The sequence below is a fragment of the Lotus japonicus genome, chromosome 3 (assembly GCF_012489685.1).
Source record: "Lotus japonicus ecotype B-129 chromosome 3, LjGifu_v1.2".
Taxonomy (NCBI): Eukaryota; Viridiplantae; Streptophyta; class Magnoliopsida; order Fabales; family Fabaceae; genus Lotus; species Lotus japonicus.
Window position 1 is genome coordinate 13850074 of NC_080043.1, and position 69351 is coordinate 13919424.

A 69351-nucleotide genomic window follows, 5' to 3' on the forward strand; every position below is an offset into this window, starting at 1 on the left:
TTTAATCTATAACATTTTGATATAATTTAATTAATGAATCCTTAGAACATTTAATACATATAATTTTGTTGATATGCTTAATTTCTGATTAATTTTTCATTGACCAATAATGAATATTTTATTTTAGGAAAAAATTAAGCATTAATAAATCAAAATATTTCAGCATCATTTGTGCATTCCTCCTCGAAAACAAGGCAAGGACTTTCATTTTCCTCCATTTCCTATTCATCTTATACTTCTTCCTCCTTTCTTTGGAATTTCTTATGAAAAAAACTCATCCTGTTTTTTTCTCCGTTTGTCTACTCCATGGTAAGTATTTTCAACTTTCTTCCATATTTTTCATACTCCTCTCTTTCCTCTCTTTCATTTTTCTGTTTCTCAATTCTTTATTCAATTTCCTGCTAAGGAACTTTCACCTTCAATTTTTCTTTCATTTGAAACAACTATAGAGAAAAATAATTTATCAATCATGTGCAAGGTAATGCTTTAATTATATCTTAATGCAAAAATTATTAATTTTGCTATACATGTGCATTGGTTAGAGAATTCATTTGCTCTATTGAGACATTTCTCACATTATTTCTTTAATCTATAACATTATCTTTCACCCATTCTTTGTGGCATTGTGTTTATCTTATTTTGATTTATTGTTTTTAGAGCTTTATTTCCATTTTTTATTTTATAATTATCCCCCACCACTATATGATCGCAAATTCGCAATATTATAAGTTTATTATTGATTACATTATCCTCTTATTCACTGCTTTTTATTTGTTGTGTAAAATGATTTATTTCATGTTTCGTGATAGAGGTGATCGCGATTTGGTTTTAAAGGAAAAATTCATCCGATCCGATTGTTTCGGTTTTATAATTTAATCACCCAATCTTTTTTTTTTCAAATCCGATCCAATTTTTATCAGTTTGGATTGGATTGGATTTCAGTTTTTGAAAGAAACTAAAAATCTTGAAATACATAACGAAATAGAAAATAAAATCATAAAACAAGAAGCATTGTAAAAGTTACAGAGACAAGATATCATGCTTAACACTAACATCAATACTGTAAGAAATGAATTATGTATGCACCGATATGTTTCACTTTCGCTGAATGAAAAGAAGACATATGTCTCCTAACTTGAAAAGTGTTAAACACATTACTGTAAAGGTTTGGGTATACATGAAATAAAATATTATAAACATGGTTAAATGGATAATTATGTATGTCAAAATTTAAATAAATAAATAAATACTTTCGGTTTGATTTGGATCGGTTCGATTTAGAACATGGGAACTGAAAACCAATCCGATCCATTAGCAAAATATTGGTTTTTGCGGTTTTCGATTTTTTCAGTTTTTGTTTTTTTGGATCGATTTGAGCGATTTTAATTGGTTTGGTTCAGTTATGAACACCCCTATTTCATGATCCTATTATTTACTTATTCATCCATTTTTCATTCACCATTACATATTGTTTCACCCCTTTTTTAAATCATGAAGGGGAAAGACAAAAATCCTTCAATTTATCTGCTTGGATTGATAAAATGAATTTTTCCTCCATCGTCCCTGGTAGGCGATGGTTACCAAATGTATGATCGAAGAGCCAAAGACAAAAAAAGGGAACGAGTTCAAACTTAAAAGTAATAGTCACATGAAAGTTTATTCAAAAATAAGAGAAGCCTTTGGATCTAAATAATTTTCGTAAATTATCTTTTATTTTGGTTTATTTAATCTGGCAATTTTCTCCTATGATTTGATTTGAGTTTTATTAGAAGTGTGGTTTCATTTTTTTGTTACATGTTTTTTTTTTTTGTCCTTTGGCCACCAGTCACCACGGAGGAAAATGTGACTAATCTGGCTAGGGATACGGTAGTGATGTCCCTGACCACAAATGTATTATATTTTACCTTAGAAGGGATCGAACCCGAACCAGAAGCCTAGGCGAAATCCCTTAAGGAAATGCACATTCACCAAACATTTTGAATCAAAATATATATATTATAATTAGTGTTATTGCTATGAGTTTAATTTTTATGCACCTTACACCGTCAACCAATCAGATTTTAAGGATGTGAGAAAATCTCTCTTTTTATTTAATTTCATTAATTGACGTGGCACATTCTTGAAATCTGATTGGTTGACCAAAAAAACTTGACACCGTCGGTGCATCATCCTTTTTCTCTATTGCTATTATAAATAGAAACATTGATATGAAAAATAATCGATCAAATATTAATAGTTAAACATGTATTAAAAAATTAATATACTGATTTAATGCATATATAAAAATTTGAGTGAATTTAAGTGTTATAATTTAAAATATTTAATTTTTTTCATATTTAAATAAGTAAAAATTTATAAGTAAAAAGTTGTGGTAGATTAATACACAATTATAACTATTAAGAACATATAGTTGAAACAATTGTTAAAATATATTTATTAAAAAGATACAAAACATAATATTACATGAAATTTAAATTGTAAATAACAAAAGTCACCCGTGCAGGGCACGGGCAATTCCGCTAGTTATTGTATTGAGACTCGAGTTTGGATCACCTCCAACATCCACATAACCAATCATGTCGATTTTGGATATCTTGGACAAAAACAAACTCATAAATCATTGTGCTCTTAAGATAATGAAAGACTTGTGTAATTTCATTTCAATGTCTTCGTGTAGGAAAAGAACTATATTTTTCTAATTAATTAAGGAAGAATGATATATCAGATTCATATGACTAGTAAGATACATTAATACTAGTCACACTCACTTTCTAACACTAAGATATCATACTTCATGACCAAGTATTTCTTCATCCTCTTCTTGAGGTCTAAAATGATTTTTATGTACATCTAATGACCGTACAACCAATGGAGTACACAATGGATGTGAGCTGTCTGTGTGGAATCTTTTCATCACCTTTGCTACATAAGTATCTTGGCACATGAATATTTCATCATTTAGATACTCAATTTGTAACCCTAGACAAAATTTTGTCATTCCTAAGTCTTTAATCTCAAATTCTTTTTTAGACAATCTATGACTTGTGGGGGCTCTTCTAGAGTCCTAAATGTTTCACACCTTCGTCCACTATAGTCATGGCTGTCGACGACGACCCCCACTTCACTAGATCCAGATCTCTTCCCCTCCGCCACCCTGTCCTTCTCTGCAACTACTCCAGGTCCCTTTGCGTCTCCGCTGGCACCAGCTTGTCTTCCTCCTCCTCGTCATTATAGGGATGGTAGAGGTGAAGGAGATGGTGGGCTAAGAATATATTCACTAGTCGAAGAGCTTTTACGACGGGAGGGAGTTTCAGTTGCAGAAGAGCACAAACCCATATCTACCCAAACAGCAAGAAGCCCAAATCTACAACGAACACGAACCCAGATCTCACGGCGCGACGATGGTGGAGAAGAGATGCGAATGGAGGATAACTAGAGATCAAGAGGCGGAAACCCTAAATTAAGTTGAAGGAGGTTGTACAATGAGGTAAGCCAAAATGCTTGAGTCCCACATCGAACACCATGAGCTTATTATCAACCTTATTGTCCTCAACCAGCTTCTCCACATCCTCCATGCCATTAAGTTACACCACCACAAAGTGGCAGTCGTGGTTGTGCAAAACATCGTCGATGAGTATGTTGGGGCCGACCGCAGACTCTTTGTGGATCTTCTACCTGCTCTTGTAGAATATGAAGATATTGAGCATGGCCGGTTCTGGTCCTGTAACGGCTGGCGGTGGGGCTGCGACAATTGTTGGTGGAAGGAGACGTAGTCAATTCACATTTTTACCCTTTTGTTGTTCATTTAAAAAATATTCTAAGAATCTTAAATCTAATTGTACCTAATCAATTCAATGGTGTAATCGATGGGAAAAAAAATCTCCAAGTTAGTGGGCACCAAAATAAAACTTGTTTAACAAAAAATATAATTAACTTTCTTTTTTTATTTAGATATAATAGAAAGACATTTCTCTCTCTATATAGAGGTATCACGTTGTTTGTGTTGGCCACTCTCTGCATATTCCCTCTGTTACGTAGTACTGAAAAACCTCACTCACTCCCTCAACAATGGTGGGTCAATGCATTTTGGGTCTGTCCTCGTCGGAGGAGGGAGGAGGCAGCGTCGAGAGCCGCCGCTACTTCCAGTGTCGGAAGACGGTACTGGAGATGCTCCGAGACAGAGGCTACGACGTTCCACTCACAGACCTCAACCTCTCGCTTTCTGAGTTCCGCTCCCGCTTCGGCCAACAACCCAACCCTCAAACCCTCGGTGTCTGCGTTTCTCATCGCTCTCGTCCCTCCAACAAGGTACATTTCTGATTTCACTCCCACCAAATGACACCAATGCTTGGAATTTGAATCGTTGTTCTTCACCTCGTTGTTGTCTTGGCTTAGGATTGCGGTTTCATGCTACCGCGATTGATTGTCGTTGCTGGTTTCGAGTACTTCTCGACTTTAGGGTTCAAACAGTCACTTTTAACCTCGAGTTAGGTGAACCTTTAAAGGAATCATTTTTATGTTTGACAAGTGTACCAATAATAGAAATATTAATAAATAATTTCATGGGTCATATGGGTTATTATTTTATATTTCAATGGATGATTCATACAGTGAAATTACCCATTATCATATATGCTGTTTGTAGTATTTTAAAGAATTAGCAGTCTATTATTGCATTTTAAGGTTTGAAATTGCAATCATGATATTAGATATTGTGGATAAAAATGGGGATTGGAAATGAAGTTGGGGTGAGTTGAAAAATCTTGGTGTTGTGTATCCAGAGAAATCTTTGACAACATGCATAATATGGATGGTTTCTCTCCTTTTTGCTGCAAAAGTTGTTCTCTGTTTTGGGTAATAATCATTGAAAAATGAGACATAGCTGCTAGAATTTTTTTGGCAAAATGATTTGACATGTGTTGACCATTGAATTAGAGCATAGTATAATGTAGTGAAATTTTGTGAAAATTCTAGCAGTACAGCATTACTCATAATCAATAAAAAGACAGAAGATTGTTATGGGAGAATGAATTAGCTTTGGACTGTTATTTTAATTTTTTTTGCTACTTATATCTCGTGCATACACAAATTTGTTCATTTCTTTTTCATCAGTCTCATTTGGGTAGGTAATTATGCTGATTTTTTATGAGATAAAGGAAAGTTTTATCATTCAAGATTTGTTGCATCATTTATTCTTCTGCAGAATGATTTACCATTTTTGCATAGATTTCATTCTTTGTTGCATAACTGCATAGAATGAGGGAAGTTTTTATGTTCACTTTGTTATTGTTGTGCAGGTGCAAGTTGTGTTTGCAGGAACTGATCAAATTAAGAAAGGAACTATCAGTGGCATATGTGACCAGATTGTGGATAGAGAAAGATTGACCAGGCTGATACTTATTGTGCAAAGTAAAATGACTTCATTTGCACTGAAAGTTTTGGAACAAAAGCCATACAAAGTTGAGATTATAAAAGTAAGTTATCCCTGCTCTTCCATGACTGCTTAGCTTCTGATCTTTTTCTTTTTTATAAATATTTTGACGCCGAAAAGAACAATGCTATTTTGCATTTGAGTTTTGATCTTGTGCATAATATGTTCACGAACTTAGAACATATGTACGACCCCTAAAGGGAGGGGGATTTTCAAATGACTTGAGCTTTTGCTTTGCCCATGTATGAGGACCATAACTTCACTATTTTTGCACACTATATCAATAAGATGATTTTAAAAATTTCTTCTATAGTGTGTCTAATTCTGGCATTGAAAGCTTGGGGTGTTCCTGTGGACACTTCCCTTCCATCCTCTGCAACCGCAAGTTCACGCCTGGGGCCTATTCAAGAATATCTTGTATGGTTGACTGGTTGGAGGTTTTTCCAAGTGCTTACATGGTAAATTAGGAAGCTTCATCATGTTTGATGCAAGAAAATGTCTCAAATTGCTTTTTGTATGAATAAAATGATGAAGGGGTCTTAAATAAGTTTAACATACTCCAAAGTAAGTCCTATTTATGTTTGCATCATTTTCATGTGTTGATCATGCGGTAATCTGAGGGTTGAAAGAGAAAGAATCAGAATGAGATTCCATACAGTTTTCTAAAGACAATCTCAGCTACCCAAATTGTTTCATTTTATATCTGAATTAATTTTAATTACCAAAATTGTAGTGGTACAAATGCAAACTGCATAGTGTGAAGTTAGTATGTGTACTGTAGAGGACTCAAACTCAAAAGAATCATTTCTATGGCTTTCTGCTTTAAATTTGTGACTAAACTTGCTAACTTCCCTATGGAGCTTCATCTATGACCACTTGGTATGATGTCAAGATTCACAATTCCAGATATTATGATGAAAGATATAAATTGTACAGAAAGCTGCTGAGCTGGTTCATTTCTAAATTAGAAACTATTCTTTAGATTCTTGACGTGTGACAAGTCACATATTGCAGGTTTTGATTTTGAATCTGGGATTTACATATTGAAATTTGAAAATAACCAATTGATGTTACTTCAGAGTTCAGGCCACTTTTCATTTTTTGCCTTTATATGGAAGGTGGTTTAAAGTCCATAACACCATATTAATTTGCTTCCACAGTTGAGTGACTTGCTGGTCAATATAACAAACCATGTGCTGCAGCCTAAATATGAGATACTGTCTGCTAATGAGAAGCAAAAACTGCTCATGAAGTATAAGTTGGAAGATAAACAGGTAAAATCTGTAAAGATTATAAATATTTTCATGAAAATTAGTTATGCTGCAATTACTACTGTTGTATTGATTGTGCCATTAATTAATTAGATATTTCTGTATTTCAGCTCCCTTACATGCTAAGAACTGATGCCATAGCTCGTTACTATGGGCTGGAAAAAGGACAAGTCATCAAGATCACTCACAGTGCTGACATGGTTAATTCTCTTGTAACTTATCGCTGTGTCCTGTGATACTTATATCACCTTATCCTGCTATGCATGAAAACAGTGACAAATGGATATATTTGTTTTGGTACCTAACATGCTCAAATTGAGCACAAAAGTTGACTTGTGTTTAGCAAATTATATTGCGTATGAGTTGTGTTTTCTGTAAATGTTGAAACGTCAACCAGGTCTTCTTTTGTTTGTTTACTTTAGTAAATGTGGGGTTATAAGTGGTGTTCTTGTTTAACAACAGTAATGATACTTGCAAACCGTGCACATATCCAAGAGACACTATTTTTCTCCCGATTTCTTTTATTATATATCACATTCATTACTTTTTTTTTCTCTTCCTTTCTCACACTGGGTATATCACATTGATACCGCACTATGCATATACTATGTAATGTATACAAATCATTTGTTTGTTTCATACATATCTTTTCAAGTTATTGAAATTCTTTTTTGCTACATCGGAAAATTAAGTTATTGAAATTCTAACTATTGATTTTTAATAACAGTTATAATCATACATAAACAAAATTTAATTTAAGTTACAAAGTTAAATTCTACGGGTGCGATCACAGTGATAAAAAGTCGTTTTCTAAATCCTTAGATTGAGAGTTCAATATCTAGGAGCCGCATTCTTAAAAAGATCTTTGACCTTCAACACACACAGGTCGGAATTGCGAGAGCAATTTAACGTATTAAAAAAAATTCTACATTTTCTAAAGTACACTATTATTCTATATGTAATTATGTATAAATAAATATTAAGATTTTTTTTATACATCGTAAAAACAAATTGCATCCTCCAAGGATTGATCGATGGACCTTCACCTCCCAAACTCATATGTCCCCAACTCTTACCACGTGAGCTATCTTTCAGGGATATAAGATTTATTAATTATTAGTGAATGTTAAATAAGTGGTTATTTTATATAGACATCAATAAAATGAGTTTATATGAATAATTATGAAAAATTAGACAATACAAATTTTTTAACTTTATTCAATTTTGTTTTAAATGAATATTAATTTATTTCTATAAATTAATTAGAAAGCATAAAAAATTGTTTTAAGGGTGTATTTGAAGAAAAACATTATTTCCTAGAAAAGTTGTATATGAACTAAATGTAGGAAAACTGAAAAGTGATTTCTCAAAAAATGTTAAATGACATTTTCAACTTACAAAATACGTTTTATATATTTTCAGGAATCATATTAAATTTAAAAACTATAATTTTCAAAATTCAAAAAGAATCTGCATACCAAACGTCTCCTATATCAGAATTTTTTAATTATTGAAGATTGTAGACAAATATGATGGCTTATTATATCCCTGTTTGACACAATTTTAGGCTGAAACCAAAAACATACTTACGTAGAAATCCAAAATCACAATTTTTGCCTTATTCTGAAATTCATAGTGGCACACAAAAGATTGATCAATGGTAAGGGGCAAGTATGGCAAGTCGTACTCGTACATATACTCGTACGTATAGAAATACGACACCAACTTCAAAGCCTGATCTTGTCTGAGTGGCTTTGGTACACAAGTTTGGTGCAGTTATAATTAAAATATAAACAACTTAGCACTCACAACCTTATGTATTATTAGGTACTAAGATACATATACGGGCAAGTTTTAAGGAAGCTCTTTACTGATGACATGCGTGAATTAAACTGGTGCTCATGATTCTACTGTGATACTCGCGCTTGTTTATGATCCGGACGACTGACAATAAAAATAAAACATTTGCATTACTAAATTGAATAATTGAACGATGAAAAGAGTAGTAATAAGCATGGAAGTAGTAAGGTATGAATTACCCTCTGTACAACCTCTTTCTTCATTGAGAGGCTTCCAGCTCCTGTGCATTAGATGCATTCACTGAAGTGTCTCTGCAGGGACTGTTGTTGGTTTCATCCATAGGCTGAGCCTCAAATGATGGCCATGAATTCTTTAACCCAAGGTGGGGAAATTGTCGATTACTTTTCATGTCCTCCTCTGGTAAGCATGTCTCGGGGAAGTTCACCAGGTTAGCTGCTTTGCTTTCACACTGCACCTTAGTAGAACTAGGTGACTCCAGTTTGTCAGAATAATTTCCGGTGAAATCTATAGGCCTATGAAAAAGCAAGTGAGCCACCGTTCGATCAATGGGATTCGTCTCTGTTTCGACATCAGGCTTCCTGGCATGTCTGTGATAACAACATGGTTCACACAGTACAAAATAGTTAGCATCTTAATAGGGCAATCAATATGTTGGATATTTCATTCTTTTGTTAAGACAAACTTGCTTATAGTTTTAGTGTAGAAAGTACTGTCATTTCTAATTTGATAACTAACTAGGAACAACATTCCTACTTTAGCCATTGACTAGGTGCTCATTTGAATAAAAAAGGGATGAGTTCAGCGGTTCCCGCGGTGGCCGTTGAGCCCCACCGCACCCTAGGTCGACGTTTTAAGGTAGAACGGTGGCTTCGTCGGGCAGAACGGTGGATTGGTCCTTCTTCCCCCTCCAAAGGATGCGCTCCTGGGTCTCCACCCTCGACAAATCATTGCACAGCTTCTGGACCAGGGTGATCCCCTTCATTTCTCCCTTAAGAGCGGTGGGTTTCCTCCTTTTTCCCCTTTTGAAGGTCGCTCACCTAAATTTCCTCCACCGATGGACCAATCTGCAGCTGTGGGAAGAGAACGACGATCTCTGTTCCGTTCTTCTCTCGCTTCTCTGTCACGGCCTCCGATTGTCTCCGTGATGCCGCTGCTGATTCTCACTCCGCGGCCACTGTTGTCTCTCTGCGATGCTTCAGTTGCGGATCTCTCCATCTCAGCTTTCTGGGAGAGGTAGCTTGATCCTTGGATCTCTCTTGATCGCTTGATCTTCAGAGGTCTCTGTTCTGATGTCTGATTCTTCTCCTCGCCATCTTCTGCATTCCTCGTCCGAGATTCTGTGTTGTTCCTCCTCTTCTCTGCGTTCCTCCTGCAAGTCCTGATTTAGTACCTCAAGCATTATTTTCATGGGTTTAACTCGGGCTCCCTCTCGTCTCATCTTGGTTATCACAGCACCTAGATCGGTGCTCTGATACCAATTTGATAGGAACTGGATATATTGAATGTAGAAAAGTACAAGGTCGCTGAGTAATTGGAGACTCAGCCACTCTCCCTAGCTACCAATCCCCGAATGATCCAAAGGATATCGATACTCACCCTAAACTCTCTATTTATAGGAAACCCAGCCGCTAATTAACTAACTCTCGCTAACTGAGTGTGCCTAACAATTTCATGGATCAATCCACCTTGAGTTTGAAGAGGGAGCATTAGACTGTGTTAGTACTAGTGCTCGTCTGAATTGTAAAGTTACTGCCACTTGTTAATGGCAGTGTCAGTTAAGTTTGATATTCACTTGAAACTTTAGAGTTTGTAATGAGTCTGATGTTCAATTAGTGAAAATAATTAGGTTCCAGAAGAGGCTTTCAGCCTTTTCTCTCTTCTTTTCTCCTTCCCTTTCTCACATCTATTAGTTAATCTAGATTTTCTAATATCCAATCCTCCTCTTCTATACATATGCAAAGGGGTAAAGAGAGAAGTCAATGGAGAACTTTCAAAGTTACTCTCAACGGGAGAATCCAGGCTACTCAGAACCCAGCTTGACTGCACCAAACTGAAACGCGAGTTTTTTTAATGATCTTCTTTTCTCTTTTTTCTTCCTCTTGTGCTATTGTAAGTGGGGCATTCTGACCTACCGACCCCTGTCCTTCCCCTTAGTTTCTAAACTAGCAGTATAGGTTATGGTAATAAATACTAATTGTAAAACATTTAATTACTCGAATGTATCAACACACTCGACTCGAATCGAAGAGAACTTTCTTAATTTAAAAAGTTTGGAGAGCACTTTTAGACTGCGTTGGTGAATGGAAGCCCCTCTATCAAGCAAGAAAGAAGCGGCTTGATAAGAACCTTGGGAGAACCACACCACAAAAGCTAGCTGTTGTAGTTGGAGAGCCCAAGGCCTTATAAACCCCACATTAGAATCCCATACTTCCAATGTGGGACTCAAGTCCCATACCTTGCAATGGGGTCCTAACATCCCACCACGCTCCGCAGCCCCGGCGCCCACGCGGCTGGCTGTGCACTAGCCCCTTGACTAGTCCAGGGCGAACACTGCAATGCCGGCGTCACCACCCGCGCCGCTCGTTTGCAGCTCAAAGACATGGTGGAAGGCTCTGATACCATTGATAAGAACCTTGGGAGAACCACACCACAAAAGCTAGCTGTTGTAGTTGGAGAGCCCAAGGCCTTATAAACCCCACATTAGAATCCCATACTTCCAATGTGGGACTCAAGTCCCATACCTTGCAATGGGGTCCTAACACGGCTATTCCCACAGCAGAGTGCTGTCCGTCAGAGATGTAGGAATGCTACTGAATTAATGATAAGTGTTTCACTTATAAACTACAAAGAAAGAATTCGAGACAAATATAGTAGTGTATCATGGTAATTTTCTAACCTGCTTTGGCTATTTCTTTCTACTCCTGTAATGACTTCAAGTTCTTTGCTACCCTTGTTTGCACTGCTTGTGTCACTAGCATAATGCCTTTGGATTGCACTTTGTGCCAACCGGAATAAGCTATCTCTGATACAGAGTCTTATTCTGATGTCTAACTGTAGAAAATGTTTGCCTCGGGATTGAAGCCATGTTCGAATTAGTATTCAAGAAAAAAATATACTATAAAACAGATATTAGCTAGTAGAAACTTAACATACCTTTGATATAATATCCTGAAGCCTGTTTAGCACAGTCTCTTCAACAAAATCATTATCAATGGCCAGAGATATTGTATTTGAATCATCTTGCTCAATTGGCAGATCTAGAGCAGAAAGAGTTCTTAGATCATCAAATTCAGGATCAGTCCCATCACAAAGATGACTTTGAATTTCTGCAGGACATTTTTTGCTGATGGATTTACTAGTGCTAGGAACTTGGTGGCTTAACTCTTGCTGTTGTTTCTGAATAGCAAGCATTGCCTGGATTTGCTGCCGCCTCCTCAACTTTTCAATTTTCTCCTGAGGAGTCATGGTTTGAGGCTTCACTGAGTCCACAGAGTTCATCAAAGGATTCACCATACAGGGGGATACTTCATACCCAGAATGCACAGGCTGACACCCAACGTCTCCAGAGTGAATATGAGATAGCATTGGCATATCAGGATATGTGTTAACGTCTCTATACACAGAGGATGTTGCATATGGATTTATGATATTTTGATATAATGTTTCAGGTATTTGGAGTTGCTTCGGTTGCCCAGGAATTGAAGACTGAGAAGATTGTAAGGCAGAAGATGCCAATTGATTCTCAAACTGTCTTGCCGGTGTTGCTGAAGAAGACCAATTTCCATAAAAATCCTGCAAAGCTTTTCCCTCTTGTTTTACCAGTGACTTCTTCCGAGATTTGAACTGATTCTTTTGCCTAAAAGCCTGCATATATTTGAAATGACGAAGGTCAAATACTTTGCTGATTTTGAGAAGGAAACAGGCTAATATACAACATCTTGTGCTAGAGCTAACATAATTATGCAAAGGGTTTCTAACCATGTAGAAAAAACATGTAAATCTTACACATCCACAGAATGACACAACACTAGGGTTGGCAATGAGCCCCGTGGGTGCGGGTTTGGCCATTCCCACACCCAAACCCAAACTTAACACCCAAACCCAAATTCAATATGGGTGCAAAAGTTAAACCCAAACCCAAACCCCTGGGTTTCGGGTTACCCGAACCCAAACCCAAAACTCAATGTGAGCACCGAACCGACAAAAAATCAAAAATATCAATCCGGAAACAACATGTACATAAGAGAACAACATGAAAATAAGCTGATTAAACCTCATTATCATTCCAATACAAAGGAAAAAATATAGTTCATGAACATAAGCCTACTTAGTAACTTTAAAAAAAACTCCACTTAGTAGCTTTAATAGTATATATATAAGGGTTGGTAATTACATGCATAAGACTTCGGGTTTGGGTTTGGGTGCGGGTTTAATCAATCCCACACCCAAACCCAAACATGTTTTAAAATTTGGGTGAAACCCAAACCCGAACCCAAACCCAAAGAAATCGGGTTTCGCCCATAGTTTCGGGTCGGGTTCGGGTTGGGCCCCGCGGGTTTGGGTTTTCCTGCCATCTCTACACAACACAAGTTAATTCTACGTAACATAAATACCACATGGTACTGTAATAAATAAGTTCAAGCAAAGAAAGAGATTCACTATGGAAAAGAACCAGTGTTTTGAAAAGATACTAAACTGCATATTCTAAATTTACTCTTCTTAACAATGAAGTGACATTTAGCCACTAGCATTGAGCTTGAGATATTCCTTATATTCATCATCATCATCTAATAGTGTTATGGAGTGGTTACTTCCAATGATTTCATTTTTAATGTGCCTGATGTTGGAGTTTGCGCTATATTTGCAGGCTTTATGGAAAATCATGAAGGGAATGACAATAATCTTGAGTATATCCTAGTCATTTACAATATGAGCATTGAGGGGCCTGCCTCATCGACCTTTGACTCCACTACATCCACTACCTCAACCTCCTTGGGTATTGAAATTGCAGGGAAAAGCAAAAGGTTTTGAACCCATTCTAGATCCAATATCAGACGACTCTTCCAATGGAGGAACTTGCAACAAGCCATCAATGAGTTCTTCCATCGAAAGAATATTTGGCTTACTTAAAAATCTGGCTGTTAGTAACCAGATTCAAGATCCTTAAGAAGGCCATGAAGAAAAGAAAGAGAAATTATTGCTTGAATGACAAAAGCATGTCCCTATTTTGTCTACCTTGCTCTTTAACCAACCAACTTGGATTTTGGAGCTTGAAAGTGTGTGATCAAGTTTCTTTGACACACCATCCTTGAGCTTGTAAGCAAAATATTGGTATATGTACGCAGTGTTACCTGGTAGTGAATGAGTAGGCTTTGGCCTTAGCGGTTTTCTGATAACCATGTCAGATAGGTAGTTGTAACCGAGATTGGGTTCTCTTAACTCCAAGAGTATCTCTTTAAATATCCAGTGTAATTGTATAGATTGACTAATTAATACATACTGAATATTCAGATTACCCTAAAGCATATTCTATCTGATTTTTTTTCTTTCTACCATTGAATGCTGCTACTCCACTACACAAGTTGAGAACTAAATAATAGAGACTGGTCTTTGCGAAAATTTATTTGACATACCTGTAGCCCTTTTCCACTAGGATTAGTTCTATCTCCAGAACATCCCATATTAGCTGCAATTGTGTGTGAACTTTCTGTGACCTGAGATGCAGGATCACCCGTCTTTTCATAGCTGAGGGAAAATGGTTGATCATTACATTGAGCATCTTCTTCTTTGATTTCCAAAGGCTTAGATCTATTCCTTAAAGCACCTGCTGGACTTGGTGCGTCCAAGGGTATGGGTACTAGATTTTTATTCACATCTTTAGAGGACCAAAGCTCATCAGAATTATCAAGACTTGCATAACCAAATATAGGGTCATCATTGCTGCAAAATCATCACTTGTGAGAATATTCAGTCAGATAGTTGCTATTGTAAAATACAAAACTAATATTTCTAATGATAAATGTATGTCTGCAAATATTTACTTTTAATCAGGACATCAGTACTTCTTTACAATGTTATCCATCACATGCACCACATGATGGAAGCCAAGAGGATGTAAAACTACCTACTAACAGTCATTTACACTAGAAAAAATGGCAACATGAAGCCCTGTTTCCAAGTTTAAAGACTAAAGGTATTGAAAATGTTTAACTGAATTGTATTGATTGTAAAAACTAAAGAGTACAATTGATGATCTCTCTATTTATAGAGAGTTACAAGCTTGCATAAGAAGCTAACCAATTCTGTTATGCCAGCTCAGCTTTGACAGCTAAGCATGACAGCTAAGATAACTAACTACTAGACTTGACAGCTAAGATAACTAACTACTAGAGTAACTAACTCCATAGCATATACTCTAATATACCCCCTCAAACTCAAGGTGGGTGAGAAACAAGTTTCTCAGCCACATTGAGTTTGGTTCTAAGTGCTTCAAACCGAGTAGGAGAGAGGGCTTTGGTGAATATATCTGCAAGCTGATCAACTGAAGGTACATGATGAACAAAAAGAGACTGATTCAGAACCTTTTCCCTAACAAAGAAAATGTCTAGTTCCATGTGCTTTGTCCTAGTGTGAAGCACTGGATTATGGGTCAAAGCAACTGCCCCCATATTATCACATAAGATTCTTGGAGTCATGAATGGAACATGAAGCTCATGAAGCAGTGATTGAATCCATAGCAACTCAGCAGAAGTATTGGCCAGACTTCTGTACTCGGCTTCAGTACTGGATCTGGCAACCAGTGTTTGCTTTTTAGATGTCCAGGAGACAAGATTTGGTCCAAAGAAAACACAGGAACCTGAGGTTGACCTTCTATCATCAGGGTCAGAGCCCCAATCTGCATCACAATATGCAGTCAATGGCACTGGAGTATGCAAAGAACAAGGCTTAATTAGCAGGCCATAATGAATGGTTCCCTTTAGATACCTAAGTATCCTTTTGACAGCCTTCCAATGATCTTGTAGAGGTTGGCTGAGAAATTGACACACTTTATTGACAGCAAAACTAATTTCAGGTCTAGTGAGAGTTGCATATTGCAAAGCCCCCACAATGGACCTGTAGAGTGTAGGATCTTCAAAGTAGTCACCCCCATGTTTGCTCAATTTTGAATTACTAACCATAGGTGTAGAAATTCCCTTAGCCTCAGCCATATCAGCCCTCTCAAGTAGATCTCCTATGTACTTGGACTGAGTTAAGAGGAGTGATCTGTCTTGCAAGTGGTGTACTTGAACCCCTAGAAAATAGTCCAATTGGCCCAACTGCTTCAAAGCAAACTCAGAATTAAGTTTCTGTACTACCTCTTGAATAAAAGGCAAGAAATTTCCTGTGATGATTGTCATCAACATAGACAAGAATATAGATCACATTGGACTTGTTGTGAAAGGTAAATAAGGAAGGATCACAGCAACTAGCCTTAAAACCATACTTAACCAAAGCTGCCTTCAATCTATCAAACCAAGCTCGAGGAGCCTGCTTGAGTCCATATAAAGCTTTATTAAGCTTGCACACAAGAGACTTGTCTGAATTCTGAAAACCAGTAGGCTGTTGCATGTACACCTCTTCTTGCAAAGCACCATGAAGAAAAGCATTGTTCACATCTAGCTGATGTATATGCCACTGTTTAGAGACAGCCAAACTAAGGATCAACCTAATAGTGATTGGTTTTACCACAGGGGAAAAAGTTTCAGCATAATCAAACCCCTTTACTTGATGATATCCTTTAGCCACAAGGCGAGCTTTGTATCTATTGACTGATCCATCAGGATTTTCCTTAATCCTAAACACCCATTTACACCCTATAGGATGTCTCCCCTTTGGAAGAGAAACCAGAGTCCAAGTATTGTTGGCCATGAGTGCTTCATATTCTGACTTCATTGCTGCTAACCACTTAGGATCCTTTAAAGCATTCCTCGTAGTGGTAGGCTCAGTTTGTGCAAGTAATAGAGTTGGAAAAAGTCTTGGCATAACAATACCAGACTTAGACCTAGTCTGCATTGGATGAGCATTAATTACTGGAGGCACAGCAGAGGAATCAGATGCTGGAGGAGAAGCATTAGGTGTAACTGCTTCATTAGGAGAATGAGGAACTGAAGATCCTTCATGCCCAAGAGAAGAACCAGTAGCTGCAACTGCTTCTGCAGAAGCCTCTTGTAGAGGGTGAGAAGAACCAGTAGCTGCAGGAGATGCAGGAGCTGCTGCAAAGAGAGGTTGCTGCTCAAGAGGAACTGAAGCAATAACAGGAATAAGAGATTCCTGAACAGCTAGACATCACAGCATCAGAACTAAACAAAGTGGAATATGGAAATTTAAACTCATTAAACCTCACATCTTTGGAGATGTAGATTTTTCCATCACTAGATAGACACTTGTAACCTTGGTGAGAGGAAGAATAGCCAAGAAAAACACACTCTCTAGACCTGAAGGACAATTTAGATGAAATGTAAGGTCTGAGATGGGGATAGCATGCACTTCCAAACACCCTAAGGATACTATAATCTGCTGGAACTTTGTAGAGTTTGTGATAAGGACTAATGTTATCAAGAACTGGAGTGGGAAGCCTGTTTATGAGAAAAACAGCAGTAAGAAAAGCATGGTCCCAATAAGAATTAGGCATGTGAGCATAGGCCAAGAGAGACAAACCAGTTTCAACTATATGGCGATGTTTCCTCTCAACACTACCATTTTGATGGTGTGTGTGAGGACAAGTCAGTCTATGGTCTATACCTAGCTTGGTAAAATAAGGAACTAGAGGTTTGAATTCTGTGCCACCATCAGTTTGAACTGATTTTATTTTAAGACCAAATTTCAATTCAGCCATTGCTTGAAATTGAAGAAACACAGAACAAGTATCAGATTTTCTTTTAATAGGATAAATCCAGGTGAACCTGGAGAAGGCATCAACACAAGTAAGAAAATAAAAATAACCAGCAGAAGATTCAATGGAGGCAGGACCCCATAAATCTGCAAATATTAATTCTAAAGGAGAAGTATAAACTGTAGTAGAAGAAGAGGAAGGTAATCTATGAGATTTAGCAACACAACAAGCTTGACAAACTGAAAACTTTGATTTATGTGGTATTGGTATTTTACATATGGAAAGAGCAGATTGCAGAGCCTCATGATGAGGATGCCCTAGTCTAGAATGCCACAATTCATATGATGTGTGGCTTGGTACATTAGGTACATTATTTAAAACAGAAACTGTATTATTAACATCAGCAGGAGAAGACTTGGTCACTGAAAAGGTAGAGGGGACAGAAGCAGAAGAAAGTCCCTTGAGGAATGTTGAGGAGTGCATGCCATCAAAGGTGTATAAGCCATCTTGACCAAGAGAGCCACGAAGGAGAGTCCTAGAATTGTCCTGAGATTTAACAGTGCAATGGTAAGGATGAAACTCAAAGAAAACACCATTATCCCTGGCAAATTTACTAACACTGACAAGATTTTTAGTAATATTAGGAACTAACAAAAGATTGTGAAGTTTTAGAGTGGTGTGTGTGTGTAATGGAGAAGAAAAGGAGGCTGAACCAATAGACTTTATAGGCAAACCTTGTCCATTACCCATGAACACTTGATCATTGCCAGTAACTGACATGCTATCTGAAAGAACTGAGGCATCATGAGTAACATGATGTGTAGCTCCTGAGTCAGGGAACCAACTGCCAAGAGTGGAAGGAGCAGAAGCTACCATAGCCTGTGGTGCAGAAGCAATCATAGCCTGAGGTGCACGAGAGTGCTGTGCTGGAGCTCGAGGAAATAAACCAAATCCAAAGCCAGAAGGTGCAGGAGCAGTGTAACCATAGCCAGGAGACGCAAACATAGCACCTTGTTGTAAAGGAAGGTTAGGACCATAGCCTGAGCCAGCAAAAGGCACACCAAATTGTGCAGGAGAGCCAAAAGGCTGAAATCCACGAAAAGGTGTGTAACCAAACTGTGGAAGCAAGCCAAGAAGAGAAGAAACAGCAGCTTGTGAAGACATAGTAGGTTGACTCTGAGAACCAGAGGAAGAAGAATTTCCTCGATGATAGCAGATGCTAGCATCATGACCAAATTTATGACAGATTTGGCACTGAACAGAGCCACGACCACCACGATTTGATCTGCCACCGCGTGCACCATAATTGTTGTAGCCACCGCGATCACCAGAGCCATGAGAATCGCCAGATCTACCACGATCATCAGATGCTGAGGAAGAGTCAACGTTGCTCGAGGCATAGTTGACTTCAGTGTGTACCGGTAACGGAGGCGCGACGGTCACCGGAGACGGTGCAGTAGGTGTCGCCGGAGACGGAGAAACCACCGGCGACGGCGGTGGTGCAGTCGCGTGAGCGAGAAGCGCCGCCGGTGCAGAAGCTTGAAGTTGTCGTGCGCGCGATCGATCCAAACGCGCTTCATGCGCGATGATCATCGCCTCAACATGCGAGATCGAGCACTGCTCACTCCGATTGTAAACAATCGTCATCAGAGGACTATAGTCATCAGGAAGACCATCGAAGATCGCTTCCAGATGTTCACGATAAGAGATCGGATCGCCAATCGTGATGAGCGCATTCACGATCGACTTCACACGCTTGAGAAAATCCGAAGTACTCTTCGATCCTTTGGTGATGGTGCGAAGCTCAGATCGCAATTGTGTAGATTGCGTGAGTGACTGAGCTTGAAAGAAATCAAGAACAGCTTGCCAAACCTCCCACGCGTGCTTGCAATTCACAACGGTAGGAAGCACAGAAGGCGATAGAGAAGAAAGAAGCCATGTGAACAAAGCAGAATCCTGTTGCTCCCAGAGTTGATATGCAGGATTCTCAATAGCATTGATACGATCCTGTTCACTGAGAAAACGCAGTGGAATCTCTGGATCTACAAGAAAACTCTGCAAGCGATGAGACCTGACAATTCCTTCAACATGTTGCTTCCATGAGAGGAAATTGGAATCATCAAGCTTCAGCGTGAGCTTGTGAACCAGTGTAGATGCACTCGATTGTGACAGAGCCACTGAAACTGGTGCTGGAGTAGGTATAGGAGTTGCAGGAGCAGAAGCTTCATCAGCCATGGTGATGAAGAAGAAGAAGAAAAACCTAAGAAAAATCTGAGAGAAAGTCCTCAAGGACCGTACCTTGCTCTGATACCATATTGAAAATGTTTAACTGAATTGTATTGATTGTAAAAACTAAAGAGTACAATTGATGATCTCTCTATTTATAGAGAGTTACAAGCTTGCATAAGAAGCTAACCAATTCTGTTATGCCAGCTCAGCTTTGACAGCTAAGCATGACAGCTAAGATAACTAACTACTAGACTTGACAGCTAAGATAACTAACTACTAGAGTAACTAACTCCATAGCATATACTCTAATAAAAGGGGTTAAGAAATTCGACACTGTAATCATCCCTTTATTTCACTTATTTTATTGTTACAGCTGCCTAAATAGTTTCAATTGAGTTTGACAGAAAAAAGTTTTAAGGCACTCAACCAGATTGATCAATGTGTGAACATTTTGAAAAGTGTGGGGTGCTATAGTTCTTAAAACTTGGATAGCAGGAGGGAGTTCATTCCAGCTTAGACTGTAGGAAATATAATATGGAATCATTCATATTTGTTGACCAAACAGCTGAAACTTTTGTGATAGTTAGTTCATGATTTAGTATCACACTCAATATGACTAAGTAGTCTATCGTTTTATCCTTATTTCTCTCATTATTCTAATAGAGAAAAGTTTAATTTAAGCAAATGGTGTGTGAACTTGTGCATTGTCCATGCTGACATGTTAAAAATATAAATATAAAACTATTCATGTGTCTTCAGCTAATAATTTAAGCATTTGAAATAGTTGGTTCATGGCATACACATCACTAATGCAGATACAAATATCAAAGACACTTGTGATCATAAAGCTATAGTGCTGGTAGAAATATGCTTGTACCAGATATACAACAATATAGATTATCTACTTTACCTGAAAACTCTATCAAGGTCATCAAAACTTCCTATGTTAGCCCAGCCATAATCAACAAAATCACCTTGTTCTTTACCTTCATCAGCATTTTGGAAAATGTCAGCTTCCTTTTCATGTTGTGTATTCCCTTCTGTCAAACATTTATATGATTAGGAATGGAAAAATATACTACTATTATGCATGTTTATTATTTTTCATATAATTGTGATGGACACAAGGACATGTAACATCAGCAGGCAGACTTCTCGACAAACAAAAAAATACATAGACCGAGATGAGACATGATATCTACTCATAATTCCAGCAATTAGCAAATATACCACCTCTTGATGAACTAAATTTGCTAAGTTCACCTAAATTTTTATACACTTCAGTACCCAGAGAACCGTGATCAATTTTAACTGCACTGGATAAAGACAAGTCAGGCCATGTGTTTTTTCCAACTCCTGAGGTAGGGAGTCCTCCACTATTATCATGGTTGCAACTGCTTCCTAGCTTTATTCCATGAAAATCAGTTTTAGCCTCTGCTTTCTTCAATTCAGTAAGCTTAGTCACAGCAGCTTCCTCATTCAATTCTTTCTTGTTGCTAAGATCTTCACTTTCTTCCGGAAAAGGCACAATATGGTCGTCACCCTCATCCCATATTATATTAGTAAGCTGAAACATACCACCATTGAACATTAATATTATTGATGTATTTAAAGTCAACAATAACAAGAGAACACTTTAGATACTGACATTAGTAAAATCAATAGACACGAGAAGCAAAACGTATGGCAAAAGAGGACTAAGACATGATGAGAAAATTTTACAGCAACTCTGTAACCAGGTATCACATACTGTAATGCAAAAGATCACAGTCTTTGAAGCTAATGAAGGATACGTCCATTTAATTGTTTATTTCAGGATAATACTTGTTAGGACCCAGAAAAATGGAAGAAATAGATTGAAATAAGCTGGTATTATTTACTGAGATTCTGGTGAAATCACCAAGAATCAGTGTAGCAGTTACAGATAGAAGAAGAATAAACGAAAAGATAGCAGAGGCAAATTAGAGAGTGCCTCTATTCTCTCCCAAGTCCAAGCCTAATCCCAATTCAAGCCTAACCTCTCTCTCACACAATGCATGCTTATATAATCCCCAATCTCTCTCAGCATTCTCTCTCTTTCACACTCCTAGCACCCTGAAGATACTGCCACATCAGCTTGGCAGTTATCACTAGTGGGAATCAATTTTATTCCCCCTTCTACCCTTCCTAACAAATACCTTAGCACTAAGACTTCTAATTTTTGGGTTCCTATCAATACTCAAGCTGTTTTGGTACCTCATGAAAATTTGCAAACTGATCATGACAAATAGAACGAAGTTGAAGCTGGAGTTCAATGCCACCAGATACTATAAACCCGCAACTTCATTTGAACCATAAATTCAACCTTTTTAAATATTCTGTGGGATTATGAAACACTTTAGCATAATATTTTGATTATTGACTCTCTTAAACCAATTATATCATAAAGTGACTATTTCCAAAAGTTTCAGTTGTTAAGTGAAAGTACATGAATGGTTTTTGTTGAGATTGGTAGAAGGAAAATCTAATTATTATTATGTTTCATAGATTGTATTCATTGTATCTATTCTTGTTGTAATTATTACGTATTAGAGTATATAGCATATGGGAAACTGTACAAGGAAAATGTGAATGTAATTAGTGATATTGTTAAGGAAGGAGAGAAACAAGAAGAAACAACACCAGGTGAAGAAACACAAGTAGGAAGATTTGGAAAACAATATAATCTATCATTTCCAAGGCTTCCCTTGAGAAGAACTTAAGAAGAAACCTGAGATTTGACTAGGGTGAAATTCAAAATACACATTATTGTCCTTGGCAAATTGACTAACACTTACCAAATTCTTAGTAATAGAAGGAACAAGAAGCAGATTTATCAGAGTGAAATTTGTATGAGGATGAGAAGTGGAACTAACTGCCATTATAGGAATACCTTGACCATTCATTACCAACATGTATCTGGTCAGAACTAGAAAAAGAAATGCTTGCAATCAAATTGTGAGAATCAGAAGTAACATGACGACTGGCACCGGAGTCAGGATACCAAGTTGTGGATTAAACATGTCCAGTTGTCCACCATCAGGACCAGCATAAAATGCTTGAGCAGAAGAAGGACGAGGTTCCATATTAGATTCATATCCTGGCAGGATGAAAACCAAGTGGAGAAGCATAAGCAGGCACCTGAGCTTGAGGTAAAAAATTCAGTGGTGGAGGTGTCTGTGGAAAAGATGCCGGAGGTCTGTGCCAAGTGTGAGAAGGATAACGAGTAGGAGCCGAAAGTGATAATAGTAACAAATGCTTGCATGATGACTAGTGCAATAGCATATTTGGCACTGGACACTGAACCGGCCTCCAAATCGACAATCACGAACGTGAAAACATCCAATACGACCACTGCCTCGGCCACACGATAAATCACCACGAGGAGCATAACCAGGAAAAGGCACAGAAGAATCATGATAAGGAGTCACACTCAGAGACGGTGGAGTTGTAGACTATGGAAATAGCGAAGATCCAGAAGGATTAAAAGAGACATTACCTCCCTGTGTCATTTTAACAGATCAAGACTCTTTTTACAATATCATTTTTGGATTTTTCCAGAAGAGCTTCATAAGAGAGGAGTTGCGCCTCCAACTCACACATGGAAGTAATATCCGGACCATGATTCAAAGTAGCAATAACAGGATTGAACTCTGCAGGAAGCGATTCCAGAACAATCTCATCAATATCACGAAGCAGAATTGGATCACCAATCGAGGCAAGAGAATCCCCGCAACTGCTTGATAGCGAATAAGAAGTTCGGAAACAGACTTTTCACCTTTGGAGATGGATAGCAACTCTGAGCGAAGTTGACGTGATCGTGTTGTATCCCCTATATGTCAGGATTGACGACACGAAAGAACACCTGGGAGAAACGATTCAGAGATCATTCAAAGAAGCCAGGTAGAAAGAAGTGAGCCATGCTGCTCCCATTCATCATAACTCAGATTAACGATTCCTAGCTCGCGATCAGATTCCGAGATGTAGCGCAGAGGAATTGATGGATTCACCACAAAATGATGGAGTTTGTGACCAAGAAGGACACCTTCTACCATTGGAAGAAGTTCTTCACGTCAAGCTTCATAGAGATGTTGTAAGAAAAGGTTGGTGGTGCAGACGTCTTCACAGATGAAGACGAAGATTGTGTAGGATCGAAAGCATTTGTTGCGACGTGAGAGGCCATGGAAGAACCTCAAAAGAAGCTCCGATACCATATTGAATTCAGAGAAAAAAGAGAAACATAATATAAATCCGATTGTAAAGTGATTTAATTAGAACCGAGTGTGAATACAAAGTACCCTTATATAGCTAAGCTATGCGGTTTCATCTAACAACCACTAACAGAATGTGCTTAGAGTTAGTTAACTAACTCCGATTAACTGCTATCCATAAGCCTAACTACAGCTGTGTAACTAACTTCAATTTACTTAGTTACACAGTTACCTGTATTCTCTAATACACCGTCGTCACCTTCATTAATTTCAATTTTTTTGATAGGCAAATGTTAGTTGTTAGTAAATTAGTACAAATTATCCCTCCTCCCGGTTCGAACCCCGGTCCTTCACCTGCAATTACCCTTAGCTCAACTAACTCCCATAATTTACTTTCAGCAATGCTTCCCAGTAATAATTCAACAACCATCTAAACAAACTCTCTCACTCTCTCTCACACACACAAACAACATCTTCACCTCAATCTTGTAATTTCAACTATATTCATTGCAATAACAATACTCTAAGCACCTAAAAATGACAAAATAAAATGCAGAAAATTGATTAACAAAAAAAATGAAGCAATTGACTCACCTCTTCGTCGTTCCAATCAAACATATCTTACAAAGCGAGCAAAAAATTCAAAAAATCCGAAACCAGAATCAAACACCATGCATCGAACTAGCTCACACATCGCCGGAAAACACTGCAACAGAGAAACGAAACACCGTCAAATCGAGCGGAGAGTAAAACTGCGTCGTTTCACAATTCACAGAGAGAGAAGAAGAAGAACGTACCAACAGAAAGAGAACATGAAGAAGAAGAAGAAGAAGCTTTCAGTTTCGAGAAAGAGGAGAAGAGAAAACAGAAGAGTGGGAGAGTGCACGTGACATCACGTGGTTAAGCGAGTGAATGGTGTAGAATGAGAGTGTGGGACCCGCTAATGAGGACACGTGGAAATGGAAGCGTATCTAAAGTAGTGGCCATGAATTTGCAAGATCAAATGCTGTAACCTCGTTCATTGGTTAGGTTTATCTGCTTTTTTTCTAACTATTTCGTCGGGTTACTCGTGGGCTGGGTGGGCTCCACTAAGGATCTGTTGGTGGCTGAGGTGGGTTTCTGGGTAGCTTTCGTGGGCCCGGAGGTTGTGACCTTTGTTGATGCTAATGTTGATCAATGTCATTGGTTTATTTAGCAATTATTATACAATTATGCAATGTTGCTATTATTGGCATGCATCTTTCAGAAAATATTATTGGCATGCATATCAGGGTACACATATGGCAAAGCCCCACTTGAGCTGAGTCGCTAACACTTGCTAGTGGGATTATTAGATATTAGAATTTATAACATTTAACTCTATTTTAAAAAGGTAGATCTAGATGTGAGGATTATTTTGATTATATCTATAGTTAATGTGAAATTTCTCAACACTAGATATGATTGATAACGGCAAATCAAGGTATAGATTTGACTTCTTATCTTTGGAATCTATTGATACCCTATGTTGTTGTCGCTTGAGACCGCTAAATCTTCTTTTTATTGACTTTAAAATATTTGAAAAGTAGTTACTCATTTTTCATCACTTCCATGAGCATAATATGCACAAGTAGTGTAACACCCCGATTTCGGTGGCGTCACTTTAGTAACCAAAAAGAAAATAAAAGCGGAAAAACGTGAATATTTTTTTTTTATAATTGTTTAAGTAAATAAAGACTCGACGAAGTAAAGACTTAACGACAAAAGGGTAGACATGACTAATGTACAATATATATACACACCCCACAGTAAACAGCAACCACGTCACGAGTAACCTCCAGTGACGGGAAAGTAGTGCCTGACGGCAAATATGTACAACACAAAATATAAGGTCAGTATTCGAAATACAGTCCTCCAAAAGAAAGTAGGTCAGCTCAAAACAGCCCGAAGACCTCCTAGATCCGACCAACTCCCTGTGACTCCCGTAAAGAGAATCACACAAAAATCTAAAGGTCGGGGACCTACCCTGCCCCAAAATGAGAAAACTGATGATCAGAGCCTCGACGCTACTTCTACCCTAATCCTGACTAGAGAAGTACTACACACCACTCCCAGCGGGTCCTACGGGTACTGTACCCGATCCCAAATCAACAGCAGCCGCGGCGATGGGTGAGCTAGACTCAGATGAAGTCCCTTCTACAGGCAGCTTCTCCGAAGGGTCCTCCTCGTCCTCAGGTGATGATTTTTGGTTTTCGAGGCTTGTTTTTAATGTTTACCGGCTTAAAATGCACTTTATGGTTTTGACCCCGGATGCAGAAACTTCCTTCTGAAGAAAGATTTGGAACGTCGATTAGAGTGAGCGTACGCGGATGAAATCTTCATTTGAAGCTCCGAATAGAAAAAGTCTTCATCGTCCGTTGATTTTAGGGTTCTTGAACTATCAGTGATTCCGTTTCGGCAAACTTCCGAGAATTGGAATTTGACCTTCGTACATTCCAGGGTTTCGTATCGAAACGCTCGTTATGGAAAGGAATAAGAGAAATTCTTATATTCCTCTTGAAGATTTTTGGAATATTTTCCTATAGTGTTCCAAGGGTATAAATTAATCTTTTCCTAGGGTTTTGTCCTAGGCGTAAACGAATAATACTTGCGTCATAAGTTCCGTCGATTCGAATCTTGTCCTTAACCTTCTCGAGAAATATCCTCTCCATACATTTATTCCATATAATAAACGTTTCTCCAGTTTCCTTACTTCACGTTACATCGAAATTACCCGTGAATAGGAAATTTTAGTCGATTTATTCTAAGCTTAAAAACTTGGGTCTCACAAGTAGGATAATCCTTCCCTCACCAGCATCATCAGACATAAAGAGCTAGTTTTTTAGGGTAATTGTGAAGGAAGGATTATCCTACTTGCTGGTCACCAGAAATTCTTTAAATGTCTCCCCTATCATCAGTGGTTGAGGTCGGGGGAACCTAACACTGCCATGGTCATTCACCCCCATATTTGCAATTGCTTTAAAATTGATGGTATAAAATTACATGTTAACCTAATTTTCTTTGTAATTTTCAATAATAAAACCATATTGGTCTACGTTGGTCCCACCCAATTTAAAGTTCTCCCTCCATCATTGCCTATCATCTCGTTAGCTACGGGAGATTCACGGTCTTTTTTCATTGAACGGACCACTGCAATAGAGTCCTCTTGAAGTAGCTTCTCAATAATGTTTTTCTTAACTTTATGCCATTGGGCAAAAAAAGAAAATTTCAAGCAATATTTACCGATATAAAAGGCTAATTTAGACAATCACTATATTTAATACATTCTTAGTCTGTGTATCAAAAGAATTGAAGCATTTACCAGCTTCAATGAAATTGATTACATGTATTATCTCTATATAATTATATTGAGATGCTAAGCATTAGCAGTTTAGCACCATTACCACGAGGCTAGGAAGGGTCGTGGTGGTGGTGGCATCGTGGTATGAGTTTGACAATGGTTATTGTTTGGGAAAAAGGAGGTCTGGTGTGGGTGGTTGATGGAAGTTTAGAGCCTTTAGGTCTGACTTGGAATTGTGATCACATCAAAGATCATAATTCCATGGGTCTTAATTATAGTGACAAACCAATTCTAACTTGAGGAGCTATTTATTTTGGGTAAAAAATGTTTTTCTCTCCAAATTTAAACCCCTCAAATGATTGAAGTTCATTATTTTTTTTAGGGAGAGAAATCAATTTCCGAAAATAAAATAAATAGAATCTCACTGTTGCCCATGTGAAAGAGTTGAAGGTTAAAACTTGAAACTCGCCCATGTAAAAAGGAGAGTTTGTGACACTGTGAATTTTTTTTATTGAATTCATTTTAGATAAATTTAAAGACTACTCTTATTTTATCTCGATGGAGTACATGGCTTATCACCTCAGATTTCTGCATCCCAACCATGTATGCTTTTCATGTTCCTTCCTACATCTTTTGATTCCATGAAAACTTTACAAGATCTTCTGAAAAGGGAAATGAACAAAGATGAGTTATCCCTGCAGACATTGTCTTTATGATGGATGATGAAAATTGAAAGGGATGGAAATGATCTTATTGTCCCCCAGAAGATCTCTCTTGTAGAAGCACTGACAGGTTACACGACACAGCTGACGACCATCAATGGACAAAATCTTACCATCCCTATTAACTCCATCCTTAGTCAGTCTGACATACGAAGAAGTTGTGAAAGGAGAGTGTATGCCCATTCCCAAAGAGCCTTCCAAGAAAGCGAACTCGAGAATAAGTTCAATACCAAATTTACCTTCAGGCTTATATCAGAACAAAAAAGTAGTGTTAAGCAAGTATTGTCATTTCCATAAGTAAGCACGGGTAGAAGTAGCTCTTCTTACACTTGTGTAAGATTTCAGTTATTATATTCATAGTTTTAATTTTTTTAAGTGGAAATTCTTGCCTTTGCGAATTGGATTTCAACAAGAACAACTTTTTTTATTATATTTTATTAACTGTTTCATGTAAAAAAAAAACTTTATAAGGATCTATCTCTAAACTACGACAACTATCTCGTCGATCAAGAGCAGATCCAAAATCATCAGAAAATTAGTCATTTGTTTTCATTTCCATAAGATGAATTGTTATTGTAACTTCTTTTCTTTTTCATTTTATTTAATTTTTTTATTGATTTAACATTTTTAAATTCTACATAAATACGAAAAACTAAGGGAATGTATGAGATAACATAATTTTTATTAAGATTATTTTTAGTAGAATAATAACAATAGATTGGTACCCTTGCAATGGCAGGTATATATTAACATATTTTTTAGTAGAATAATAATTTTTTAAATTCAAAGAAATGTAAACCTTGGTATAATACAACTCTTGGTAGTAGGAAAAACTGTGGTGAATAGTTCTTCCATTTCAATTTTTTTTTGTTGTTTAAGGTGGTCAAGGGTTCAATTCAAGTATGAGTAAGATTTAAAAAATTTATGATGCATATACAGTTTAAGAGTTCATTAACTGATATATAGTTTGACTAAAATGCCCTTATTTCAAGTTATATCTAAGAAAGTGAATGGTAGTTATTGGTAAAAGCTATCAAAGACAATTATGATGAGTGAAAATAAGGAGTAATAGGTGACAAATGTAATATTTTTTTTAAAAAAGACAAATGTAATATGAAATGGGTTATATATGAAAACTGAAATAAATAGTTTAGAGTGTTTAAAACAACACACATTTTGAAAATCGGTAAAAAGAAGTAATTTTTTATGTATTTTTACTATCCAACTTCTACTTTATGCTCGGTCAAAAAACTTCTACTTTATGCACATTTATATTTGTCTATCATCATATTTTGTGCACTCATGATATGTTGGTTGTTAAATAAAATACAATTGTTGTTTCTATCACCATGCATAGTATCATGCTAATTAAGGTATTGACTATTGTTTTAATTTTTACTATAATAAAAGAAATATTATAATGATGAAATTCATGAGTTAAAATAAAATGAAATAAATAAATTAGAAAAAATCTTCAATTACATTCTAAAGTAGAAAGTGAACAAGATGTTAGATGATAGACACAAGATGCACAATTACATTCCTATTTAATTTTTTTCAAGTTTCATTGATAATTAATAATTATCAAAATATCATATTGAATTGGCGCTCCTAAATTCGGGTTTGCAGTTAATTCAAATAATTAACTCAGCAGCTAATCAAACAACTAATCAATCACATAAAAAATAAAAAATACTGCTTGAAGATACCTGAGATGGCGATGAGGGCATAATGGCATCCATAGGGAAGATCGCCGCTAGTCATTCCGTTGAGAGGAGGGAGGTCACAGGTGGTGACGATTGGGGTACCGATCGATGAGTGATACGGTTGAGAACCTTCCAACATTGAGAGAGGTAGGAAAGCCAGCCAATGAGAGATTGAGAGAGGAAATTTCATGCTCTGAGCCGGAATCAGAAGCCGTAGATGTAACTGCTCTAGACATGGTTGTAAAAAACTCCGAACTCACACGCGTCGAGTCAGCTTTGAACGACGAGACCAACCTGAAGCAAGGTAGAGAGGATGGCGTAGAAAAAGCTTCTAAGATGTCAAAGTTGTATGAGGAAGAGTTGAATGGAGACGAGAAAGAAGAAGAAGAAAATGAAGTGAAGAAAACGTGAAATTGGATCCCAAAAGAATTGATTCTTCCAAGGTGAGGAGAGGAACAAATTGATGTCGAGAGAGAGAAAACACAAATATGTAAATGAGAGAGAAAAATAGAAACAGAGCGGTGAAATAAAAGAGAATTTAATTTAGGAAAAGAAAAAGGAGGGAAAGGAGGATGGAGGATGAAGTGACACGCAATATTTCAGCCAATCAGATAATGTCACGCCAGATTTTGGGGTTTCTAAAATGTTAGCTTTTTTTGTGAGTACTAAAATGTCAACTGAATATATATACTATGGATAAAACAATTTAAAGTTAATTTAATGCAACAATGAGATCCATATATCATAAAAAACATTGAAAAATTAGTGCAAATCTTCAAGATGTATATCATACACTTAGAAATTTGAATCATTATTGTTATTTTGTTTCCAGCATTCCTTTGCTTTAGTCTTCTTTTTCTTTTCATTTGAAAAACCACTTCTATCTTAATTTCAAAAATTAGGTTAAAATATGATATTGAGGAAATGCATTAATAATACTATAAAAAGCAAAAACATAAATTAAATTAATGAAATCAACAAAAATTAATTAAGAAACTAAACAAGTTAATTAATTAATTAAAAATGGTGAATTATATGGTATCTAAAAAATATTTTTGGTGTGATACCCACATGAAATGACCTAGTAAATTATGATTATATGCGATAGAGTTTTAGATGTTGAGACTACCGCTTGAATGTGATTAAGAAAACAAAAATCTTTTATATGTTAAGATTAAGATTCTGAAATCTTTATCCACTCCCAAGTCCCAATATGCATCTAAAATTTATTGAAAGGGTTCAACTTTAGGCTTATCAATAAGTTTTTATTTTTTATTTTTAAAAGTATCAAAGAAGTTGATCTTGTGTTTTTTTTTTGTGTTTCACAAATTCACAATCAACTAATTATCTATTAAATTAGACCAAATATATCTAATACAATTCAATAAAAAATACGTTTATTCCCACCCGAATTCCCTATTTGCTCAGGTTTTCAAGGGTGTGTACTTCCCAAATGAGTCTCTCATCAGAGCTCAGAAAGGTTGACGCCCAAGCTATGCTTGGTCTAGCATTTGGAGTACAAAATGGGTTTTTGAGCGTGGTGGCAGATGGAAAATTGGTAATGGCCAGTTGGTTGATGTTCGACGTGACAATTGGTTGCTACATGGGGTCCCCATTATTTATAGTGAGGACCTCATGTTGGAATTAAATATTCATACTGTTTCTGATTTATTGACCACTTCTGGCAGAGAGTGGAATAAGGAAGTTGAACATGTTTTTTGTCCTAACACTGTTTACATATTTTGTCTCTACCGTTGTCCATTCATGGAGGTGTTGTGGATTCACTATTTTGGCCCGGGGCTATTGATGGTGAGTACTCTTGCAAGCTTGGGTACTCTTTTATAAGGGACCATGATGCAAGATCACTTTTGGCAGGCTCTTTGACAGCTTCTCCCTTTCCATCCAATATGTGGAGAACTTTCTGGAAATCTAAGGTTCTTCCTAGATGCAAAGACCTCACTTGGCGGGTTTGTTGCTCTCTCCTTCTAGTTCGTTATTCTTTGTGGAGGAAAGATTTAGAAGCTATGGCAAGGTGGCAAGCAACATCTTATGCGTTGTGGGAGGCTAGAAATAAAGCCATTTTCCAAAAGCAGGCTTTTGATTGTGAGACCGTGCTCAAGAGGGCAGCGTTGTTGGACCCTATGGAGACTGCGCCTGAGAACCACGGTGTTGAAGGAGCTGTCCAGCCCGCGTGTTGGAGTCGACCACCAAGGGGTACGTTCAAGATCAACTTTGATGGTTCTTGGAAGGAGAATTCCGCGTCTGGGCTAGGTATGGTGGCCAGAAACCATGATGGCCCCGTCCTTGCAGCTGCGGCCGTAGTGGTGGAGCGTCCGTCGTCGGTGGTGGAAGCGGAAGCCTTAGCTCTTCGATGAGCTATTGGTTTGGCTATTGATATTGGCTTCAGACTGGTGTGTTTCGAGACGGATTGTCTCAAACTCTTCCAACTTTGGAAAAAACCTCCGGATGGGAGGAATTATTTAGCTACTATTCTTGGTGATTGGTTTCAGTATTGTCGTTGTTTGGATTTTGTTTCTGTTGTTTTTGTTTGTCGTTCTGACAATTGTTTTGCTGACTATTTAGCTAGGAATGTCTCTACCGACGCGGGTTGTGTGTGGATAGAGGAGGTTCCTCCTAAGGTTGATGTTTTTGTAACCGCAAACATTTTGACTTCTATGCCCCCAATTTAATTTCATGGCAGTAACTTTAAAAAAGGAAAATACATTTTTTTTATCACATTTTTCAATTTTCAACTTTTTCATCTTCAGTTTCAAAAATAAAAAAAACTTTTTCCTCTTCAACCCTCGAGCCGAAGCGTGGTGGTGGTGGTGTGCCTTGTAAGCATCCCTCGGTTTGTGTTGATATCGCTGTTACTGTCACCTGAGCCAAAGCCTCAAGCAGAAGAAAGAAACAACGAGATATGAAGAAGGGTCGGAGTCGGACCCTCCCGGCGGATCCGAATGTCCCCCGATGGGTCTGCCAGAACTGCCGCAACTCCCTCTGCATCGTCGGCGTCGATTCTTACGCCGACAAGTTCTTCAACGACCCTTCTCGCTCCGGTATTCACACTTCCTTTCTCTCAATTTAGGGGAATTCTATTGCATCCATTTTGTCTGTAAATTGCAATTATCATCATCATTATTAGGGATTGGAGATTGAATTTTATCTGGTGTGAATGTTAATTATTCAAACGGGAATTCAGCTACAATGGATCCTATTGTTATTATCATTATCGTGCATGTTTGGAAACCCTTCTGATTTTAAAGTCAAAATCAATTCTACCAAGAGCCAACTTTTGTGAGTAGCTTCTGGGTACTAGAATTGATTTCGAGAAAAATAAGCTGATCCAAACATGCTAATCATCATCAGATTTTCATCATTGTACAGTGAATTGATTAGGTTTCTACCTATGATTGTTTTGGGAGTTTTTGTTGATTAGGCTCAGGGTTGTTAATGGTGGATAGCGTAAAGCGGCAAGCCCAAAAAACACTATTTCGAGCGCTATTGCGGTGAATATTGGAGTAGCAGTGAACCGCTAGGGCGCTACGCTATAGGCTATTGCGCCACTATAGCACGCTATTGACAAGCCTGATGCTAATTACCATCATCATTGTACTGTGAATTGATTCTATCTATGAATTTTTTTGGGGAGTTTTTGTTGATTAGGCTAAGTTCTGTTTTAGGTGCAGCATTTTATGCTTATATTGATTAGTTTCTATTGTTGCTTATTATTGCGTTCATCTTGTGTAAATAGAAATATAAACAAAAATTTGTGATTATTCGAACGAGAATATTGTATGACTTATTCGTGGAGAGGCAATGTATGTGTTCAGGGATGCAAGGGTCATCGATTCATGGTGCCAATAGTGTGATGAGTACCACTAAAATGGACAATTCATATGTTGTGTTGCCAAAGCAAAGACCTCAAGCTCAAGGAGTGCCTCCTCGGCCTCGCGGTGATTCGTCCCAGACTGGAAAGGCAATGGAAGAGTCGTTTGTGGTTGTGTACAAGTCTGAATCTGCATCTGATGGAGGCGGGACTCACTCGTTGGCACCAGGGGCTGATCCTGGCGGCCATTTACAGCCTCATACCTCTGGATTTAATTCTACTATTACTGTCCTGACTCGGGCATTCGAGATTGCCACAACACAGACACAGGTTCAATACTGAAACCTGCATTTTCAATGCAGCTTATTTTGGAAAACTAATCGCTTACTTTTGGCTAGTTCATGAGAGAGTTTTTGAAAAAAATGCGGTTATTTCTCAAAATGAAAGCATATTGACTTTTGATTATTTCTTGTCAATTAGATCATAATCTGTATGTTTTACATATGTGGTTCCAGGTTGAACAGCCTCTATGCCTTGACTGCATGAGGATTTTGTCTGATAAGCTTGATAAAGAGGTTGAAGACGTAAACAGGGACATTGAAGCATATGAAGCCTGTCTTAAACGCTTGGAGGGGGAGGCCAGAGATGTCCTCAGTGAGGCAGATTTTCTTAAGGAGAAGTTGAAGGTGCTCATCAGGTTTCCTATCTCCAATATGTGTATTACTTTACTGTTAGATATTAAAAGTAAATTGATTTTTTTCTAATTTCTTGAGTAATAGCCCTTTTCAATCTTGAAGGTTTTAATGAATGTGTTAGCTACAGGCCCCCAATAAGGAATTTATATGTTAAAAGAACTTAAGATAGAAGGAGAGAAGGTTAATGAATTCAATTACTTGGTTAGTTTGTTTAGGAGGGGAGATAGTCGTTGGTCTAGAGTTTGAGGACGATATTCAATTACATTCTCAGATTTTCTTTGTTATTTCCTAATTTCTGGTTCTATCAAATTGGTTTGCAAAACTGCTTGAAATTTCAAAATCATGCCTGACATGCTTTGTTATGGAAATTTGGAGTGCTAATTTGAAATTTGATTGTACTACTGTATTTTCTATTAAAGCGAAATCCGTGATTTATTACTTACAGATTGAAGAAGAAGAAAGAAGACTTGAAGCAGCAATTGAAGAAGCAGAGAGACAAAATACTGAAGTAAATGCTGAACTGAGGGAACTAGAGTTAAAATCAACCCGCTTTAAAGATTTAGAGGAGAGGTATATCTATTTCCTGTACCTTAACCATATTATTTTTTCAAATAAAACAATGCCATAGCTCAAGATTCTTATAAGTCTTCACTCCACCCCACCCCCCAACTCCCAATAGAAACTTTCTATGAATATAGATAGATATTTTTCGTTGCTTCTCTGGTCTCTGTTGATGCTTGAGATGCTTGACTCAATGATTGGTTTTACTGCTCTGAATGTGTAACAGGTATTGGCATGAGTTTAATAACTTCCAGTTCCAATTAATTTCTCATCAGGTTTGTAAGTTTTCTTGTAAACCTAACCATCTTAAGTTTTCTTTTAAAACTTACCATCATTTAAGGGAAATTATATTCTTGCAAGCCTAGTTGGTTTATGACTAAGCTAGTTTTAGTGAGTTCTAAAGGACGATTACTTCAAAGTTCATACTAAGCACAGTTTGTTATTATCAGCTTATCTACTAGTGCACTGCCTCTACTTCTACTGCTATCTTTAATGACAAAATATAGTTGATGTAGAGGAAATAAAACTAATCACATGTACAATCATCACATGATCACACTTATGAATAAAATTTTCTTTTTGATCAGATTTTTCTCCTGTCTTATGTTTAATTTTTCATCACTTATTGAGATACTTTTGTAACAAAAAGTTTAAGAAAGTTTCTGAAAAACATCTTTGTGTCCTTTATTTTTATGACAAAATAAAATCCATGTCTGAGTGTGCAAAAATATTTCAATCAACAGGAGGAGAGAGATGCAATATTGGCGAAGATTGAAGTTTCACAAGCACATTTAGAATTGTTGAAGCGAACAAACGTCCTCAATGACGCCTTCCCCATTTCTCATGATGGAGAGTTTGGAACGATTAACAATTTTCGACTTGGAAGACTCCCTAAAATTCCAGTAAGATGCCTAGCGTGTTCTATATCTGGATTTTATTTTCGGGTCAATGTGTTGTTGAGCTTAATATGCATTGATGGTGGTTTTCCCTTGGAGCTTATGCTTTTAAAATAGCTGATGTGCATATGAACAAATATTGTTTACAAGGTCACTGGTTTGAGTACTTTTTCAATAGTAACTCTTTGTTTTATGTGAACAGTGCTCAATTTTCATCTTTTGGGTTCAATTGCATATGGGCTAGTTAAGCTCATTGTGTGTGGTTGTTTGTTTTAGCATTTGATTAAGAGTTGGTGGCAATTGAATAATTTTCATGAATGCACGCATGCAACTCTACAAAGCCTAAGTTTGGTGCTCGCAGAAAATATATAGATTAATATTCGGTATCTACACATATCCCACTCAAGTCATCAACAAAAAGTAAATTTCTGGAGGGCAACCTATAGTTAACAATGTTTGCCATTTGAGGTGTTTAACTTGGATTATAATTTAATATGTAACCATTGTTACTAAAAATGGAAGTACATTATTGCTTTCTCTATGAAGAATGCCTAGTTCTAAAGGTAACTGTAATGAGTAATGGATGTTGTTAAGCTTATACTATAGCTCTACTTGTTGTATTTGAAAATTCTTTTGCAACAAAGTATCAAATTTCTTTGGCTAGTGTGTCTCAAAGTGCCTTTACAATTATTATGGAACATGGATTACTGTTAGAAATCCTTAGTTAGAACCACACAACACCACAAAACCTTAGGCTTAAGGCAATGGGTGTGTGTGTTCTTTATTATATATGCACTTGTGCACTTGCTAATCTTGGCAATGTGGGACTTCTTTGAGTTACCACTTCATTATCTCTATTACTCCCCCTCAATTGGGACTCCATTTTTTTTTTTTTTTTGCCTGTGCCTTGCACTCCAGCGGGAACATCAGTGGTCGTCGGACTTGTGCTCCTTCGTCTGAGTCTGCCTTTCGACTTTCTTTGTCTGGGCTAGTACTCTAGTGGGAGCATCGGAGTTCCTTGGACTTGTGCTCCTTCGTCTGAGTCTGAGGCCTTGGCTTGCGCAAATGGGACTGCCATTTTTGCTTTTATTTTTTCTCGGATTTTTACTTTTTTTTTCGTTTTTTTTTTTTTTTTTTGGGAAGCGGAAGTCATGGCTTGGATCAGACCAGCTCTGATACCATGTTAGAAATCCTTAGTTAGAACCACACAACACCACAAAACCTTAGGCTTAAGGCAATGGGTGTGTGTGTTCTTTATTATATATGCACTTGTGCACTTGCTAATCTTGGCAATGTGGGACTTCTTTGAGTTACCACTTCATTATCTCTATTAATTACTAATCAGTGGTATGATTCTTTTGCACACTCTTATTTTGCTATGTCTGTTCATAAAGTATAATGTTGTAACTGCATATATCCTTCTCATTTCATGATTTGAATCTGAAGATGTAGTTATAATTTTTTATCCTTGAGAATTTTCTCTCCTGTAGTTCTTAATCTTGTATCCTTATTCTTGCAAGTCGGAATATATAAGTTTTATTTTTTTTTGAAATGCTTAGGTTGAATGGGATGAGATAAATGCTGCTTGGGGTCAAGCTTGCCTTCTCCTTCATACAATGTGCCAGTATTTCCGACCAAAGTTTCAGTATCCTTTTTCCCACTAAGCATATAAGATTAATATTTATTATTGTGAATTTAGTAGATTATAGGTGCCATCACTGAAAAGGAAGAACTCTGATCTTATACTTCTTCTCTGATATACTCTCCTAATTGAAGGTCTATTCCTATCAGTAGAACTTCTCTTTAACATCTCCATATAATAAAGCAGTCATGCCTTTGTGAACCCAGTTCAAAACAGAATTTTATATTTTATGGTGGGTGTGCTAAATGCTTGAGAAACCAAGTTATGGTAATTGGAATCATACGCTAATTAGAGCTCCCCCCCCCCCTCTCTTTTGAGTGATATATGCCCAAGGAAAACATCACAAGCAATGATTTTAAGGAGACATGCTTTTGTCTTCATAGACATGCATAATTACTAGTTAAAATCTTGTAAGGAATTCAAGCCAAAGTTTAGCTAGTATTGCCTCTTGTGCTGAATTGTACTAAAAGGACATTGTCTAATTCAAATTTATGATTTTCTTGATAATGTCTAGAAGGGTGTCGTGATAGAGAATCTATTTTCTGATCACAGATGGTTTCGAAGGATTCTTGTCCTCATTTTATGTGATTTTATTATTCTATAAAAGATAGCACAAGATAGTTTTTAGTTGAATCAAAATTTTATAGCAAACTGAAACTTGAAAGATTAAATTTTGTTTTATGTTGCAAGCTAACTTTTCATGTTAATTTCACTTTAATTTGACATAATTTATTGGAACAACTTGTAACATATCCTTAACTAATTACCTTTTAGATATCGAATAAAAATTATTCCTCTGGGTAGCTACCCTCGGATCACAGACAGCAGCAACAGTAGCTATGAGCTGTAAGTATGCTTCATTGTCTGGTTTTTGTGTTTGTATATGTGTTTGTCATTTCTGGCTTTATTTGGAAAATGTGGCTAAAGTTAAGACAAATCCGAAGCATGATGTGTGGAGGAAAATCAGATGGTTGGTACCAATTTACAATTGTCTACCATTTATTTTCGATAAGTTTGGAGCTGCAATGGTGCTTTTATAATATTCCAGGCCATGCTATTGCTCTTGGCTCTGGCTTTTGAATCTGTGGTGAGATTGTGGTTGGTGTTTTGAAAAGTTCTGCATGAAATAATTTAATAAACTTGCTGCCTTTGGATTTGTTCTTAAACTTATCAACTGTGTCATGATTAGAGAATGTTATGGTTATGCAGGTTTGGTCCAGTTAACTTGTTCTGGAGTACGCGCTATGACAAAGCAATGACATTGTTCTTAGCATGCCTCAAGGATTTTGCAGAATTTGCCAAATCTAAGGATCAAGAGAATAATATACCACCTGAGAAATGTTTCAAATTACCTTATAAGTAAGTATTACTGCACATAATACAGTGTGAGTATTTGTTTACATTGGATAAACAGAAATTGTAATGGAAGTCTGACTATCATGTATTAGTTTGTAGCACTTAAAATGACAAATACTTTGGGCTGGTTTGTAGGATTGATAATGACAAAGTGGAAAACAATTCCATCACTCAAAGCTTCAATAAGCAGGAAAATTGGACTAAAGCTCTCAAGTACACTCTTTGCAATTTGAAATGGGCTCTTTATTGGTTTGTTGGAAATACGAATTTCCAGCCTCTTTCAACGATGGTATCTTCACATGCTGAAGTTCCAGCTGTAGGATCTTTGCACACGAAGCGTGGTACTGAAACCAAGTCTGAATCTCGAAACTGAATATATCATAGGATTTAGGTAACAAAGAAATGTGTACAGGTTAATGTCAGCAGGACAATTATAAGGCAGATTATTAGGCCTATTGTAACCATTATTTGATTTAATATGTATTTATTGTGTTATAGCTATTATATTTACCTGCTGTAATTAGATTTAACTTTCATCTCTCTTGTAACTATAAAAATTGATGTCTATTTAAGAAAGAGTCATAGAGTTACTTTCAAAAAAAAGAGTCCTAGAGTTTGCCAAAACAGATTTCTTAATTCTATCTTGTCATCTTCAAATCTTTGACATGGTGTCACAGCTTCAACTCTGAGCCGTGGTAAAATCTATTATATTAGTATTCTTGTACTTAGCAGATTCTTTAGAACTTCTGGGTTCTTGGCTCCTTTTAAGTGACATCATAACTCCATCTTTTTTAGCATTCTTGTACTTGGCAGGTCTTTAAATCACTCTAGTGATAGGTGGACCAATAATATTTAAGATAAGTGATCACTTAGAGCATCTCCAATGCAAGGTTCTTAGTTCTAATTTTCTAGTTAAGAACTAAGAACTTCTTAACCACCGAAGGAGATGACATGAAGTTCTTAGTTCTTACAAATAAGAACTAGGTTCTTATATAAGAAATTTTACTTTTTGAGTTCTTAGCATAAAAAATTATTATTATTTTCTCTCATTCATTTACTCTAAGTATTGAATTAGCATTTAAATTTAAATCTAAATTATATAGAAATAAAAAATATTAATATAATGGTATTGGGAGATCAGATGAATAGTGCCAAGAACTAAGAAATCATGGTTTGAGCAAAATCTGCAAAAATATCATTAGTCCACCTACTAGGACTATAATGATTTAACCTAAATTTTTCTAGATAAGCCAAAAAAAAAAGTTCGGATATGTCACCTTCAATTCAATTTGAATTAATTCAGGCTTAAAAATACTAGTAATACTCTATTTCTACATCTTTTTTCAAGAATCTCTTATTCATTAGTTAAATTTTAAGTGAAATCCACTAAAAATATGAGACCTACGTGAATTTAAGCGGGTTAATGAAAAATGTTGAAGAGAGTACTAATTCTTTTTTCGAAAATCTCTTATTCATTAGTTAAAATTCAAGTGAGATCCACTAAGAATATGAGACCTACACGAATTTAAGCCGGTTAATGAAAAATGTTAAAGAGAGTGTTGCTAGCGCTTCTCATCGGTGATCTCATACCTGAAGAATATCCACACATATCAATCAAGTTACTTTGAATTGATAAAGAAAAACAGAGCCAGAAAAGTAAAGTAACTGTAATTATAATACACGGAAAAGAAGAGAATCCTACATCATCATCTGTGCCATATGTTGTTCATGCAAACACAAAGGAACAAAAAACACCTCAGCAAACACGATACATCACCCTTACCTTCACGCATTCCTTCCATTCCATGCAAAATTCAACAAGGCCAGCTTTGCTTTCCCTTATTTTCTGTAGAAAACGTTCTTTACAGTACATTGTTTTCCCTTAATTAAAAAAAAAGCAATTTTCTTTTGTTACACATGATAATCCTGAGAGTTGAAGGCGTTACCTCCAAGGGAGAGGAAAGCACTATAAATTGTCACCTAGTTGTGTCCACTATCACACATTGCTAGTTAAGATTAAGCGAGAAAAGGAAAGGTTAACCAAACACTGCAATGGCCACTCTTGTTGCTCCTAACCAAATTTCTGCTGCTGAAGATGCTCAGGCTCTGAGACAGGCTTTCAAAGGTTTAATTCAAATCAATGCACTTTTTTATTTTTGTCTGACTTTTATTTGATTAATTATAACTAATGCTGAATGTGATTATAAACTTTGTTTACCCTTCTTGTGCTGCATCCTGTGGTTTTTTTTTTTGTTCTCAGTTTGTTTGAGCTACTTAAAAAACTTGAATCTTTGTAGTTGTTGAGTCACTGACCCTGACTCCAAGTGACAGGCAGAGAAGTCTACGATATGTTGACAAATATACAAGGAATCCAAAAATTTCTGACACTGCTATATTTTTTAAATTTCTAATATAAGGTTTTATTTACAGTTCACGAGATTGATTTATTTCTTTTTATTTATTTACCAATTTAATTATATTTTTCTTCTCAAATATAAATAGTTATTGTTCAATTAGCAAACACCAGAAAAATATGACACAGACAGTCATGACAATGTCTAAACTCTTTTCAAGTTTCCTATAGCCTTGTAAGAAACTGAAGTCTCTTTTAAGGGCATTTCTTTTCTTTTTTTTATTGTAAAAGAATTCCTGATTGATAAGTATGTTCAATAGAGCACAAAAGTTAAGAAAAAAAATAGAAAGCTAGCATTAGGAAAGTATATTGAGTTTTATTTCTGCAATGTTATCTTAGTGTGAATGCAAAGTTTTTTGATGTGAATTAAAATATTGATTGCTAAAGTACAAATTTATTGATTCTACCTAGGATATGCATTATGCAGTGTGAATGTAAATCTGCCTGGAATATATTCTGTTCAATTTCTATGAAAACATCAAGGATATGGTTTAAATTCAAATTCCAAGACCTTGGTATTGATTACTGATCAAATAGTGTAAAGTAAAAAACAACTTAGTACTACCAATACAGATACTACAAAATCTTCTTCCTAGGCATTACTCTGAACAAACTCGGAAGCAGTAAAGGTATAGCACTATAGATTGCTCAATTAGATTATATATAGAAGTGATTTTAAGCAAAACTTCATAACCAGAACCACAGTAGTGAAAATATATTGAACTATGGCTACCCTTATTGCTCCCAGTAACCATTCCCCAGTTGAGGATGCAGAAGCTATCCGAAACGCTTTCAAAGGTTACATTATTTATTTGGCTTATTTCTTATAAATTTGTTTCATTTCAATTACGTGTTATGCTATACCCTCCTATGAATCTTTCTCCAAATCTTATAGTACAGAAAGTAAATTTTGAAGTTCTACTTTTATGATAATTGATCAACATGTTGACATATATGTTATCTTTTATGCTAAGTTCTGAAATCGATCGTAGTACTTAATAGTTTTCAACTTTGAAGGATGGGGAGCTGATGACAAGGCCATAATAGCAATACTGGGTCATAGAAATGTTTATCAGAGGCAGGAAATCAGAAAAGCTTATGAGGAGCTTTTCCAAGAGGATCTCATCAAGCGCCTTGAATCTGAGATCTCTGGTGACTTTGAGGTACCATTAATCATGATTTTACCAGTTAATTTCATATATTTTTTTGTAGAATCTCATATGTATGAAATAATGGGATCTCTCTGTATATATAAATCAGAGAGCTATGTTCCGGTGGATGTTGGAACCTGCAGACCGTGATGCTGTTTTGGCCAATGTAGCAATCAGGAATGGCAACAAAGACTACCATGCGGTTGCTGAAATTGCTTGTGTCCTATCAGCTGAGGAACTCTTGGCGGTGAGGCGTGCCTATCACAACCGCTACAAGCGTTCCTTGGAAGAAGATGTGGCTGCTCATACCACTGGCCTTCATCGCCAGGTAAGTCATTCTTTATGATCATTGAATAAAGTTCATTGCTGAAATTTTTTAGGTGTTAAAATAGTCTATGTAATATAGGGCTTTAAATTGCAGTCCCAATTTCGACCGCATTGTGGAATTGAGGGCAGATAATATTTACAATATTATCTAAAGGAAGACTATCTAAATCTAAGATTGATAAGAATATGACACAATTTGATCATATAGTCAATTCCATGTGAAAAGACCTTATGATATGTTTGCGTATCTGTTAGCATTAGTGCAAACAGACATCACGTACACAAAAGTGAATGAAACTCTTCTTATAGATTAGGATGAAAGTCTTTTCATGTTGCAGTTAACTAGTATCCAAACACACACTTGATGAACTAATGGTTTGAGTATGCTTGATTTTGTGCAGCTTTTGGTTGGATTGGTGACCTCATTTAGGTATGAGGGTGATGAGATCAATGCAAAATTGGCACAAACTGAAGCTAACATTCTTCATGAAGCTGTCCAGGAGAAGAAAGGAATCTATGAAGAAGTCATCAGGATCCTTACCACCAGGAGCAAGACACAACTTGTGGCAACTTTCAACCGCTACAAAGATGAGCATGGCATCTCCATCAGTAAGGTACCAAACGAAAGAGCCTTTTCCCTTTTCTCTGATTTTCCTTGTTCCTAAAAAACATTGTATTTTTAATTTATGATATTTGATCCAAAATAATTGAAAAGAGAGGATATATTAAACTTCTTTTATATCATATCTGCAGAAATTGTTGGATGAAACATCTGATGACTTCCAGAAGACAATGCACACAGCTATTCGTTGCATCAATGACCATAAGAAATACTATGAGAAGGTCAGATTCTCTCTTTCAGCAAGTGTGAAACAACATTTAGAAAAGTGTAATGTTATTTGCAATCTAGAAAAATTACATTTTCATGAAAGCATCTTAATTTACTCCAGTCTTCTAAACTTTAACTGAATGCAACTCAAATGGAATGTTTTTTTCTTTCTTTCTATGATCCATATAATCTTTACAAACTTTTTTGTTTTTGTTGGATTATTGCATCCCGTTCCTCACATTGTGAATACTCAAATCCACCTTATAACATGTTTGGAAAATCATTCTACTCCCACATTAGTACATAATTGATATAAATTTTGAGAAGCTGCTCCTTGTAGCTTCTAAGAAAAAAAATCTATTCTGGCTCATTAGAATCAAAACCAAACACACTTATTCTTAATATTTAAAATTTAACTCAACAATTACAATGTTCTCCATGATAGAATCCAACATAATTGCTTACAATGAAAATTGTCTATTCAAATATAGGTTCTGCGCAATGCGATCAAGAAATTTGGAACTGATGAGGATGGACTGAGCCGTGTGATCGTGACAAGGGCTGAGAAGGATCTGAGGGAGATTCAAGAACTCTACTACAAGAGAAACAGTGTTCACCTTGAAGATGCAATCTCCAAGGAAATCTCAGGGGACTACAAGAAGTTCATCCTCACTGTGTTGGGAAAACAAGACTAAAGTGCTTGCTATGGGGGCATATCTAGTAGTGGGTTTGGGTCATGTTGGTTTCTGGTAGTGTAATTTCATTGGGATAATTTTTCAGTGTCTGTTTTATTGAGTCTTTATCTCTGTTATCCTTGTTGCTAGTCACAACTTGAACTTCTATCTTATGCTGTTCCATTTGGGTTATTTTGGTATGCTGTTTCATTTGGGTTCTGTTGGTATGATATCTAAGTTAAGTTTCATGTGTACTTTTGTGTTCATGGGTTCTAAATGTTATTTTGAGTTTCATATAATATGAGTTTTTAATTTGATATTCAAATATTTAGCATTTGCTACTTTATTTTTTTTTATTTTTAAAAAAGCTTGCAGTTAGTATTTTATATTTAAATTTTTTCTAGATACAAAATAAACCAAAACATATGTATAATCCTATGTGGTGTAATAAATAAACAATTTGAATTTTAATAATTATACTTGTTAATTTTATTTGCTTTTTTATTGCAATATTCACCTGCACTTTTTAAAAATATATGTCTATTAGTAAAGTATAATAATTGAATGTAACTGAAAAGTAATTCATTTAACATTATCTCATGATATTTTTTTTTGTTACAAGAGGAAGAGCATGATATTTCTTTTGAAAAAATCTCTCAATATTTTTAATTTATACACACTTTTATTCAACTTAAAACTCTCAATTATCTTATTCAAATTTTATTAAATTTATTAATTTTTAACCTTCAAAAATATTTTGATATCCAATCTATCATAAATGCTACGAATGGTTGTTGGTTCAAGTAGTACAAGTTTAATTTTTTTTAAGCAATAGTTCGAGTTCGAGTCTTATGTATGAGAAAAAAACTCTCACCAGAAGAGCTAACCTCACTAGAATGTGAATGTTTCCGACTCAAAATATGTTTCCTCTTATGGTGGATGATACATGTGTGAACAAAATGATTCTATCTCAAGCCCCAAAATATTTGTATAGGAAATAAATATTTAGTATAGAAAATTGAAAATGACCAAATTTACTTAATTTTTAAAATAGATGAACTTAATTAAAGAAATTAGAGGGACTAAAATCAATAACTAAAATGAGAGAGACTAAGAGCAACTCCAACGCTGGTTTCTTAGACCAGCTGGAGTTGCTAAGGAACCGTTTCTTATTTTTTGCAGCATTGGAGTTGATCTAGGTGGCAGTTTTGGGTTCTTAACTACAGTGCAGAGTTCCTTGTGCAATGAACTCTGCTTTTTGGTTCCTTAACATTAAAAAGTAATATTTTCTCTCACCAAAACCCAACTGATTTCAGTGGGAAAACAACAGATTGAAGATGAAGGCAAGAAGATGATGAAATTGAACATGAACATAATTTTTTTGCATATTACAGAACATGAAATTTACAGACCAGAGGTTTTTTTACATGAAAAAAAAAACATAATCTTGATCTCGACTGAGAAGCTCTGATCTGCAAAGAGAGATGAGAGAGTTTCAATAGAAGGGTAATGAACATATGAAAATCAACAAAAAAAAAACAACAACACGAACTCACCTCATATCACTTTGCATGTGAGGAAAGGAAGCTCCTTTGCGAGATTGAAGGCCTTGATAGTATGAAACAGAGCCGGTGCTTGCCGGATCGTGGTCGGAGGGTGGCGGGTTGGGGGCGTTAGGCCTGGAGCATGGCTGTTTGGCGGCGGATTGTGGCGGAGCGTGGCTTTTTGAGGCGGATCGTGACTCTTCTTCTTCCTGCGAGCGTGAGTGAGACCGAGAGAGGAGATAGCGAACAGGAACAGGAGAGGAGAAAGAGAGAGCGAGTGGGTGAGATAGATAGAGAGGAGAGACAAAGGTGCAGATGGCAGGAGATGAGGAAGAAGAGAGAGCGTGAGAGAGGGTTTGGGGCGGCTAATAGGGTTTTTTGGGTGATGACTGATGAATGAAGTGAGTGAGAGAGGAAATTTTGTATATAGTGGGTGACCGGCTGAGCCGGTCATCCCACCGTTATGGACCGGTCCAGACCGGCTGGAACTGGTTTCCTGCCCGTTTGGGCTTTTTTTTTTGAATCAACCGGTTTGACCGGTATTCTGAAAACGAGAATAATAAAAATTAACCTACAAGTGTTATTATATTTCATTTAAAATGTATTGTTATTTATTTTTCATTATCATGTACTTTCTTTCGTCTTTATTTCTATCATTCAATAAAATTGCTTTTGCTATAAAAAAACACAATGTACCTTTTTATTTTATTTTTAAGTTAACATGCCGATATTTAAATTTAATTGTTTTAAATATTAAGTAAAATTAAATTTAAATTAAATTCGTACAAATATTAATTAAATTATTTTTAAGCTGAAGTATTGATTTATTATTAAATTTTAAATCTAAATTGGGTGAAAATAAATTTTATTAATTTATGTTGTATGGTGGGACACGGGTGAGACCCTTCAAATAGTAATTTAAGAAACCATGGATTGGAGTAAAATCTGCTTCAGTTCCTTAGGAGTTCCTTAAGTCTGATGTGGCAGTACGGGCCCACAAGAATAGTGCTGAATAGTGTGTTAAAGAAACCAATAAGGAACCAAGCCATTGAAGTTGCTCTAAGTGTGTTACTAAGAATCATTATTTTATTTAAAAAAAAAAATAATTGAATTCTATCCTCATTCCACAACATAGAAAATGACATCGAAGTCACACAAAACATGATCAGGTCAATGCACTTTACCAGGAAACCAAAATTCTTCAATGTCACTTCTAAGAACCTCCAATCCAACCAGTCACAAGCTCGCTCCAAAGCCAACTTGAAAATCAAGTCATCATCCCTTAATAGATCTCATCATCGAGTGAACCACCCTTGAAAGACAATAGCATTATTCGTAGTACTCCTCCCAAGGATAAATATGCTCTGAAATAGACTAATAAGGTCTTTTACAAATGATCTAATTTTATTCACCAAAATCTTTAAAATAAGCTTATGAATACATCACTGAGACTCACTGGCCTAAACTCATTGAAGGGTCTAGGATCATCAACCTTTGGAATTATAACAACCAAAGTCCCCGTAATTGTCGGATCAAACCTCTCATTCTCAAACGCATCATAGACAAAAGCGAAAACAGTATCCCCCACAAGCTCCCAATACCTTTTATAGAAGCAAGCTTGGAAATCGTCAGGACTCGAGGCCTTAAAGGAGCATAGTTGGTGAATAAAGGTAGAAACCTCCTCCTTAGAGAGGCTAGTCTAACCAACTCAACAATTCCCTCATTTGGAAAATGAGCCAGACGAGGCTTATGAATGCAAGCTAGGTAATCCTCCTCATAAGTAGGAAGTAGCAAACAAATCTGAATAGAAATTTTGAGCCTCCTCATCGAGCCTATCCCCGTCTTTACACCACGTGCCATCCGACAATGTTAACCTCGGTTCCTCCTACGAATGATAGTTTGCGCATAGAAAAAAGTTGTGCTTCGATCTCCATACTTCACCATTTTTTCCAAGACTTTTGAAACCATAATATCTCCTCCTACCTCAAATATTGAGGCCTATAATGCAGAGCTATCAACCCACTCTAAGCGATTCTGAAGTTCAGCTATGTTAGAGGCAACCAACCACTTCCTCATGAAAATATTGTTAAACACTTTTCTATTAAAAACAAGAGAACCCTCCCTAACATGTCTCAAATAGGAAGTGAAACTAGGTGTTCTCTTCCTCCAAGCATCTGAGACCACCAGGGGATATATACTGGGGTGATCCATCCACGCTGCCTCATACCTGAAAGGCTTATTCTGAAACCCCTCCCGCCTCAGGAAACAATTGAGAAGAAGAGGAGTTGGAGGCTGAAACTTTACACAATGGTCACGTAATAGGACCAAGGTTAGGAAAAAAAACAAAATAAAAATGGTGTACAATATTTAACTGCAATTCCAAGGTGTTTTGCCCTGTTGCTTTTGTAATGTTCATCACATTCTTTGTTTTAAAATACAAAGTTTTTTGTGCAAAACTAAAACTGGTCGATGATTTCAATAGAAAAAACAAGGTTTTCTAGAATTAATAAAAAAATTACTAGTTTTAAATTGAATGAAATTTTATAAACTTAAGCTTAATCCACCTAATGAGAACTTTCAATTTAAGTTTTTTTTTTTTTGAAAATGGACGATTTAAGGGTTGAAATTGATAAAATTGATTATTGTATATAAAAAAGTTATTGATAAAATGTAAGTATGTCTATTGTCATGACTCTTTAAGTCTCTCTCTCTCTCTCTCTCTCTCTATATATATATATATATATATATATATATATATATATATATATATGGGGATATATATATTAGAGACAACTAATTTGATGATCTAAAACACTAATCAAGAGTAAAAGAGATCCAACTATGGCTACTCTCATTGCTCCTGCCAAACACTCTCCTGTGGAGGATGCAGAAGCTCTCTGGAAGGCTTTTAAAGGTCACAATCCAACTTCTCCTATTTCTTCTTGATCAATTCATTATAGTTTGCTTAATTCATTATGTAAGTTGGGTTCTTGAAAGTACTTCAATCCTTTAATTTATTCACATATATTAATTATGTAAGTTGGGTTCTTGAAACTATCCTTCAATGTATTTATTTTGCCAACATAAACAAATATTTTCATAGGGTGATCTAACAATCTATAGAAAGAAACTTGAAATCAAATTACTGGGTTTTCAAAACATTCTGCAGGTTGGGGAGCTGATTTTAAAGCCATTATAGCAATACTGGGTCACAGAAATGCTACCCAAAGGACAAAAACCAGACAAGCATACCATGACCTCTTCCAAGAGGATCTTATCAAACGCCTTGAGTCTGAGCTCTCAGGTGCCTTTGAGGTATCTATATATTTAATTATTTATACAGAAAATGAAGAAGGAAAAAAACAGGATTGTCTAAGGTGGACTTATAAAATAGGTAGTGTACTCACTTCTTGTAATTTATTGAGTAGTTTGCAAACAGAAAAGAAAAGGTGATTTCCTTTTGGCAATGACAAATTCAGAAACACTTTTTATAAAAACATTTTTTTCCTACTCATTTTGTTATAGATCCACTATTAATTGTTGTTTTACTTGTTTGCCAAACAGAGAGCAATGTACCGTTGGATATTGGAACCTACAGAGCGGGAGGCTTTATTGGCCAATCTAGCACTGAAAAATGCAAACAAAAACTACCAAGTGATTGTGGAAATTTCCTGTGTCCTTTCACCTGAAGAGCTTTTTGTTGTGAGGCGCGCCTATCACAACCGCTACAAACGGTCCTTGGAGGAAGATGTGGCTGCTAACACCTCTGGCCATCTTCGCCAGGCAAGTCACGAAATAAAAAGTGAATGAAACTTACGAATTAAGATGAAAAATTGATTCACGTTAACTTCAACTCGTACCCAGACACACATTAAGCCTTATTGTGTAGTTGTTAATTATGATCTTATAATTATTTTGAGCAGCTTTTGGTGGGATTGGTGAGCTCATTTAGGTATGGAGGCAGTGAGATCAATGCAAGATTGGCACAATCTGAAGCTGATATACTTCATGAGGCTATCAAAGACAAGAATCAGAATAATGAAGAAATTATTAGGATTCTTACCACAAGGAGCAAGATCCAGCTTGTGGCAACTTTCAACCGCTACAGGGATGACCATGGAATTGCCATCACTAAAGTACATAATTAAGAAATACCCTCTTTCTTTGTTTGGTTGTTTAGTTTGTTCTAAATACTTATTTGGCTTAATCAAGTTTTTGGTCCCTAACCTTTGTCATAAATATGGCTTTAGTCCCTCGCCGGAGTAAAGGTGGGGATTGGTCCCCAGTTTTTTGCAAAATGATTGGCTTTGGTCCTTCCGGCCGGTTAGGTCAACGCCGGAGCTCCGGGATGCCCATGTGGCATGGCCACGTCATTTAATGAGTCCATTTGGAATTTTTTTCTTTTTCATTAAAAAAAAACCTTAAATCCCTCCTAATTAAATTCTTCCCTTCCCTGTGCAGATCCTCCTCCACCTTCAATCTCTGCACCGTAAAGAACAAATTCATCTCTTCTTATTCACTTCAATCATACCACCATTCCCAAATTAACTCACCAACTAATACCAAAATTAAATCACCAACGAACAATTAATCCCAATCTGATTGTAAATTACAAATTATATACTGAAGATGTGCTGAAGCTGCTGAAACGGTGGATGATTCATCCTCTGCGGTGGTCACCACTCACAACCACGGGCACAACCTTCTCCTCCTTGTGGTAACTGTCTGTTTTTCTCTTATCAAGTTATCATCTTATGAAAAAAACTGGAGAAATTCATCTTCCTCCAGCAAACATTCATCTACACTCAAGAACCCAGATTTCAAGAAGATAATCCCAAAAATTCTTAAAACCTCTCCTTTTCCTCCTTCCTTTTCGTCCTCCTTTCTCTCTTTCTCGTGTGCCCAAAACCTCCATCTCCAAACCCAAAACCTTCATCTCCCAACTTCTCCGGAGAGAAAACCCATAGAGAAAAATTCCAACTCCAATGCTTTCTTCTTCCTGAAATAAAACTCAAAGATCAATAAAACCCATTTGTGTTTTACTCCGATTTAGGTTTTTCTCATCTTCTACGTCCACGCTTCGAGCTTTCTGCTTCTTTTGGTTTTTTTCTTTCTTTCTCAGAGATGCCTCGATCTGGGAGGGGCTTAGGTTGGGGTGGCTCGATCTGGGTGGGTTGGGGTTGGGGGTGACTCGATGTGGGAGGGGTGGGGTTGGGGGTGGTGGCTTGGTGTCGGGGCAGCTCGATCTGGGTGAGACTGGGGTTGGGATCATCTTCATCTCCATGTTCATCTATTTGTTATTTTATGGGTTTGGGATTTTGTTTTCTAGGATTTCTGCTGCACTTAGGTGAGTGTTTTAATTAATTTAAAGGAGGTTAATTAGGGAGGGTTTAGTATTTTAATTATGGGTTTTTCTTAATGAAAAAGAAAAAAAAAATCCAAATGGACTCATTAAATGACGTGGCCATGCCACATGGGCATCCCAAAGCTCCGGCGTTGACCCAACCGGCCGGAAGGACCAAAACCAATCATTTTGCCAAAAACTGGGGATCAATCCCCACCTTTACTCCGGCGAGGGACTAAAGCCATATTTATGACAAAGGTTAGGGACCAAAAACTTGATTAAGCCTACTTATTTTGATCTAAGGCTCATGCAGAGGAAAATTACACAGCAATTAGTTTTCATTCATCCTCTCCCTTTGCAGAAATTGTCAGATGAAGGATCTAATGATTTTCATAAGGCAGCGCAAATAGCCATTAGTTGCATCAATGATCATAAGAAGTACTATGAAAAGGTGAGATTCATTGAGTACTATATATAATTCTCATATTATTTTTACTTTTTGTTCTATTTTTAAATACTTATATAAGAGATAGTAAAAGATAAAATGAAAATATTTTAAAATCATGTGACTTGTTAATAAAAACTAGAAACCAAAAATATTTTTCATACCAAACAATGTGACTTAGCAACGACCAATTGATTCAAGTGATACATGTTTAATTCTCATTAAACACAGGTTCAAATTTGAGACTTGTGTATAAAAAAATGTTGGGAGAGCTTGTAAAGATTAGGATATGGGTGGTCTCCAAGAGAAAAAATTTCTTTCATAAAATAGGATATAAATGTTATAATTTATACTACATTTTCTTATTAGTTATTGTTGATTTTGCTTAATGTACTCAATCTCCGCGGCCCTCACACATTTTTCTAGTAATGCCATTGAGGATGTCCAAGGTTCAAACATGATTACCTCAGCGGATACAATTAAAGCATACGTTGACATTATCAAACATGTTTGTTAAGCAAAAAAATTACACTAAATCATAGATTGTGCTGCAGGTTCTTCGCAATGCGATGGAAATTGATGGAACAGATGAAGAGGCAGTGACCCGTGTGATTGTGACAAGGGCAGAGAAGGATTTGAAGGACATTAAAGAGGTTTATTTCAAGAGAAACAGTGTTCAGCTTGAGCATGCTGTGGCCAAGGAAACTTCAGGAGACTACAAGAAATTCCTCCTTGCTCTCATGGGGAAAGATGATTAAAATTTATTTACTTGTTTCTTTGATGTATGGGGCTCCATGAAGATCTTAGTGAATGGTGGAAGCTGATCGATTAGTTTTCTAATGGGTTGGTTCGTGTCATATTGTCACGATTATAAAATTATGGTTTGTGTTGGGAAACGGTAACTTCAGATGCTTACAAAATAATTCAAGAAAATGAACTCATTACTCTTCACCTTATTTTCCAAGAGTTGCTTTGTTGTATCGATTTGGGTTCAAGTCTGAGTAGTTAAATGTGATCCTTAAATTCAAAAGCAACTATTTCTTGCCTCTGAAAACGTGGATATATCGAAACGTGAATCTAAGTGAGTTTAACAAATAAACCCTTACTTTTAATCTCAACTCCTACTTTGGGAGTTGGATGACAAAAAGACTTTTTTTAGTACATCAGAAAGATAAATTGCACCCTCCAAAAATTGATCCCTGTACCTGCCCTTCCCAACGCATATGTCCCCAACTCCTACCACTTGAGTTATCATCTAGGGACACTTAATGTTAGACTTTAACCTTTTATAATAAGGTTGGTTTATTAAATAACATATATTAAAATAGGTGGAAATTCAATATTTTTATTGGACAGTTGAATGTTTTAATCTCTAAAGATGTGGGAAATGATTTGGTTAGGCCAAAACCTACCTCTACTATAAACTACTCCAAATACTCAAATGTAAAAATTGCTTGCACATTTACTTTTCTACTCCTTTTCCACAAACAGGTTAAGTTAACAGACAAATACATCCTCAGGCCATATGATGTATAAACCTCCTAGCACCCAAAATGACTTTAAAAAAACAGTTATATTTACTAGCGTGGCTGCATCGGTAATGCTCACTTGGGCTAAGAAACCTCATTCAAAATGCTGTCTATAGCTTTATAAATTACAGAAGCCACGTTCGGATCAGCAGTGGTAATATTAGTACTGGCGGTTCCGATCTCTATTAGGGCTTTGTATGGTTCCAGTGTGTGAACCGTACACAGAGTTTGTGCACCATCCATACCATGTTCCTTGGCAGCTTGTCTTTGATTTGTACTTATAGTTTCCACATTGATGCTAACTTTGGATAATGCAGCCAGAAGCTTTTCTGAATCCGGTAAACTCCAATGTACCAAAGGCATATTTCTTGAGGAATTTCTATCATGATCATCCATCAGCAAGTGATATCTACCATTTTCCATTAATAGCTTCCCCTTTAATCTTGCGATACTGATTCCTTCATTTTTGAAGTTTTTCCAATAAAACTGGGAAGCCAAATCAGCTGCAATTTTTAACTCTGAATTGTCTTTTTGAGATGACACTTTTAAAGTCTCAGCTTCAGTATAATACAAAACTGAGAAAGACTTTTCACTTGGAAATCTGACGTGCAACCTCAAATCTTCAGGGAACTAGAGAATAAGATAAGTTTAAATGAAAACAGATCATCAGTTCATCACATAATCTTTAAAAACAATATGAAGTGTATAACTATAAAGTAATCTTTGTCCAATTACCAGAACAGTCTTTGGCTGCAATATCTTCAGCAAAGGTTGAACTTTCTGCAACCTACAATCAAAATATTGAGAGAACGCTAAATACATAAATCAAATTGTCATCAGCAGAAACTACACTATTTTAGTGACCAAATGTCAAAGTGTTCATTTTGAAAATACATGTTAGGTCTTGAGCAACGATGCTTAGAAATAGGGAGTGTAAAAAGAAAGATATACCCACCCTATTCCAGAGGGGGACATACATTGAAGAACCTTCATTGCAACTGGCTGGAAAGGTAAGAGTGTCATCTCAGGATTCACAGTATCCTGCAAAGAGTCATATCAACAGTTCAATACAACAATGGTCAAAGCCATTCCAGCTTCATTAAAAGGACAAAACTTACAAGTCCACAGATATCAAGACATATTTCTTAAAAAAGAATAAAAAATAAAAATAATTCAATGAAGCATCATAAGTACTTATATTATGTGAGGAATACATCACACCTCAAGAATAAGTAAAGATTTAGGATCACTTCTCCAACGTTGAAGCAGATGAACAACAGGACCCAGACGCAGAGTCCAGTGAGGACAAAATACAATGCATGGCTCTTGCCAATTCATTCTACAAGCAGTACATCAGTTTTTATGAGCAAATAGCCAAATAATAATTAAAATAATCAAGGAAGAGCGATCTGTAGTTTATGCAGTTTGTTAAAATTGAAAGCTTTGACATACTTTCAGGCTATTAACAGAAACTTAAACTGTTAGGAAGTGTAAATTTTCCCCAAATAATTAGCATAACTAGAGCGCATGACTTTGGCTCTAGAAAGTGTGAAGAAACACTAAATTCGATTAACATCTCCATTGTCAATAGTAGTTCTTTATAGCTTATAATAGAAGGGGGGGGGGGGAATGACAATGATAGATAAAACACTCACAAAAGTTGAGGTGACAGAACATCAGGAACCACGTGTATCTTTTTCTCTTTTAGGAGCTTGACATGCGCAAATAATGGTTCCCCAGCAAATAGCTGCAGCACCAATTAAAGTGGGTAAACACAAGTCAAATTTTGCAAATTAAAGTATTCAAGTGCAATGGACCAAATACAGATTTCGATCAGTACTCTTTCTTGCCGCTGTTTGCAAAGCCACTCTGGTATGACGTTAAGCAATGCCAGCAATTCTTCAGCAACGGAAGAAATTATATAAACTGGAACCTACATATAGCAAAGTTATGAATTCTTAAAATTCAGTGAGCACGCATCTCAGGCTTTCCTCCAAGAATCCATTTGCCAGTTATGTTTATTTGACTAGAAAACTCAATTGATTTCTAGTTCAGTTTACAAACATTCAAAGATGCAACTTTGGCTCTTCCTATCTTTCCCATTACATGCACAATAATGAAAATGAAAAGCAATGAAATTTTAAAAATGAACACTGGTAAACAATAACATGAGTCTAAGTCTCTTAGCAATCAAAAGAAGAAAATGCGAATCAGAAAAGCAACTAGAATCTGAATGCAAAAGACAGATTTTTTACCCATGAGTAGGAACATGCAACAAAAAGGGGTGAGAGAATAGGGTTTTACAGGACAAAAGACAACAATTCAAACACGGATAATTAATAATGCCCGCAAATATAATATATATTCATGATATTTTTCTTGATTTTGATAACCATTCAATTGAGAACATACCTTCATAGCCAAAGCTTCAAGTGAGGTTGTAATTTCCTCCAAAAGCTGCAAGATAGTTCCAAGTCGGTTGACAGGAACAAGAACTGAACCACCAATTTTGACACACTCTATAGCACATGAGCATATGAAAACCAGTTTTTCCTTTTCCTCTGAATTCTCATCGGAGTTAAGGTTGAACTCGTCCAAATCTTGAACACTGCAGTAATAATCAATACGGGAGTCAATCTTTAACAAATATAAATTTTCATCACTACAACCTTAAGAATGATAACTTGAGGCTTATTCCCTTGGCAATGTTTGGGTCTACACGGGGGATGTGTTTGGGGGTTTTTGGACTTATAGACTTATCTTGAGAGGGGTGTTCTCTTGGACTTCTTTCTGGTTAATCAATATTACGTTGTGTTTTCAAAAAAAAAGAATGATAACTTGAAATTTTGCACAAGTGTACAACAATAACTGAAGTCCTTGTCCATGGGTACAACTTCTGAGTCTAAAGGGGAATAAAATCAAAATCTCATACCTCTGGGGTAATAATGCATCAGCAGTTCGAATAGAGTAACTATCCCCAGCCTCAACCTCTTGTACATCACTCAAGGCTGAGAAATCTGAATAAATTAATGTACAACTCCCCTGTAGACTGCGGTAATCGAATGTCATTGCATGAGCAGAAAAAAAGCTGGAGCTTGAAAGATAAGCAATATCTCCCTTTGGACCATTCATAATCCAATTACAACTGCCTATTTCTACACCAGAGCTGAATGCTTTTATAACCAACGTACCATTGTAGCAGGCTTCCTCGGCATATTTAAGTGTGTGAATCTTTAATAAACAGTCCTTCACATCTGCAGCACTGGGAAATTCAACACTTTTCAAACTGAACCAAAATTTGCTATGCAAAAGCTTAAACACATTAGTGAGAACTATATAACATGGATAGCTTCCCTAAAAGACATGCATACAAAAAAATACCCAAGGAAAATAACAGAAAGAATCCTGGATGGGAGATAAATGCACCCATGTCGGGTGGGGGTCATATTGACTGTATTATAGACAAACCTCCGACAACAAATTAAAAGCATTTAAATGTGAAAAATATTATAATCATTCAATAAGAAAAATTAATAACACAACCAGTTCATGTGAAAGTCTAGTATATTGCTTTTAGATTCGGATATAGAATATTTAGTCCTTTGCAAATAAACTACATCAAGGGTAGATCACCTGTACAAGGGCATCCAACCACCCAGCTCTCCTCCATCTTTTCCCGAGATTATCTCTCTCAATATCGAAGGAAGCATTTCAAGTTCTTCCTGCTTCAGCCATGGAGGGAAATTAGATTCCCCCGGTCCATAAAACTGCCTAAACTCACCATGCATTGATACAAGTTCCTCCATCATAAGTTGGCCTAATCTGGCTGATGCTTCCGTTACATAGATCTAACCAATCGAACAAAGCACTAAGTAAAGAAAACAAAATACGACATGGTTAAAAAATCTTACAACATCAACAGAAAAACTACCTTAGCCGAGAAACCCTTCGTTCTAGTAAGAAAGGGCAATCCCATAATGCCCATAGGACTGGAGATTAATATAACATCAATGAAAGAGGCATTCCATAGGTGCAAATTATTAACAGTCTTGTACCAAGGTTCTGCGAAAAGCAAGCTTTTACCATCAAGGGGCTTGTCAATTTTCTGTCTCTTTTGAGACTGAGCCACTGAATTCAGAAAACTATTGGCCTCAGTGTTGTTGCTTTCTTCAAATGACGAGACATCCGAAGCATTAGGAACAGGGGAGAAGGCTATGAGAGCAGAAAGATCTAGTGGGCAATCCAATAAGATCCTAATCCCACAAAATTCCAGCATGTGACAAGGTGGAAAGTGAAAGCCATCCCCTTTACTCAAACAAGTCTGAAAACCCATGAAATGTAACAAAAATGTAAAACATGGATAAAACTTTCATAAGGAATATAAAAAATTCCTTAATATCAGTGTTATCAAATAGCGGATTTTTGGCTAATCGCGACGCCGCTATTGCCCACTATAGCGCGCTATTCCCGCTAAATAGCGGCCGAAATAGCGGACTTTTGGCTCACTGCGATGGTCCGCGATGGCGATTTGACAACACTGCTTAATATGCAACTATACATAAACAGTCAAAAAGAAATGCAGTGAGAAACTCACAAACTTCATAGGGAATGAAATGGATAGCCTCTTGTAGCTTCCTGCAGCAGGTAGAGGTGGCTGGTAGCTATGGAAGAGAAGCACCACACGCGGATGAGAAGAGAAACAAGAATGAAAGCAGAGGGAGAGGGAGAGGGAGAAAGCACTCAGGCAAACATCTCGCCGCAGGCAACGTCCTCTTCCGTCTGCTTCGCTCCACCCTCTGGTTCTTAGTGCTGCCTTCAGTTCACCACCTGCAACCAGTGGCGGAGCCAAGAATTTTGTGGAGCCTGGGCAAGTTTGTACACCAATGAAAACAGAGATTTTATTGATTGAAACACATAACCACATGGGAATAGTTCATAATTAACGTATGAACAACTCAAACAGATGAAAGAAAATTATATATATTTGAATTAGAAACTAAGAAGTGTAATGAAGGATTAACCATTATACTGTTGATCCCTGAAGCTATATCTCTGATTCACTCTCAATGGCTTTAATTCCTTTAATGTGAAATCAACTCCAAATATATAAATGAGCATAATTATTTGATCAGATTAAATTCTTTCAACAAGAACCAAGTTTGTTTAGATGCCAAAAGGGACTTTGAAAAAAAGCAAAAACTTGAAATACAAGCTAACCATCAAAGATACATTCACAAGAACATGAAAAATGAGATACATTTCAAGCTTATGCACTTATGTCAAGCAGTAGACAGTAGCAATCAGATTAACCTCCTAACAAATTTTAAAAAGGAAATTTGCAAGGATGCTTAACATTAGTTGGAGACTAATTCACATCCTTCTCCATTCCCTCATTGTCAATGTTAGCATTCTCCCTGTCAAAGTCACAACCCAACAAACTAGCATGCTACACAACCATATATTAATTAGCACCTTGTCACCCTAATAATCATAATCAATTAACAAAGAAATTGTAAACATCAATAAAAAAAAATAGGGAAATGATTCAAAGGAAAGAAAGAACAGCACCCTTCCAGCAAGCAACTATTTTCATCCATAATAAATTGATTTGATAAATCCAAAGTCAGAACAGAAAGAGCAAGAATAACAAGTAAGAACACAAAGCAAAGAACCTTTCTCTGTTTCTCTAGTTCAGTACCAAACCACCATGGAAAGGTTGGTGAAACCAGAAGCAAACGAAGTGGAAATCATGTTCCAGAAGTGCAGAACCACCTTCAAGCTCACAAACCTCATGCACACCATGACGGCGCAGTGGATCCCTAACCACCACAAACCCATCAATTTTCTCCATCAACAAGCCCTTCTCCCGGCCAGGCCCCCACGTCTTCGGTGAACGATAGAGAAAGAGAACAAGAATGAGAGTTTTTTTTTTTCCAAAACAGGCCCCTACGGCCCAAACAAAAAAATGTTTTTTGGTCATGGAGCCTGGGCACGTGCCCAGGTATGCCGGGTGGTAAATCCGCCTAGGCTGCAACTTATCACCTCCCTGTTTCACTCTCCACCTAAAACAACTTCTTCAGTTAAACCACTCCTTTCACCATATATGCCCCCGGGGGAACGGGAATTGGGTTTGGGGCCCCCTATGGGGCTCCGCGCCCCACTTAAAGTGGGGAAATTACTGGAAAGCCCCTCTTTAACAGAATACGGAAATTTATCTTCCGTATTGAATATGAAACTTCATTTTCCGTATTCGATATGGAACTTCATTTTCCGTATTTTGGGTCTGTTTAGTCTTTAAGCAAAAATCTAATTAGCTTCATTTTCCTCAGTAGCCCCCACATCCTCACTAGCTCGAGACCTCTTTCTGTTCTTCATTCTCACTATATATTCAGAGCAAGCAAATTTAGTAGCATTAACATCAATTAATTTTATAGTCTCTCAATTATTAGATCTCTCAATTAAATCTCTAAATAAATTCACTAAATAAATTATAGTCTCTCAATTATTAAATCTCTCAATTAAATATCTAAATAAATTCACTAAATAAATTATAGTCTCTCAATTATTAAATCTCTCAATTAAATCTCTAAATAAATTCACTAAATAAATTATCTATAAATTCACTATATAATTCACTATCTTAATTATCAATTTAAAAACATTTTCTAAATTAATCAAGCTAATTAGATTTTTGCTTAAAGACTAAACAGACCCAAAATACGGAAAATGAAGTTCCATATTCAATACGAAAGATAAATTTCCGTATTCTGTTAAAGAGGGGCTTTCCAGTAATTTCCCCACTTTAAGTGGGGCGCGGAGCCCCATAGGGGGGGCCCCAAACCCAATTCCCCGGGGGAACACGGGAAAGGAGGGAAAGAAGAGAGATTAGGGTTTGAAAATAAAAGGATTTATTTGTTAATTAAACTAAAATGGATTAACTAACATTTTGGCCTTTGGTCATATAAAATTGAGATTTTATTTTATTATTGTTTGGCTTAGTAATATGATTGTTCAAGACGAGCAACAACGTAACTTAGGCAATATAGTTCTTCTCCCGGGATGGCAGGTTGGGGTTTGTTGCTAGTGATGACTTGGTTTTGGCTTTGGCGACCTCTTCTTCGATGGAGACCCTCTCTCCTGTGATCGCAGAAGCTTTGAGCGTACCATGAGCTCCTATTCTATCTATAGAGTTGGATTTTTCTTCTGTTTGTTTTGAGACTGGTTGTTTTCAGTGAATACGAACATTTAGGGGAGCATCCTGCCTTACTTTATTATTGATGATTGTCGTAGTTTGGTATTTGGCTTTGATTTTCCAGATTTTTCTTTTGTGCATCGCAGTTGTAATGTTGTTGTCGATAGTCTGTCAAAACTGTCTTTAGCTACGGGCTTTAGGGTCTGGATTAAGGAGGTCCCGGACGGGATTCTTCCACTAGTTCATCATGATGTAATGGCTTATGTGTATTCTTCATCTTAATACATGCATGTTGTTTTAAAAAAGTAAATTAGAATTGTTTGATTAATTACATCTAGTCATTTGGAAATTTTAAATATAATAATATATAAAGGGTAAAGTACTAATTATATATCATACACATTTTCATTACTCTTGCGTTTTCTTTCATTCTCTTTTCTTTTTCCCTTGATTTAAACAACTCTAAAATCAACTCATTTTCATTTTTTTATTCATTCCACTTTATAATTTTCTATTCATTTTCGTTCCTCGCATTTTCAATTCTGCATCCAAACAAAAGGCGATATGGCAACGAAATGCTTAACACGTGTAGAGGGTGCGAAGATGATAACAAGTGGGGATGAAAACGCTCTTGGTGGATGACAACGGAGGAGGGGCACATATGATGACACTCTTTGCAATAGGGAGCTCAAGACGAAGAGGTGATGCTCTCAAATGACGGTAAAGGCACAGGGGTTGCGGCGGTCGGAGGAGGTGTGGTGGGGGTCACCGGAGCAATCAAAGGACGTATGGTTGGGATTGGAGCGGCGAGGAGCAACGACCGCAAGAGAATGACCCCTTTCATTTAACATTAACATCGATCTAATTGACGCTACGCATTGGACCATGCGATCTGATCATGACTCATAATTAGCGGCAATTGGAGCCAACACAAAGTCACAAATGACGTAGAGTCAGTTTTTTGGCCTGTAGAGTGGGCTTAGCCGACTGACGCTACTTTTCAAATAGCAAAATCATAATTTTTAATGCTTAGTGTCAGCATAGTGAAAGCGATAATTCCTAATTAATTGTCAAATATTAGCATCGTTGGGGCTGACACTACTTTTTAATGCTAAAATGATCGTTTCTTCTAGTGAAAGCGACTAAAATTTGTGACGGTGTGTGCAGTGTTCCTAAACCCAAACTACTAAAAACCTCACAACCTCACGTTATCCTTATTCTTTTACATCCCGACATAAATGTTTAAGAAACTCAGCTATCTACCAACTATGCAAAACATTGTTGGTAATGTGGTACATTATCCATGTTAATAAGGTGGCTGAAATAGCATGCAAATACAGCCACAGGCAGTTACGTCCTCCTCACATGAACCTCTGCCACGTACCTCCACAGGTGTCATTCCCCTGTTCTTCTTCTCTCACAATGCTTCTCATTGCACTCTTTCTTCCTCACTCTCTCTGCTTCTCTACACGCTCTGTAACTGTAACTGTATCTGCAGAATTTCAAGATGAACCCTCATAGCCTTGTAGCATCTGCTACCATAAACATAGGGTTATCATTGATAACTCTCACTCTCTTCTCCATCCTGAAGAAGCAGCCTTCAAATGCTTCCATTTACTACGCTCACCGTCTCTCTCACCGCCACCACATCCCTTTCGATCGCTCCTCTGCCTCTAACCGTTTCCTTCCTTCTGTTTCTTGGATCTCTCGCGCTTTTCGTGTCACTGAAAATGAGATTCTCCAAGAACATGGCCTTGACCCTCTTGTTATCATCAGGCTCTTCAAATTCGGGTCAGTTATTTACTTTCACTGTTTGATTTTCACTCCTGAATGTTGCAGAAAATGCTTCAAAGTTTTGATATAATCAATATGCATATTGGCTAACAGAGCAACTTGGGTTCCTGCTTCTAAGATTTTAGTTTTGTAGTGAAATGAAAGAAAATAGAGATGAGGAATCTTTTGTTCCCTTTAAGATGTCTATTCAACTTGATTCTGATTAATTGGGATTTAAAGTAAATTGTGGAGAGTGTCCACAAGAATTAGGCTTTGATATTTATGGTAAGGGATTAGTAATGTACTAATGTATTATCAGTGTATAAGGATTTATTTTTCTACCCATCATGCCACTGGTGCCTTGCCCGGTAGTCTTCGTTCTACCATTTTTGTACCAAAAAAAAGAGTATAGGGATTTTACTAAAAAATAAAAATATTTGTAAGGTTGGTTGGTTCAAATGTTATACTTGCCCCTTTATAAGTAAGGTCTCGAGTGACTATTATGCATGGGAAAAAAACTCTGCAGGGAGAGCTGGCCCGATGTGGATATCATGAGCTCGAACAAGATTGTCTTTTGTGGAGGATGTGTTAGATGAAAAAATCATTATATTAACTTTACAAAGGATGGAAAGTAGATTGTATAGTGATTTTGGTCATGGAAGATTTAAGGTCAGTTAGTTTCACCCCTCAACTATAGGTGGGTGCGTGCGTGCTTCCAGAGCTAACGTTGATGGTCATATCTTTTAAGGACTAAATAGATCATAATTTCAGATTTTGGGAACTAAATTGACCGCTTTTCATCTTTTAGGGGGTTATTTCACTTGTTTCCCTCTTTCAGTCGCTAAGGTAACTGACCTCATATCTTTCGAGGACCAAAGTGACTATTGAGTTGTGGAAAATATATTTTATCCTTACTAGAATGCTAAAACATAAGTAGTATGTAGTATAGCATAAACATTATGCTATTTATTAACACAGAATCATTAGTAAACTATATGTAAGAGTCAGAGCTCTATGACATGGAATAACAATTACCTTAATTTTCTTAAAATAGGTTCATTAATCCAATGTTCTGCATCCATGCTGTAAATTTTGCATGCAATAGCCATGTGAAATATTCTGGACTTTGCTTAGGTTTACTATAATATTCTTATTTATTTATTTATTTGGTCTGCAGCATTAAGTTTTTTGCAGTGGCTTCTCTTGTTGGGTTGGTGGTACTTGTCCCGATTAATTATGATGCCGAAGTGGTTCAGAACAAGAGATACTTTACAATGGATTCTTTTACAATATCTAATGTTAGTAGAGGTTCTTCAAGGTGAGATTCTTTTGTCTAATCTGAATGGTGTTATTACTCACATACGGTCATATGCTGTTTGCTAGAATTGTATGCAGTCTTTTAGTTTCTTCCTTTCCTCCTATTGTTGTCTGTAACCTTACAAGTCAAATTTGGGGCATGGATATAGTAATTTTGAATCTATACCTTCAAGCACAAAAATAATTTTATGGTTGATGTATCTGTTATGATCAAATCGTAACAAAGCTGATAGAGAAAAATAACACTGCTGAAAATTTAAAAAAGATTTCAGAGAAAATATGTCCATTTTGTTATGATGTACAACATGTTCGTTTTAGTTTTCACCCACTCTGATGCCTCTTGTGATTTTTACTCTTTACGTTAACTTCCTACTTTCCCTTCTAACTTCAACTTTAGAAAATTATCTATCTAAGTCAAATCATTACATGGTGAATGTCCACAGAGTTTTAGGGATAAGAAGATTCCCAAGCTCTGAGGATGTTAAATATACAATCCTAGCCTGTTATGAACCTGTATTTTCAATTTTGTATGATTAACCGAAAGATGTTACTCTGATCTTGTTATAGTAAGCCCAACTATTATTTTGGCTTATACTGATTTTGTGATTTTCTAACAGGCTTTGGGTACATTTTGCATGCTTGTGTTTCCTATCTTTATACGGGATGTACCTGCTGTATAAGGTGAAGTTCTCAGTTTGTCATATATTAGCATTTTTCATGAAAAAAAATGTCTTGCAAATCTTATTTACATTTTTCTAACAATTTTGCTGACATAGATGTGCTTGTGACTTTAGAGTATTGGAATAGCTGTGTTAAATTTAAATTTATTATTTATGTTATTATTTATACTAATGTTTTAATGCAAATTTCATCTCCAGGAATATGAAGAAATTTTGATTCTAAGGATTCAGCAACTTCAAAATTTAAGGAATAGACCTGATCAATTTACTATTATAGTTCGGGAAATTCCAGTATGCATTGAACATAAGGCTCTCGACTGTTGTGTTGATCATTTCTTCAGTAAATACTATCCAAACACTTTCTATTCCTATCAAATGGTGTATGGCACTGAAGATCTTGAGGTGTTAGTGGTAAGATATGCCCTATTACAATTTACAATTTAAAATTCTCACTCATGGTGTTTATGCTGCATAATGGAAATTTGTCATTGGTTTTCTGCAAGCTAATCTATAACATTAGTGATGATTTTGTTTACGATATTTGTTTGAGATGATCTTATATCCCAACTCAGTATTCTATAAATATAATTCATGAGACTTTGTTTTGGATAATAAAGATTGCTTTACTGGTTGTATCTGAGTTGAAAATTTCAAGAATTTTTTAAGTGACAATCCCAACTCCTTTTTGAAATAACATTGTACCCCAAAATATGCCTATGTGCATTGGAAGGGAAAGAGTGAGTTCAGAGTCCTATATAGTTAAGAATGAGCTAGATGAAAATAATATAAGAGAGAAAGCCCAAATGCCCAATCTTTAAGGTTTTGGGTGAAGATTTGGTGTGAGGTTCACTTTGTAGCTCACTGTTTTGGCTCATTGGTGCAGCCCACGCCCCACAACTTTATGGGCTCTCGCTGTCTCCCCGACAAGTGATATCAGAGTCAATGGTTTGGCTTTTATGTATTTGGAGTTGACTCACAATTGGGGGTAGATTGGTAGAGAATTGAAGTGAGCTTTTGAGGAGTGCATATTGGTAAAGAGTGACCTAGATGAAGATCTAATAGAGAACAGACCCATATACCCAATGCCTTAAGTTTTGGGTGAAGATGTAGTGGCACGTTCACTTTGCAGCTTGCTGCTTTGATCCATTGGTGTAGGTCTCCCACTTTATGGGCTCCCCAGTGTCCTCAACAAGATATATTTATACAGTGTAAAGTGGAGTAATTGTCCATAAGTACATACTCTTTTAAATTTGATAGAGCATTTCATTGGAGTAATGGAAAAAAATTTCATGCTTTTATTCAGTCATTGAAGAAAAACCAAGTATTTTGCATTTGTTAGAGCATCAAGGAAGATAAAATTAGGTTGAGTTTCTATAATGGTAATGGATCTTCTCACAAATGTTGTTATATGTAGAACCAGACAAAGTCTCTTGCAAGAAAAATAGGAGACTTGAGAGAGACTCCCACGGCCAAGAAACGTAAGAATAAGTTGTCACTCTTGGATTGGTCACAACAAGAGACTTCAAAAGTAGCTTTGCTTGAGGAAAAGTTTCACGCACTTTGTCACAAGATTCACCAGTTACAGTGCAAAGATATGCTCAAGAAAAAGGTAAACGTTGAATGTTTAATCATTGCTTGAATTCTTTTAGGAGTAGGTTTCTCATGTAAAAGCACATCCATCAGATAGTGCTAATATGCTTGTGAGTTTTCAACTCCTGTTCTGGTAATGTAAAATAGAACTTCTTTTTTGTCTATATGAAAAGTTAGATGAGTTACAAGTTATAGTTTTCTCTTAATTTTTAATTGTCTTGAATAAAGTTTATTTTCTCTGTTTTAAGATGCATCTTGATTGCTCAGTGCTTGTAATCAATAATGGAAAGTCATTACTTATCTGAAATGGTGAATGAGTTTATCTGTAGGTATGAAAAAGTACATGTATCTCTATGAAGGAATGATGCTTTTTATTTAAAAATAATAGATTATTTAATCAAGCATTCCTTTCTCCCTTTAGAAAAGCATTCAGAAAATAGAACTTGTCTTATGTATTAGGAGTTGCCTGTTGCTTTTGTAACATTCAAGTCCCGTTCGGGTGCTGCAGTAGCAGCTCAGTTGCAACAGCAGTCACATCCACTTCTTTGGATCACTGAACTTGCCCCAGAACCAAGGGATGTTTCATGGAGAAATATGAAAGTATCCTACAGACTAGTGCCACTTTATAAACTTGGTGTTCTCATTGCAGCATCACTGCTTACAGTTTTCTTTGTCATTCCTGTTACTGCTGTTCAAGGAATAGCCAAATATGAGAAACTGAAGAAATGGTTTCCTCCAGCCATGGCCATACAGTTGATGTAAGATTCTGACACCAGTGCCTTTTGATAATTGACCTTTTGAAAATATTTGCTCAGACTTTAACTCCCTTTTGGTTAAAAATCAAACTCTTGCATACATTTTGTTATTTTGTAGTTAATCAAATTCTTGGGAAGTTTACTGCTGGTATGACTGTAGTAATTCCCTAATGAATTGGCAAGATATATAGTGAAGATTGCTTTATATGTCACATGCATTCTCTCTCACCAATACATCACAGTAGGAATCTTTAATTGGGCTCCATTTAGCTTATATTGATGCCAGCATATCATTAAGATAAGATAACTAAGAAAAATCACTTAAACATCTCCTTCTCTCTCTTTTTCTAGTGCATCAATATAGGTATTCAATTACTTGCCTTGCATTTCTGCTTCGGATTTCTTCTTTCACAGGTTATCTCATGATTTGTCTGGCCAAATAAATAGAAATATCACTATCAATAAGAGGAAGCATATTTAGACAGGCAAAATACTTTGACAGAATGAGTTGACATTTTAAATGATTATTGGATGGAAATATCCCCATCACTTCTATTTATCTAACAAGCATCTGTCAATCCTGACAATTCTAGATGAACTTTTTAATGTTTTCCATCTGTGTTGCATTTTTCTATGTAAAATTATTTAAAAGGAAATTCCTGAACATTCAGAATGAATTAAAATAAAGGTAAATTAGTGTGGATCATATGATAGAAAGAGAGATTTTGTCATTACAAAAATCGAAAAGATTTTGTGCAGAAGCATGCATCTAATTATTTTCCTTTCACATCTTATATTCTTGGTTATTCATTGATTAGTTCCTAATGTAGACGATAGAGTATTTGTTTCTTGATCTTTTTCTGACATAAAACATTCTTTAGACCAGGATTAAGCTCTATAGTGACAGGATACCTTCCAAGTGTTGTACTGAAAGGATTTATATACGTTGTGCCATTTGCAATGTACGCTATGGCTAAAGTTGCGGGATGTATTGCAAGAAGTAAGGAGGAGATCAAGGCTTGCAACATGGTTTTCTACTTTCTGATTGGAAATGTATTCTTCTTGAGTGTTTTATCAGGATCCCTTCTTGATTTTATTGAACAATTTATTAGCCATCCTAAAAATATTCCCAGTCATCTTGCCAGAGCGGTCTCTGCCCAAGTAAGTTTTTTCCATTTCTGTTGTTCATGACTTCATGTAATATTCTTTCAATTTGTGTCTTCATATCATTTCTTCCTTTCATAATGTATTTTGAACAATTTGAAGCTTTAAAGCGGTTTCCATCAATGGCTGAGGCACACTTTCAATAATTATTTCATGTATCCTTTAATCAATTGGCCTACTATGCTAATTATTGAATTTTAAGTAGTCTGCTAATAAGTGGGACTTCTTCTGTACATTGTTCCAGGCAGATTTCTTTGTGACATACATCTTGACAGATGGTCTATCAGGGTTTTCTTTCGAAATTCTTCAGCCTGGCTTACTACTTTGGGATATTCTAATGTCGTGTACTCCGGGATGTACACGAGAGAGAAGTCCTTATCTGTATTCATTGCCTTACTTCAGAATTATCCCTTTTGTCTCTCTCTCAGTGCTAATTGGGACAGTGTATGCAGTAGTAGCGCCATTGTTACTCCCATTTCTTATCATTTACTTCTGTCTTGGATATGTTGTCATGATTAACCAGGTGAGATCAGTATCTTTCAAACACTCATTTATCTGTTATTTGATATAATATACAGAGACTTATGCGCACAAAAAGACATGCTTTGTAACAGATTCATCATTATATGATTCCATGTACGGTTATATTTTTCCGTGCTCATATAAAACAATTCATTTGTATAATAAAATTTTTCATGTTTCTTCACCCAATAACTTAAGCTTTTAGGATAGTTGGTTCATGTTACGTGCTAAATTAATCTATTTCCTCACAATAGTTGGTTCTCCAAGACACACAGACGCTCACAATGTTTCTTTTTCCTGTTTCTGTCTTCTATAAAGTGTTGGCTTAAGCAGTATAAAACTTGACTATGCAGATTCAAGACGTGTATGAAACTACTTACGAAACATGTGGACAATATTGGCCGTACATTCATCACTACATTCTCCTTGCAATTATTCTCATGCAGATTACCATGATTGGTTTATTTGGGCTGAAGGCAAAACCAGCTGCTTCTATATCAACCATTCCATTACTTATATTCACATTAATGTTTAATGAGTACTGCAAGATGCGTTTTCTCCCTTCCTTTCACCATTATTCTCTCAAGGTACACTAGACTGCGAACAATTTTACCGAGGGATATATGTTATATATGGTATAGGATAATAATAATCTCTTGGTTCTGAATTAAGAGTCTTAAAATTTATCATTGCTTGTCTTAATGTTCACATGTGTTACCATTTATGTAGTAACTTGCTAGTTTTTACTGAAGTTGTTTTCCATTTTGTTGTTAGGATGCTGCTGAAAATGATGAACTTGATGAAAAGAGTGATCTCTTGGAGTTCCACTATGACAGTGCAATCAATGCTTATTGTCCACCATGTTTACGGCCAGTGAATATTAGGGCACCAGAGTCCAGCTCCACACCATTAGTTTCTTCATGATCTGCATTTGTTACATTATTCTTGAAAAAATAGTGACAATTATTATTTGAAGGAAATGCAAAAGGACATGCTCAATTCAAGAATCCCAAATAATGTGTCAGGAACCAAGGATTATCTTACTTTTACTTTTTCACTTAATACTTAGGTCTGGTTTATATGGAGTCAGGTCCACTAAGGATAATGTATACTGAGGGAGGTTAGAGACCAGATTTAACTGCATATTTTTTGTTCATGCAATTTTGGGAGGTTAGAGCAGATTTAACCAATTTCACTAACATAAGTAATTTAAGAATTCAACCTGAGCAGCTAACAAATTTCACTAAAATCTAATAAAATTATTAATAGAAAAATTAATTTACACACTAATAAATTTAAGGGGCTAAATACATACTTTTAAATGTCGTGAATTATGTAATAGATGTTGGTCGCGGTGGTTGAAGTAGTCATATAAACTCTTGAGGATTGAGAGTTTGATACTTAAGAGACGTATTCTTACGAAGGCCTACACCGAGATCGAATATGATACATGTGATTAAAAAAAATCTAATTTGCATTTTTCTCTTTCTATTTGTTTGCATTTTATGATCACATTTCCACCC

The 69351-nt window shown here is 36.4% G+C and overlaps 8 protein-coding genes across 17 annotated transcripts; 6 read left to right on the forward strand and 2 right to left on the reverse strand.

Annotated features, from left to right (window-relative positions):
- Positions 1–3965: 3965 nt before the first annotated feature.
- LOC130748445 (DNA-directed RNA polymerase V subunit 5C) lies at positions 3966–7128 on the forward strand. The gene is made up of 4 exons (XM_057601664.1): positions 3966–4308; positions 5298–5474; positions 6592–6705; positions 6813–7128. Exons 1-4 carry the CDS (start codon positions 4069–4071, stop codon positions 6936–6938), a joined length of 657 nt encoding a protein of 218 aa, XP_057457647.1. The 5' UTR covers positions 3966–4068; the 3' UTR covers positions 6939–7128.
- Positions 7129–8293: 1165 nt separating this feature from the next.
- Positions 8294–24807, reverse strand: LOC130746616 (protein LNK2). Of its 7 annotated transcripts, none has more exons than XM_057599299.1 (9): positions 24651–24807; positions 24448–24559; positions 20855–21191; positions 20535–20664; positions 14157–14463; positions 11677–12387; positions 11420–11574; positions 8754–9110; positions 8294–8646 (listed from the first exon to the last, which is right to left on the reverse strand). In XM_057599299.1, exons 2-8 carry the CDS (start codon positions 24469–24471, stop codon positions 8762–8764), a joined length of 2013 nt encoding a protein of 670 aa, XP_057455282.1. In that variant the 5' UTR covers positions 24472–24559; positions 24651–24807; the 3' UTR covers positions 8294–8646; positions 8754–8761. The 7 variants fall into 7 exon arrangements, with proteins under 7 accessions (XP_057455282.1, XP_057455287.1, XP_057455286.1 ...); XM_057599304.1 differs by having other exon boundaries at positions 8742–9110; positions 20912–21191; positions 24651–24806; XM_057599303.1 differs by having other exon boundaries at positions 8742–9110; positions 20535–20661; positions 20888–21191; positions 24651–24806.
- A 6246-nt stretch (positions 24808–31053) lies between these two features.
- Positions 31054–31975, forward strand: LOC130743644 (uncharacterized). Its single transcript, XM_057595878.1, has 2 exons — positions 31054–31168; positions 31371–31975. Exons 1-2 carry the CDS (start codon positions 31054–31056, stop codon positions 31973–31975), a joined length of 720 nt encoding a protein of 239 aa, XP_057451861.1.
- A 414-nt stretch (positions 31976–32389) lies between these two features.
- LOC130748092 (beclin-1-like protein) lies at positions 32390–39155 on the forward strand. The gene is made up of 10 exons (XM_057601191.1): positions 32390–32659; positions 33434–33759; positions 33945–34115; positions 34570–34694; positions 34912–34960; positions 35429–35587; positions 37141–37226; positions 37998–38069; positions 38433–38582; positions 38715–39155. Exons 1-10 carry the CDS (start codon positions 32521–32523, stop codon positions 38950–38952), a joined length of 1515 nt encoding a protein of 504 aa, XP_057457174.1. The 5' UTR covers positions 32390–32520; the 3' UTR covers positions 38953–39155.
- A 1399-nt stretch (positions 39156–40554) lies between these two features.
- Positions 40555–44298, forward strand: LOC130749573 (annexin-like protein RJ4). 2 transcript variants are annotated; one of them, XM_057602952.1, is made up of 6 exons: positions 40555–40704; positions 42010–42155; positions 42253–42471; positions 42872–43084; positions 43224–43313; positions 43791–44298. In XM_057602952.1, the coding sequence occupies exons 1-6, from the start codon at positions 40632–40634 to the stop codon at positions 43992–43994; spliced, it is 945 nt and encodes a 314-aa protein (XP_057458935.1). In that variant the 5' UTR covers positions 40555–40631; the 3' UTR covers positions 43995–44298. The 2 variants fall into 2 exon arrangements, with proteins under 2 accessions (XP_057458935.1, XP_057458934.1); XM_057602951.1 differs by lacking the exon at positions 40555–40704 and adding an exon at positions 41595–41790.
- A 4018-nt stretch (positions 44299–48316) lies between these two features.
- LOC130742515 (annexin-like protein RJ4) lies at positions 48317–52262 on the forward strand. Its single transcript, XM_057594613.1, has 6 exons — positions 48317–48431; positions 48687–48832; positions 49082–49300; positions 49441–49653; positions 51223–51312; positions 51861–52262. The coding sequence occupies exons 1-6, from the start codon at positions 48359–48361 to the stop codon at positions 52062–52064; spliced, it is 945 nt and encodes a 314-aa protein (XP_057450596.1). The 5' UTR covers positions 48317–48358; the 3' UTR covers positions 52065–52262.
- A 481-nt stretch (positions 52263–52743) lies between these two features.
- On the reverse strand, positions 52744–58730 carry LOC130745188 (uncharacterized). 2 transcript variants are annotated; one of them, XM_057597338.1, is made up of 12 exons: positions 58508–58729; positions 57430–57698; positions 56767–57156; positions 56469–56683; positions 55768–56097; positions 55248–55443; positions 54676–54768; positions 54491–54582; positions 54057–54174; positions 53791–53876; positions 53571–53622; positions 52744–53465 (listed from the first exon to the last, which is right to left on the reverse strand). In XM_057597338.1, exons 2-12 carry the CDS (start codon positions 57436–57438, stop codon positions 52920–52922), a joined length of 2127 nt encoding a protein of 708 aa, XP_057453321.1. In that variant the 5' UTR covers positions 57439–57698; positions 58508–58729; the 3' UTR covers positions 52744–52919. The 2 variants fall into 2 exon arrangements, with proteins under 2 accessions (XP_057453321.1, XP_057453320.1); XM_057597337.1 differs by having other exon boundaries at positions 57430–58730.
- Positions 58731–61487: 2757 nt separating this feature from the next.
- Positions 61488–68835, forward strand: LOC130745189 (CSC1-like protein At3g54510). 2 transcript variants are annotated; one of them, XM_057597341.1, is made up of 10 exons: positions 61488–61818; positions 62978–63118; positions 63735–63798; positions 63996–64208; positions 65218–65406; positions 65847–66145; positions 67024–67303; positions 67551–67829; positions 68182–68415; positions 68603–68835. In XM_057597341.1, exons 1-10 carry the CDS (start codon positions 61535–61537, stop codon positions 68750–68752), a joined length of 2133 nt encoding a protein of 710 aa, XP_057453324.1. In that variant the 5' UTR covers positions 61488–61534; the 3' UTR covers positions 68753–68835. The 2 variants fall into 2 exon arrangements, with proteins under 2 accessions (XP_057453324.1, XP_057453323.1); XM_057597340.1 differs by having other exon boundaries at positions 61490–61818; positions 65212–65406.
- The last annotated feature ends 516 nt before the right edge of the window (positions 68836–69351 follow it).

Excerpts from the sequence above, each read along its gene's own strand:
- LOC130746616 (XM_057599299.1), bottom strand. The coding sequence starts at position 24,471 with ATGTTTGATTGGAACGACGAAGAG. Across the intron at positions 21,192-24,447 it reads TTGATTGGAACGACGAAGAG|CTTACTAATATAATATGGGA; the intron begins GTGAGTCAATTG and ends GGTATGTTTCAG. Across the intron at positions 12,388-14,156 it reads CTAGTGGAAAAGGGCTACAG|GCTTTTAGGCAAAAGAATCA; the intron begins GTATGTCAAATA and ends AAATATATGCAG.
- LOC130749573 (XM_057602952.1), top strand. The coding sequence starts at position 40,632 with ATGGCCACTCTTGTTGCTCCTAACCAAATTTCTGCTGCTGAAGATGCT. Across the intron at positions 40,705-42,009 it reads TCTGAGACAGGCTTTCAAAG|GATGGGGAGCTGATGACAAG; the intron begins GTTTAATTCAAA and ends TCAACTTTGAAG. Across the intron at positions 43,314-43,790 it reads ATAAGAAATACTATGAGAAG|GTTCTGCGCAATGCGATCAA; the intron begins GTCAGATTCTCT and ends ATTCAAATATAG.
- LOC130748092 (XM_057601191.1), top strand. The coding sequence starts at position 32,521 with ATGAAGAAGGGTCGGAGTCGGACCCTCCCGGCGGATCCGAATGTCCCC. Across the intron at positions 34,961-35,428 it reads TCCAATTAATTTCTCATCAG|GAGGAGAGAGATGCAATATT; the intron begins GTTTGTAAGTTT and ends TTCAATCAACAG. Across the intron at positions 38,070-38,432 it reads AGCAACAGTAGCTATGAGCT|GTTTGGTCCAGTTAACTTGT; the intron begins GTAAGTATGCTT and ends ATGGTTATGCAG.
- LOC130745188 (XM_057597337.1), bottom strand. The coding sequence starts at position 57,759 with ATGTGGTTATGTGTTTCAATCAATAAAATCTCTGTTTTCATTGGTGTA. Across the intron at positions 57,157-57,429 it reads TTTCATTCCCTATGAAGTTT|ACTTGTTTGAGTAAAGGGGA; the intron begins GTGAGTTTCTCA and ends ATGGGTTTTCAG. Across the intron at positions 56,684-56,766 it reads CGAAGGGTTTCTCGGCTAAG|ATCTATGTAACGGAAGCATC; the intron begins GTAGTTTTTCTG and ends TCGATTGGTTAG.
- LOC130748445 (XM_057601664.1), top strand. The coding sequence starts at position 4,069 with ATGGTGGGTCAATGCATTTTGGGTCTGTCCTCGTCGGAGGAGGGAGGA. Across the intron at positions 4,309-5,297 it reads GCTCTCGTCCCTCCAACAAG|GTGCAAGTTGTGTTTGCAGG; the intron begins GTACATTTCTGA and ends ATTGTTGTGCAG. Across the intron at positions 6,706-6,812 it reads ATAAGTTGGAAGATAAACAG|CTCCCTTACATGCTAAGAAC; the intron begins GTAAAATCTGTA and ends TCTGTATTTCAG.
- LOC130745189 (XM_057597340.1), top strand. The coding sequence starts at position 61,535 with ATGAACCCTCATAGCCTTGTAGCATCTGCTACCATAAACATAGGGTTA. Across the intron at positions 67,304-67,550 it reads CCAGAGCGGTCTCTGCCCAA|GCAGATTTCTTTGTGACATA; the intron begins GTAAGTTTTTTC and ends ACATTGTTCCAG. Across the intron at positions 67,830-68,181 it reads ATGTTGTCATGATTAACCAG|ATTCAAGACGTGTATGAAAC; the intron begins GTGAGATCAGTA and ends TTGACTATGCAG.
- LOC130742515 (XM_057594613.1), top strand. The coding sequence starts at position 48,359 with ATGGCTACTCTCATTGCTCCTGCCAAACACTCTCCTGTGGAGGATGCA. Across the intron at positions 49,301-49,440 it reads CCTCTGGCCATCTTCGCCAG|CTTTTGGTGGGATTGGTGAG; the intron begins GCAAGTCACGAA and ends TATTTTGAGCAG. Across the intron at positions 49,654-51,222 it reads ATGGAATTGCCATCACTAAA|AAATTGTCAGATGAAGGATC; the intron begins GTACATAATTAA and ends CTCCCTTTGCAG.
- LOC130743644 (XM_057595878.1), top strand. The coding sequence starts at position 31,054 with ATGAGTCTCTCATCAGAGCTCAGAAAGGTTGACGCCCAAGCTATGCTT. Across the intron at positions 31,169-31,370 it reads TGGAAAATTGGTAATGGCCA|GTGTTGTGGATTCACTATTT; the intron begins GTTGGTTGATGT and ends CCATTCATGGAG.